At 44.5% G+C, this 72089-nt stretch overlaps 2 protein-coding genes across 3 annotated transcripts; one reads left to right on the top strand and one right to left on the bottom strand.

The window, feature by feature from the left end:
• Window positions 1-17367: 17367 nt before the first annotated feature.
• Window positions 17368-48043, top strand: LOC139411758 (ubiquitin carboxyl-terminal hydrolase 8-like). Of its 2 annotated transcripts, XM_071158485.1 has the most exons (20): window positions 17368-17481; window positions 18661-18828; window positions 20674-20818; window positions 21497-21582; window positions 21908-22037; window positions 22213-22252; window positions 22810-22981; window positions 23179-23341; window positions 23963-24104; window positions 28710-28990; window positions 30997-31479; window positions 36689-36784; window positions 37800-37874; window positions 38114-38412; window positions 39030-39251; window positions 41070-41280; window positions 41629-41865; window positions 42748-42890; window positions 42999-43131; window positions 45839-46223. In XM_071158485.1, the coding sequence occupies exons 2-20, from the start codon at window positions 18725-18727 to the stop codon at window positions 45995-45997; spliced, it is 3321 nt and encodes a 1106-aa protein (XP_071014586.1). In that variant the 5' UTR covers window positions 17368-17481; window positions 18661-18724; the 3' UTR covers window positions 45998-46223. The 2 variants fall into 2 exon arrangements, with proteins under 2 accessions (XP_071014586.1, XP_071014587.1); XM_071158486.1 differs by lacking the exon at window positions 36689-36784 and having other exon boundaries at window positions 45839-48043.
• Window positions 48044-55811: 7768 nt separating this feature from the next.
• On the bottom strand, window positions 55812-62805 carry LOC139412470 (ubiquitin carboxyl-terminal hydrolase 50-like). Its single transcript, XM_071159258.1, has 7 exons — window positions 62786-62805; window positions 61390-61635; window positions 60918-61119; window positions 58661-58888; window positions 57998-58140; window positions 56369-56501; window positions 55812-56000 (listed from the first exon to the last, which is right to left on the bottom strand). The coding sequence occupies exons 1-7, from the start codon at window positions 62803-62805 to the stop codon at window positions 55812-55814; spliced, it is 1161 nt and encodes a 386-aa protein (XP_071015359.1).
• Window positions 62806-72089: the final 9284 nt, after the last annotated feature.

Raw genomic sequence — 72089 nt, 5'->3', positions numbered from 1 at the left:
AACACGTCAACCCTGTTACCCAACACGTCAAACCCTGTTATCCAACACAACACTTCAAACTCTGTTTCCCAACACGTCGATCTTGTTTCCCAACATGTCAACCCTGTTTCCCAACACGTCAACCCTGTAACCCAACACAACACTTCAAAACCTGTTACCCAACACGTCAACCCTGTTACCCAACAAGTCAACTCTAATACCCAACACGTCAAACCCTGTTATCCAACGCAACACTTCAAAACCTGTTACCCAACACGTCGATCCTGTTTCCCAACACGTCAACTCTATTACCCAACACGTCAACCCTGATACCCAACACGTCGATCCTGTTTCCCAACACGTCAACTCTGATACCCAACACGTCAACCCTGTTACCCAACACGTCAACCCTGTTACCCAACACGTCAACCCTGATACCCAACACGTCAACCCTGATACCCAACACGTCAACTCTATTACCCAACACGTCAAACCCTGTTATCCAACACGTCAACTCTGATACCCAACACGTCAACTCTATTACCCAACACGTCAACTCTATTACCCAACACGTCAACCCTGTTACCCAACACGTCAACCCTGTTACCCAACACGTCAACCCTGTTACCCAACATGTCAACTCTGATACCCAACACGTCAACCCTGATACCCAACACGTCAACTCTATTACCCAACACGTCAAACCCTGTTATCCAACACGTCAACTCTGTTACCCAACACGTCAACTCTGTTACCCATAACTAGACAGGCTAGAAATGTTTTAACAATTATTGTCATTTTTTTTGGTAACGCTTGCATTCAATTTCCCCTCCCTGTTCCACACAACAACAAGCTTCCATTTCCCCTCCCTGTTCCACACAACAACAAGCTTCCATTTCCCCTCCCTGTTCCACACAACAACAAGCTTCCATTTCCCCTCCCTGTTCCACACAACAACAAGCTTCCATTTCCCAAAATGCGATTCATGGCTGATTTAAAGATTAAATGTTGGCTGAGATCCCTGTTACTTTATTTGGCACTTAATAGGCACTTACTATAGTCATTTTTTTTTTATTCAATCACTTGAGATGGGAAACGTTGCTTTTTTAATTCAGTTTAACATTATTTTTGACAGAATGTTAAACTGAGGGGAAATCAATAGTTCCACATCTCAAACCTAATTGGTGGAACGCCCCACCTCTCTTCTCCCAACGTGTGTCTGTCTGTGGGCGAGAGACTCAGGGCAGAGCTCACATTGATCATGTTTACAATAGCATGATAGCCACACAACAAAAAGCCCCACGCCATCACCTTTTGTGAGAACATAGTCCATGCTAAAAGACCCATTGTTCTGATTCAACACAGAAGATAACGTAGGGTCATTCTGAGTTGGAAATACATGGCAAACCTTAAATAAACAATAATTGCCAACATTAAAACAAGAAGAAACTAAACAGTATAAAACACAGAGAATGACAGTTGTTAACCACTGCATCAGAATGGTTTACAAGTGTAACATTGGTAAGAAGTGGAGTTCTCAGATCACAAAGTGGAGGTCAATGACAGACTGGAATAATAACAGTCATCAGGTCCACCAGACGTCCCTGTAGATGCACGCACACACACACACACACACACACACACACACACACACACACACAAATACACACACGCGCGCATGATACATACACGCACACACACACCTACACACACACACACACAAAACCTATTCTGTGAAAGTACATTGTTCCATTTCCTGTCTGCCTAGTTGAATGTATTGACGTTGGTTTCCTGTCCGACTAGCTGAATGTATTGACGTTGGTTTCCTGTCTGACTAGCTGAATATATTGACGTTGGTTTCCTGTCCGACTAGCTGAATGTATTGACGTCGGTTTCCTGTCTGACTAGCTGAATGTATTGACGTTGGTTTCCTGTCTGACTAGCTGAATGTATTGACGTCGGTTTCCTGTCCGACTAGCTGAATGTATTGACGTTGGTTTCCTGTCTGACTAGCTGAATGTATTGACGTCGGTTTCCTGTCCGACTAGCTGAATGTATTGACGTTGGTTTCCTGTCCGACTAGCTGAATGTATTGACAACGGTTTCCTGTCTGACTAGCTGAATGTATTGACGTTGGTTTCCTGTCTGACTAGCTGAATGTATTGACGTTGGTTTCCTGTCCGACTAGCTGAATGTATTGACAACGGTTTCCTGTCTGACTAGCTGAATGTATTGACGTTGGTTTGGTTTCGCTCACATCTGTGATGTTTGAGTTGTATGATGGTTTCAAAACAAACAAGGTGAAACATTACAGAATGGAGACCAAACACTGAATCAAAGGTCTTTGTCACACCTGTCTATTTCACTGGCTGAGGATACCATGGGCCCGTTCTAAGTGGCTCCCTATTCCCTATGGGCTCTGGTCAAAAGTAGTGCACTATATTGGGAATAGGGTGCCGTTTGAGACACCGTCCATATGTATAACACTGCCACAAGCCCAGGCACCAGCTGCACTGTTCCCATCATTCTCATCCTCTGACATTTAAACACTGTGAAATACACACTTCCTCTCATTCATGTCTCACGGGACAGAAACCAATCCATTAGTGCAAATATACACAGCAAACAGGGTACAGGTTAGTATTTAAAAGGCAGGAAGACATATTTCAGAAGGTTATGGATTAAAGGGGCATTCTGTAAGTATAATTTCAGGTCAAAGTGATACCCCTTTTAAAAAAGAAACTTTACATCGTCATAACACAAACTGCCTCTCTCAAGTCTACACCCATCCGGAAAATGATTATGATCGTTGAGAAAATTTGAATATTTTTTTATTTTAATAAACTAGGCAAGTGGGGGTGTCAGTCAATCTATTGATCCATCAAATTGATCTCGATCAATCGAATCAAACTTGATCGATTGATCTTGATGAATCAATCAATTGTTCGAACGAAGAAGCAGAAGTCTTCTCACTCACTCATTCATTCATTCATCAATATAAACAATTAACAACAACAAAAACATCAACATATAGCATTACTGTCCCAGACAGTTGGGACATTCATTATGCAGTAAAGAATGTCCCCTGTACAGCAGGCCTGGGTCATTGACGTCAGCGGATCCCATGCTACACGCTACAGCAGAGCAGAGAGATCAATGGGGCCATTGTCCTGTGCTCCCTGTTCCCTACAGCGGCCCTACAGTCCCTGGGCATGTCCCAAATGGCACACTATTCCCTACAAAGTGCACTACTTTTGCGCAGGGCCCTATTAGAGATCCGTCTTTCTACTATTCTACCCTATGGGTCCTGGTTAAAAAGTAGTGCACTACATAGGGGGAAAGGGTGGCATTATGAACGTATTCCCTATGACAGTGGATGAGTGTGTAGTTAATAACAGCATTAGCTCGGTGGCCCTGCAACAGCAGTTATTAATGGCATTAGCTCGGTGGCCCTGTGACAGTGGACGACTGTTGCTGATGGCAGGAGATCACAGGGGAATGGGGCTGTAATGGTAGAATGACCACTGATCTTCTGTAATGGAGGTCTGAACAGAGCCGGGAGTTTTAGACAGACATCAAAGTCGTCCGGGTGAATCTGAATCGTGAATCTCACAGTCCTTTCTTTCATTCATAACATCATCAATTAATTTTTTAACGTCAGGTTGTTTTATGAATGAATTAAACAAAGTTGTTATTTTGTGAATAATTTCTGACATGTTTTCATATGTAAAATTAAACATATATATTAATTAAGAGCATTATAAGCTACTAACTATGTTGTTACGTAATGCCAAATAAAAATGTGATTCACATTTTTCTTTTAATAAAAATAAATCTTCACATTTTCAAACAGTCCCTTTTATATTTTCCAACGGGGCTATACATTTGGGTGAGGTCTTTTTCTCCCATGAGTAGCCTCGTTTCACTGCCCAAAATAAAATGAAACCATCTAGTGTTCAACAAAATAACAACACAATGTCAAATACAGGTAGCCTTGTCAAATAATTAACATCCAATCACATTAACCGTTACTCTCTCGCGGGAATTCCCCTAATGGTCCGTATGTAGCCAAACATAGCTGCAGCTCATTCCGTTTATTTGAAAATTGATAAATGTTTTTTTTTAAAGTAAGGCTTGCGTCCATAGAGACACATACCAGCTCTACTGGTAGTGCAGTACTACACCTGCACCTGTCGACAACACAAGTTGTTCAGCTTCCACAACAACATCCAATGCAAGCATCAGTAATTCTACATTTGTTGTTAGCCCAGATAGCATCAGTAATTCTACATTTGTTGTTAGCCCAGATAGCATCAGTAATTCTACATTTGTTGTTAGCCCAGCTAGCATCAGTAATTCTACATTTGTTGTTAGCCCAGCTAGCATCAGTAATTCTACATTTGTTGTTAGCCCAGCTAGCATCAGTAATTCTACATTTTTTTGTTAGCCCAGCTAGCATCAGCAATTCTACATTTTGTTGTTAGCCCAGCTAGCATCAGTAATTCTACATTTTGTTGTTAGCCCAGCTAGCATCAGTAATTCTACATTTTGTTGTTAGCCCAGCTAGCATCAGTAATTCTACATTTGTTGTTAGCCCAGCTAGCATCAGTCATTCTACATGTTGTTAGCCCAGCTAGCATCAGTAATTCTACATTTTGTTGTTAGCCCAGCTAGCATCAGTAATTCTACATTTTGTTGTTAGCCCAGCTAGCATCAGTAATTCTACATTTTTTGTTAGCCCAGATAGCATTAGTAATACTACATTTGTTGTTAGCCCAGCTAGCATCAGTAATTCTACATTTGTTGTTAGCCCAGCTAGCATCAGTAATTCTACATGTTGTTAGCCCAGCTAGCATCAGTAATTCTACATTTGTTGTTAGCCCAGCTAGCATCAGTAATTCTACATTTTGTTGTTAGCCCAGCTAGCATCAGTAATTCTACATTTTTTGTTAGCCCAGATAGCATCAGTAATACTACATTTTGTTGTTAGCCCAGCTAGCATCAGTAATGCTACATTTGTTGTTAGCCCAGCTAGCATCAGTAATTCTACATTTGTTGTTAGCCCAGCTAGCATCAGTAATTCTACATTTTGTTGTTAGCCCAGCTAGCATCAGTAATTCTACATTTTGTTGTTAGCCCAGCTAGCATCAGTAATTCTACATTTTGTTGTTAGCCCAGCTAGCATCAGTAATTCTACATTTGTTGTTAGCCCAGCTAGCATCAGTAATTCTACATGTTGTTAGCCCAGCTAGCATCAGTAATTCTACATTTTGTTGTTAGCCCAGCTAGCATCAGTAATTCTACATTTTTTGTTAGCCCAGCTAGCATCAGTAATTCTACATTTGTTGTTAGCCCAGCTAGCATCAGTAATTCTACATTTTGTTGTTAGCCCAGCTAGCATCAGTAATTCTACATTTGTTGTTAGCCCAGCTAGCATCAGTAATTCTACATTTGTTGTTAGCCCAGCTAGCATCAGTAATTCTACATGTTGTTAGCCCAGCTAGCATCAGTAATTCTACATTTTTTGTTAGCCCAGCTAGCATCAGTAATTCTACATTTGTTGTTAGCCCAGCTAGCATCAGTAATTCTACATTTTGTTGTTAGCCCAGCTAGCATCAGTAATTCTACATTTGTTGTTAGCCCAGCTAGCATCAGTAATTCTACATTTGTTGTTAGCCCAGCTAGCATCAGTAATTCTACATGTTGTTAGCCCAGCTAGCATCAGTAATTCTACATTTTGTTGTTAGCCCAGCTAGCATCAGTAATTCTACATTTTGTTGTTAGCCCAGCTAGCATCAGTAATTCTACATTTTGTTGTTAGCCCAGCTAGCATCAGTAATTCTACATTTTGTTGTTAGCCCAGCTAGCATCAGTAATTCTACATTTTGTTGTTAGCCCAGCTAGCATGGACACTGACAGTTGTGAACCTGATGCAGCTGAAGAGCTCCTGCCCCCTTACCCGGGAAAGCACCGAACAACAGACAGGAACGTTGGACCATCGAAGAGGCACAAATATGACGAGAACTACATTGATTTGAGGTTCACTTATAATGGGAGTAGTGCCTTTCCTCAGAAACACAGTGTTTTATGTAAAAAAAAAAGGTACTATCTCACAACTCAATGAAACCTTTACTCTTGAGCAGACATTTAGAAACAAATCATGCCAATTTGAAAAATAAGCCCCAGGAGTTTTTTTGAGCGAGAAGTAAGATTACTTTTGAGTAGTAAGACGTATAAAAGCAACAGATACCATTAATAAGAAGGGTCTAGTGTTTTATATGGTGAGCTACCGAGTGGCACAGGACAGGCAAGCCCCATACTATTGTGGAGGACTTCATTATTCCTGATGCCGCGGATATGGCTGGACAATACTGGGGGAAATGGCCAAAAAAACTATTGAGACAATGCCTTCATCAAACGACACTGTTTCACGACGCAGCAGTGACATGGCAGGAGATGTTTTGAAACAATTACTGCTTCGCATACAAGCCAGTGAATTATATGCTTTACAGCTGGATGAGTCAACAGACGTGGCGGGCCTGACACAACTGGTATATGGCCGTTCCGTTTATATGGGGTCAATTAAAGAAAACACCCTCTTCTGCAAACCACTGGAAACCAGGACAACAGGAGAGGATATTTTTTAAGTACTGGACAGCTTTGTGACATCAAATGGACTTTGGTGGTCAAGATGTGTTGGTATCTGTACTAACGCAAAAGCCATGACAGGGAGACATAGTGGAGTGGTAACGCGCGTGCAAGCAGTTGCTCCCGACGACACTTGGGTACACTGCAGCATTCAGCGAGAGGCTCTTACTGCCAAGGAAATGCCTGACAGCTTAAAACATGTTTTGGACACTACAGTGAAAATGGTTCACTTTGTTAAAGCCCTGAACTTTGTTAAAGCCCTGATCTCTCGTGTATTTTCTGCACTATGCGGTGATATGGGCAGCGACCATGTAACACTTTAAAACATACAGAGGTGCGCTGGTTATCAACGTTATTTTGAATTGAGAGACAAGCTTAAAGGTTTCTTTACAGACCATCATTTTCACTTGTCTGACAGCTTGCATGATGACGAGTTTCTCACACGACTGGCCTATCTAGGAGTAGTTTTTTCCCGTCTGAATGATCTGAATCTAGGATTACAGGGGACACTCCGCAACTATATTCAATGTGCGAGACAACGCACAGGCCTTTCCATCATTGTATGATGTATCCTGCTTTGGCAAATCGCGCTGATGCCCGTAGCAACCACGTACCTATGTGAAAGTGGATTCTCTGCTCTCACTAGCGTGAAACTAAATACAGGCACAGACTGTGTGTGGGAAATGATTTAAGACTGAGACTCTCTCCAACCCAAGCGCTGTCTCAGGTCTTATACCTGACCCTTTATCTCAGGTCCACCAGAGACATCTAGTGGTGAGAGGAGAGCATTACAACACACAACACAGCATCAAACTGAAAAAACTGGATGTGGGAACTCCACTCGGGCGTTTCTTTCATGCCTGCTAAATTAGGTTAAGGGGAAGGTGTTGTGGGAGATGAGTAGTTGGTAGATTTAGCCTATTAAGCCAATGACTATGTGCTTTTCCAGGTCTTCCTGTATTGTCTGACCTGTTGGTACACCAGACTCTTGGCACATTTGGGCAGAAGTGTCTAGAAACAAGATTAACCTAACCCTGGCTCTGGCCCTAAACCTTACCGTTACCCTGGCTCTGGCCCTAACCCTAACCGTTACCCTGGCTCTGGCCCTAAACCTTACCGTTTATACCAGGTCCAAATATCTAAGTTTCAAGTTGTATGTGTCACATGACATGCACCAGTAGACCTACAGCTTTAACTTGCCAGCCCCCAACAGCAGTATTCAATAACAAAACAGAGGAAGTTATATACAGGGTCAGGGCCTGTAGCACATTTACAATGTGCAGGGATACTGGAGTATTGAGGTAGATATGTACATGTAGACAGGGATACTGGAGTGTTGAGGTAGATATGTACATGTAGACAGGAATACTGGAGTGTTGAGGTAGATATGTACACGTAGACAGGGATACTGGAGTATTGAGGTAGATATGTACATGTAGACAGGGATACTGGAGTGTTGAGGTAGATATGTACATGTAGACAGGGATACTGGAGTATTGAGGTAGATATGTACATGTAGACAGGGATACTGGAGTATTGAGGTAGATATGTACATGTAGACAGGGATACTGGAGTATTGAGGTAGATATGTACATGTAGACAGGGATACTGGAGTGTTGAGGTAGATATGTACATGTAGACAGGGATACTGAAGTATTGAGGTAGATATGTACATGTAGACAGGGATACTGAAGTATTGAGGTAGATATGTACATGTAGACAGGGATACTGGAGTATTGAGGTAGATATGTACATGTAGACAGGGATACTGGAGTGTTGAGGTAGATATGTACATGTAGACAGGGATACTGGAGTATTGAGGTAGATATGTACATGTAGACAGGGATACTGGAGTATTGAGGTAGATATGTACATGTAGACAGGGATACTGGAGTATTGAGGTAGATATGTACATGTAGACAGGGATACTGGACTATTGAGGTAGATATGTACATGTAGACAGGGATACTGGAGTGTTGAGGTAGATATGTACATGTAGACAGGGATACTGGAGTGTTGAGGTAGATATGTACATGTAGACAGGGATACTGGAGTATTGAGGTAGATATGTACATGTAGACAGGGATACTGGAGTGTTGAGGTAGATATGTACATGTAGACAGGGATACTGGACTATTGAGGTAGATATGTACATGTAGACAGGGATTAGGAGAAAGTGACTGGTTGCAGGATTAATTAATATTAATATGGCAGCAGCATGAGTGGTGTGTGTGTGTGTGTGTGTGTGTGTGTGTGTGGGTGATAGTGTGTGTGTGTGTCAGTGTGTGTGTGTGTAAGTCTATATGTCTGGGTGTTAGTGTGTGTCAGTGTGTGTGTGTAAGTCTATATGTGTGGGTGTTAGTGTGTGTCATGATACGCGGAAAAGGGCTATAGTAAAGTGACTGATAGCAGGAGTATATAAATACTTATCGTAGTTGGGTTGGAGCACGAAAGACAGCAGACATACAGTACGGCACCATAACCACCAGGGACATCTAGGGGTGGGAGGAGAGCATTACAACCCAACATTACTTTACCTTAACCTTCATCTCGGTTCAACCAGAACTAAAATCTTACATAGTTGGGTCAGATGGTTGATTAAATTCTGGGAACAAACGTGTTAAAAATGGAGATTTACGGATTGAGAAGTCTCCACCCTCGCAAAAGGAAACTGTAAGGCAAAGCCCCTCCCCTTCTGATAATTTTACCTGTATTTATCACACATGGGCTAGAAATCCCCACCCCCAGTGTAAGCACCGCCTTTGCCCAATCCTGATTCGTCCAAATAACCCGTGAGGAAGACCCAAGCACAGGAACTAATGCTGCCGATTATCTCACACATCCCATAGCCTGATGACAGACCCGCGGTACCATTTACCCTCCTTGTGTCTCTAAAACTGTGTAGAATTATTAGTTCAGTCAGCAACAGTAAACACAACACATTTTTTTGGTCAGAAAAACCCATGAGAATAAGTACTTTGGTTTCCTTTTCTAGTTTATTATCATACCAATACATACATATATATACATGCATATATACATACATACATACATACATACATACATACATATATATACATACATACATACATACATACATACATGTAGCTTCCAAAGTAAGATAATATTGTGGAAACTCTACAAAAACACACAGATTATGAACTGCAAATACATGAGTTAAATATTTGAATATATAGACGATAACATCACAACACTGGTAAAATGAGACCTCTAAATATGTAGTTTGTTAAAATCTGAATTTCACACCACTCCTTGTTTCTCACCAATAAATCCATGAAGGAGTAGTAATCAACATGCCTTTTCTCTCAAGCACTTCATATCCACCACTGACAGTGTTGGTATGCTAGTATCAGGGTCGGGTAAATTCGAATTCAAGTCTGTTAATTTGTTTAAAAAAATGAAATTCAAATTCAGTATCTATTTTCAAAGATTTTTCAATGATCTGAAAATAAAATATATTAATTTCAAATATTTTTCAATTTTAGTTTAAAAAATCACTTCCTGAATTGACCCAAACCCTGCTTGGTATGTTTAGTTTTAGGAAGATTGTTATGATGTGTTAAAATAGATCCTAATAAATAAACACTTTCAACTTTATTATTTAAATTGGAAATATAGATCACATTTTAAATGTTATAAAAAAAATTGACAATTTATTTAAAACAATATGTTATTTCATTAGCGGTAAAGCTTGCTATCCTATTGAATTACCAAATCACTAGTAACAGAGGAAGTTCCTCATCTCCTCACAGTCCCTGATTCCCCAAAGCTCTCCCTCTCTGGGCAGGGTCCCACAGCGGAGGTGCTGGGCGGGGCAGTGGGGCAGCCTCCCCCCGGTCCAGGCCTCGTACTCCAGGGGGTCTCCATTCACCCACAACCAGAAACCACTGAAAAAGCGTAGACCGGTCCACACATGGTCCGTCTGGGCCCCCTTTGAATTCATAATTCTCTGGACGAGGAGCTGCTCATTCTCAGACAGCAGGCTGGTGAGGTCAGTGTAGTGTTTCCTGCAGTGCTCCAGAGCCTCCTCCCACGTCTTTTTCATCTGTACCAGGACCACGTTCATATCAAAGCACCAGAAAGGGTTTCTTTGTTGGCACAAGCTGTCAGCCATCTCACCCTTTATCACACCGACACAGTCCTGGTTGACAATAAGATGGTTTGGCAGGCCTTTACTCCAGAACCTGAATGTTGAGTTCCACCCTCCAGACCACTTCCACTCTGTTGAGTCATTGGTATCTCTGTACAGACCGATCCAAGTCAAACCAATCCAGTTGAATTCAGAAGTTAAGACGTTGGAGAACAGCTCTGCTTCCTCCTGGTCGGTGATGAAGGCCAGGTCAATGTGTTTCTCTCTGCAGTACTGCTGAGCTCCTTGCCAAGTCAGTTGTTTATCCACATAGTAGAACTGTTTGGTAAGACCAGAGACTACTGCAAACAGAGCAGTGATGAGGAGCCCAGTGGAGCTACTCTTCCTCTGCATGATGTCCCAGTACTCAGTTAGTGTGGAGTGGAGCTACTCTTCCTCTGAATGATGTACCAGTACTCAGTTAGTGTGGAGTGGAGCTGCTCTTCCTCTGATTGATGTCCCAGTACTCAGTCAGTGTGGAGTGGAGTTGACCCTGCTGCTGCTCTTATGATCACCAACTACCGGGCACTTCCTTGGCTCACCTCTACACACAAAGCAAACCAATCAGAGAGGCTTCATTAACTCACCTGTACACCCAACCCACCAATGAGAACACTTCCCTAACTCACCTGTAAACACTGGCACTTCTGCTGCCACTACCCACATCTCTCTCTCTCTCTCTCTCTCGCTCTCTCTCTCTCTCTCTCTCTCTCTCTCAAACATTCACTTTCTCCCCCTTCTCACTCTCTCTGTCTCTCCCTCCCTCTCTTACTGGGTGGAAGGCTCTTTTGATTTCTATCATTGGGTATCCCCCCCAATAGAATGGCCCAGTGGGGACGATGCAAAACGAATGTGCCCCCCCCCTTCTCTTTCTTTCTCATTCTCTCTCTAGGTCACTTCCCTTCCCTCTACAGTCCTTCATTAGGTAAATCTCCTCACTGCCTCTCAGTCAAATGTTTCCAGCCATGCAAAGACCCTGGGTTGCTCTAGGTAGGTCTGAGTTGGGCTGGGTTGGGCCGGTCTGGTCTAGGTTTGTCTGGGTTGCTCTAGGTAGGTCTGGGTTGGGCTGGTCTGGGTGGGTCTGGTCTAGGTTTGTCTGGATGGGTCTGGTCTAGGTTGGTCTGGGTGGGTCTGGTCTAGGTTGGTCTGGGTTGAGCAGCAGAAGAACAGAGAGGATGGTCCCCAGTTAAATCCCCCAGGTCATGGATCAGCGTGACTCTATTGTTTGGTTTGAGCTCACCCGCACACGCAGCCCACCAATCAGAGAGACTTCCTCAGCTCACTTGTACACCCAGCCCACCAATCAGAGAGACTTCCTCAGATCACTTGTACACCCAGCCCACCAATCAGAGAGACTTCCTCAACTCACTTGTACACCCAGCCCACCAATCAGAGAGACTTCCTCAGCTCACTTGTACACCCAGCCCACCAATCAGAGAGACTTCCTCAGCTCACTTGTACACCCAGCCCACCAATCAGAGAGACTTCCTCAGCTCACTTGTACACCCAGCCCACCAATCAGAGAGACTTCCTCAGCTCACTTGTACACCCAGCCCACCAATCAGAGAGACTTCCTCAGCTCACTTGTACACCCAGCCCACCAATCAGAGAGACTTCCTCAGCTCACTTGTACACCCAGCCCACCAATCAGAGAGGCTTTCTTTAACAGTGGCGAGTTTTCATGGATCCCAAAGGGAAAACATTTCCACGAAAAAATACAAAAACATAAAATAATATATCTTTCATCGCTCTGTGTTTTCATAATTTTTCTTCAATTTGCAAGAGGCTGTATGTATCTCATCATAGAAAGCATCCGAGCGAGTAAAACAGCTCCCCCCTGTCTGTATGTGTAGCCCATCTATCTGATGCTCTATGGTCCAAAAATAGGATGATATTGTTGGAGCATTGAATGCAAGGGAAGCCAGTGAGCATTTGGCCTCTCTTGATAAAAATAAATAAATACAATAATAGCCAATCAGTGTTGAGCTAAACTGAGTGAGCTCAACTGTGAATGGTCCTGGCACACCAAAACAAAGTGCCAGACCAATCACATTACATCAAGCCAAGCATCATTGAAATATATATATTTTGTTGCATCTCGTTGTGTTGTTGTACTCCGGTGGCTAGCTAGCTGATAAAATGGTCCCTTCCATGGACGGAGATAAGGATTTGGACATGTGGTTTTACTTAATCATCCATACTGGCCTGAGAAGATGAAGATGTAGTTAGATGCATTTTAGCCAGGTAGCCTAGGACAACAAAAACTAAAAAGTGTACTGTATGACAGAGTGGTAGACCATTTCAGCAACATGAACGAGAGGAGGATGGCATTTCTTTACAAGTAGGGTGAGTCGACATGCGTTGTGACATGTGGTCTGCCACTGCGAGGACAATCAGATGTCCGTCCTGTCTCCCTGTAGCGATGTCTTCGCCGTCTCACAGTACGAACATTGCAATTTGTTGCCCTGGCCACTTCTGCAGTCCTCATGCCTCCTTGCAGCATGCCTAAGGCACGTTCACGCAGATGAGCAGGGACCTGTGGCATCTTTCTTTTGGTGTTTTTCAGAGTCAGTAGGAAGGCCTCTTTAGTGTCCTAAGTTTTCATAACTGTGACCTTAATTGCCTACCGTCTGTAGGCTGTTAGTGTCTTAACGACCGTTCCACAGGTGCATGTTCATTAATTGTTTATGGTTCATTGAACAAGCATGGGTAACAGTGTTTAAACCCTTTACAATGAAGATCTGTGAAGTTATTTGGATTTTTACGAATTCTCTTTGAAAGACAGGGTCCTGAAAAATGGATGTTTCATCGTTCGCTGAGATTACATCACTGACAGATCAAGTAAACACAATACGACAACAGGCCTGAAGAGTGAATAAAGACGATGATCCATGACCTTGGGGAATTAACTTGGGGACATCTTCCCTGCTGTGCTGCTGCCCAACCCAGGCTTGGCTGAAAAGGTCTGAAAGGTTTTTACATGGCTGAAAAAACATTTGACTGAGATGCAGAGAGGAGATTTACCTAACAAAGAAATGTAGAGGGAAGGGAAGTGACCCTTGATGAAAATGAAAACATGTCAGTTTGTCACTTTCACAAGGTTGGAGTAATAACATGTTCAACTACTTAAGACATTGTCTCGAATCATCTACGCTGAACAAAAATATAAACGCAACAGGCAACAATTTCAACGATTTACAGTTACAGTTCATATAAGGAAATCAATTTCAATTCATTAATAGGGCCCTAATCTATGGATTTCACCTGACTGGGCAGGGGTGCAGCAATGGGTTGGCCTGGGAGGGCATAGGCCCACTCACTTGGGAGACTGGCCCACCCACTGGGGATCAAGGCGCAGCCAATCAGAATGAGTTTTTCCCCACAAAAGGGCTTTATTATCGACAGAAATACTCCTCAGTTTCATCAGCTGTCCGGGTGGCTGGTTTCAGTTGATCCCGCAGGTAAAGAAGCCGGATGTTGGTGGCTGATTGGCTGTGCAATCAGAGAAAGCCTTTCTTGTACTTTGATCTGAATGTGATCCTGGTACAGATGAACAAGATGTGGGAGGAGGCTCTGGATCACTGCAGGAAGCACTACACTGACCTCACCAGCCTGCTGTTTGAGAATGAGCAGCTCCTCGTCCAGAGAATGAGGGATTCAAAGGGGGCCCAGACGGACCATGTGTGGACCGGTCTACGCTTTTTCAGTGGCTTCTGTCTGTGGGTGAACCGGGACCCCTGGAGAACCAGGCCTGGACTGGGAGGAGGTTGGCTCAGACTGCCCCACCCAACACCTCCGCTGTGGGACACTGGCCAGAGAGGGAGAGCATTGGGGAACCAGGGACTGTGAGGAGAGGAGGAACTTCCTTTGTTACTAGTGAATTGGTAATTCAATGTATTTCTCCTATTAGAATAACATAGGACACTATGTTATGTTTGTCAATTTTTTTTTTTTTAAGTTAACATGAATTTGTTTGAAAGCCAAAGATGTTGTTACATAAATAATGATTAATGGAGCAGACAGCACAGCAGGCACCCGGGTTGTGAAGGAGTGGATGAGATATTTATTAATATACTAGCAGTGATGGAACTTAAAGGGATACTTTGAGATTTTGGCAATGTGGCCCTTTATGAACTCGTGGATAAATCAAAATCAAATGTATTTATATAGCCCTTCGTACTGCTGTACAGAATCCCAGCCTGAAACCCCAAACAGCAAGCAATGCAGGTGTTGAAGCACGTTGGCTAGGAAAAACTCCCTAGAAAGGCCAAAACCTAGAGAGGAACCAGGCTATGAGGGGTGGCCAGTCCTCTTCTGGCTGTGCCGGGTGGAGATTATAACAGGACATGGCCAAGATGTTCAAATGTTCATAAATGACCAGCATGGTCAAATAATAGGTCTGGGACAGGTAGCACGTCCGGTGAACAGGTCAGGGTTCCATAGCCGCAGGCAGAACAGTTGAAACTGGAGCAGCAGCATATTTATACAATTTTTATCTTTCTGTGTCCAGTATGAAGGAAAGTTAGAGGTAGTTTCGTGACCCAAAGCTAACTAGCTTTAGAGCAATGACTGCTAGCAGATACTAGTAGACTTCCAGTCGTTGCGATAACGCTAAAATCCTGAAGTATCCCTTTAAGGATTCTGTGCTCTACAAAAGCTGTTGTGTTGCAACAATAATAAAACGGAGGAATAAGCAGATTATGTCCTTTTTTTTGTCGATCTTTCTTGCCTAGTTTACCAGGCTATTATTAGCCTACTGGAAAGGAATGTGCAAATAGACAAATCAGAAAATCCACTACAGACAGCACTTTGACAGCACGGGAGCTCGCATGCAAACCATAATGCAAACCCGCAGCTCTGCAGTGCACCGACTGCGCAGGGTGTAGAGAACACTCCCTCTTGTTCAACCAAGATCCCAGACACCATTTTATTTTGTTGAATGTCACACATATAATATATTCCTCTATTTTATGGTGTTCTGACTTATTAACCGGTGGGATATCAATAAAATAAGTATTGTAAACATATTATCTGTAATGTCCAGCGAACCTAGTGCCCGAAATCAGGCGTTTTAGTCTTAAGATGTATAAATTCCGTAAATGTAACTGCAAAAGGGACTCCAGAGTGGCGCAGTGATCTAAGGCACTGCATCGCAGTGCTAGCTGTGCCACTAGAGATCCTGGTTCGAGTCCAGACTCTGTGCAGCTGGCAGCGACCAGGAGACCCATGGGGCAGTGCACAATTGGCCCAGTGTCGTCCAGGTTAGGGGAGGGTTTGTCCCGCAAGGATGTACTTGTCCCATTGCACACTAGCAACTCCTGTGGTGGGCTGGGTGCAGTGTACACTGACATGGTCACCAGGTGTATGGTGTTTCCTCTGACACATTGGTTAAGAAGCAGTGTGGCTTGGCTGGGTTGTGTTTCGGGGGACGCTTGACCTTCGCCTCTCCCGAGTCTGTACGGGAGTTGCACCGATGGAACAAGAATGTAACTACCAATTGAAAGTCTACTGGTATCTGCTAGCAGTCATTGCTCTAAAGCTAGCTTTACCCCTTTTTTGGATCAAAAAAAACAATCATTTCAACTGCAAGGCACTTGTCGGTAGTTTTGAAAAACTGCAAACAGGAAATCATAAGATTGATTGACCTCCTGGGGTCAACTTCTGGGGGAAGTGGAAGCAACTTTTGTTTTTTTACAACTGAAAGAGATCCAACTTCCACATCCAAAGGGGCAAAATAAAGTACCCTACTTCTCTCTATTTTTTTATTTAAAAAATATATAGATATATTTAACCTTTATTTAACTAGGCAAGTCAGTTAAGAACAAATTATTATTTACAATGACGGCCTAGGAACAGTGGGTTAACTGCCATGTTCAGGGGCAGAACGACAGATTTGTACCTTGTCGGTTACTGGCCCAACGCTCTAACCACAAGGCTACCTACCTCCCCTCTAGGCTACCTGCCCCCCCTCTAACCACTAGGCTACCTGCCTCCCCTCTAGGCTACCTGCCCCCCCTCTAACCACTAGGCTACCTGCCTCCCCTCTAACCACTAGTCCTCTATCAGTATCTTAAGAAAACAAGCACAACTAGATTTTTACAAAGTGGCCGAAATGCCACGTCCACTTATGTTAGTACTGTAACGACCCTGAGTTAATAAGCGCGGATATCGACTCTGCCGGTCGAGCATGCTTTTGCGGCACAGTAAATAGCGCGCTGGACTTCTGGCTAGAAGGTCAACGGTTCGAGACCTGCTTCCTGCTGTTTCAGTACAGTAAATTCATAACAACCTAACCATTACGAAACTTCTAATCGATCAAATAGGCCTCACGTAGCAACGGTTGTTGTTTAGAAAAATCGGGTTGATTCTAGCAGTGGTGTGTTCTACATGGTTGATAAAGTTTTGCCATTTTGAGTTCTTCCGGGAATCAGGAGTCAGCTGACTAAGGCTCGTCACTAGTTACCACAGCCACACAGTCATAAACCCCGCCTGTTTCTAAAATATATATTCTTTAAATGTGATTATAAACCTAACCGTAACCACACTGCGAACCATACGCATAAACCTAACCCAAAATTAAGCCCCCAAAACACATTTATTTAAAAAAATACAATTTTACGACATAGCCAATTTTTACTTTGTGGCTGTGGTAACTATCGGAAAACACTAGAAAAAACCGAACAAGACAACAGTGCAACGTTATGGTAAGTTGTATTATTTCCTCTTTTCAAACGTATTCACTTGCTATCTCTTCATTGCAATAACTGTTGGAGGTTATTCGCCGTTATAGTTACGGTTATAACGTCTTTTGTCGTTACCTAGCTAAACATCCATAAGCTGACAGAGCCTGTTCGAGTAAACAACTACAGTGAAAGCTAGCTAGCCTAGTTTAGCTAATAAGCTAGCTATCCTGCTAACAAACTAACTTGACAGATGGGGGGTTGGCTAGCTACTGCACTTCCTGATAAAACATTACTTAGGAAGCTACCTGGCTTGCTAACTTAAAGTTTTGCGAACGTACTAGCTAGTAGCAAGTCCAATATATATTATATTTACAATTTCGTCAAAGAAATTGTCTGTGGTTTCGTTTCTTGGAAGCCTTGCTAAATGCACAGTTCATGTTTACATCTTGCTTGGATGCATTACTCCAGCTGAACTGCCAAAGATAATCATACACCCGAAATTGATCCCCAGGTACACAAATCACAATACAGTACTTTGCTTGGCCATTCAGAGAACAACCGCTTACTAACAAAAACGTCAAAACCCTATTGGACATGGTTCTACACTGAACAAAAATATAAAGGCAACATGCAACTTTTTTTTATTTTTCTGAGTTACATTTCATATAAGGAAATCAATCAATTTCAATAAACTAGACGTGTCTGTAGGCAGCCCGGTACCAGCCTCACTAGACGTGTCTGTAGGCAGCCCGGTACCAGTTTAAACATGAATGGAAGTACTTTAGTTAAAAAAAAAATATATATATATATATAAATATATATATATATATATAAATACGTGGTTAAATATTTGTTAAGCAAATCCTAAAAAGTCCTCATCTTTCTTACTTCTCTCAGATATAGGACAGCCACTTCAAAACATACGTCCATTTGATGATCCCTCACCGACTTTAGCACAGTTGCAACTGACAGTATTTTTCAGTTCCAACCCATTTCTGGCGGCCTTCCTCCTTAAGTTTCCAACAACCACAAGCGATGCATGTTAACGTTCAGACCGAACGTCTGGCCTCTTAAAGTCCCCTGGAAGAAGATGCCTCATCAATCGGTGCTAAAGGTCGTTGGCCTCTATGAATGGGGCAGGCAAGGGGTTAATAATAATAATACTAAAAGCTATTTGATTCAATTGTTTTGTCTTTCCAGAGCGGTGAGGACTGGAATATGTGAACATTGTATACTGCTGGTGATATATAACCCACCATTGAAGATGCCTGCGGTGTCCCGCGGGGCGAAGGACTTGTACCTCTCTACTAACCTGGGGGACCTCAACAAGAAAGCTGAAGTCAAGCCTGACAAAATCAACACCAGGAGGTAAGCTGTTGTTCTGGCATGGATGTCATTTAAATGGTCCTGGTACCAGACACTGGCTGGACAGAACAGGCCTGTTACAAGGACCATACAGACACTGGCTGGACACAACAGGCCTGTTACCAGGACCATACAGACACTGGTCTTGGTAACAGGCCTGTGTTCAATTCTCCAGCTATGTTCCATCTATGCTCTATTGTGTGTTCCAGCTATGTCCCGTTGTGTGTTCCAGCTATGCTCTATTGTGTGTTCCAGCTATCTCCCGTTGTGTGTTCCAGCTATGCTCTATTGTGTGTTCCAGCTATGTCCCGTTGTGTGTTCCAGCTATGTCCCGTTGTGTGTTCCAGCTATGTCCCGTTGTGTGTTCCAGCTATGTTCTATTGTGTGTTCCAGCTATGTCCTATTGTGTGTTCCAGCTATGTCCAGAGTGTATGGTAAATGTTCTGTTGTGTGTTCCAGCTATGTCCAGAGTGTATGGTAAATGTTCTATTGTGTGTTCCAGCTATGTTCTATTGTGTGTTCCAGCTATGTGTATGGTAAATGTTCTGTTGTGAGTTCCAGCTATGTCCTATTGTGTGTTCCAGCTATGTTCTGTTGTGTGTTCCAGCTATGTCCAGAGTGTATGGTAAATGTTCTGTTGTGTGTTCCAGCTATGTCCAGAGTGTATGGTAAATGTTCTGTTGTGGGTTCCAGCTATGTTCTGTTGTGTGTTCCAGCTATGTTCTATTGTGTGTTCCAGCTATGTTCTATTGTGTGTTCCAGCTATGTGTATGGTAAATGTTCTGTTGTGAGTTCCAGCTATGTCCTATTGTGTGTTCCAGCTATGTTCTGTTGTGTGTTCCAGCTATGTCCAGAGTGTATGGTAAATGTTCTGTTGTGTGTTCCAGCTATGTCCAGAGTGTATGGTAAATGTTCTGTTGTGGGTTCCAGCTATGTTCTGTTGTGTGTTCCAGCTATGTTCTATTGTGTGTTCCAGCTATGTTCTATTGTGTGTTCCAGCTATGTGTATGGTAAATGTTCTGTTGTGAGTTCCAGCTATGTCCTATTGTGTGTTCCAGCTATGTTCTGTTGTGTGTTCCAGCTATGTCCAGAGTGTATGGTAAATGTTCTGTTGTGTGTTCCAGCTATGTTCTATTGTGTGTTCCAGCTATGTTCTATTGTGTGTTCCAGCTATGTGTATGGTAAATGTTCTGTTGTGAGTTCCAGCTATGTCCTATTGTGTGTTCCAGCTATGTTCTGTTGTGTGTTCCAGCTATGTCCAGAGTGTATGGTAAATGTTCTGTTGTGTGTTCCAGCTATGTCCAGAGTGTATGGTAAATGTTCTGTTGTGTGTTCCAGCTATGTCCAGAGTGTATGGTAAATGTTCTATTGTGTGTTCCAGCTATGTGTATGGTAAATGTTCTGTTGTGGGTTCCAGCTATGTTCTGTTGTGTGTTCCAGCTATGTTCTATTGTGTGTTCCAGCTATGTTCTGTTGTGTGTTCCAGCTATGTTCTATTGTGTGTTCCAGCTATGTTCTATTGTGTGTTCCAGCTATGTGTATGGTAAATGTTCTGTTGTGAGTTCCAGCTATGTTCTATTGTGTGTTCCAGCTATGTGTATGGTAAATGTTCTGTTGTGTGTTCCAGCTATGTCCAGAGTGTATGGTAAATGTTCTGTTGTGTTTTCCAGCTATGTCCAGAGTGTATGGTAAATGTTCTGTTGTGAGTTCCAGCTATGTTCTGTTGTGAGTTCCAGCTATGTTCTGTTGTGTGTTCCAGCTATGTCCAGAGTGTATGGTAAATGTTCTGTTGTGAGTTACAGCTATGTTCTGTTGTGAGTTCCAGCTATATTCTGTTCTGTGTTCCAGCTATGTCCAGAGTGCCTGTAAGATCTTCAAGGCTGCGGAGGAGTGTCGTCTGGATGGAGACGAGGAGAAGGCCTATGTTCTCTACATGAAATACCTAACGGTTTATGATCTCATCAAGAAGAGGCCCGACTTCAAGCAGCAACAGGTACCAACCGTGGTCCGTTAGTTCACACCGTACCACCGATGGTAGCCCTGTCGAAAACAAGTGTTTCTTTATATGGACACGTTCAGGTTATAAACCTTCCCTGTTCTTCCGTTTGGTCCCTAGTGAATACGACCCATGTTTTGCTACTCAGACCACAGAGGGAGGTCAAGCCATACGATATGTTTTAAAGGAGACTGGGAGCTCCCATCTCCCCGTGTATTCAGTGGTTTTTCAGACTGTAGGAATGTAATGGGGGGCGCAGCGTGTAGAGGGGAGAACAGGGGGGGGGGAAGTAGTGGGTGAAGAGGGATTCAACCAGATGCCGACACGGGCTGTGTTCTTGTAGACTGCAGAACTAGTGATGAGCCACACTCCCACACGGGACTGTTATGATACTGGCCATATTGAGGGTTCGAACCGTACGAGGACAAGGCTTCCTACCGTGATTTCACGCTCTATTGATTTTCCCGATTTGGTTATAGAATAGTACTGTCTTAGTCGAAGTGGATGCTACTGGATTCACGTTAACCATCAATACTAAAGGTACTTGATTTTCGCTGACATTATGAAAAGTCATTCCGTTTGGCAACGACACAATGTATTGATTTTTGGCTAGCTGTTTTTTCCCGTTGTTGAGACCGCTGTCATCTGAAGCACCTTTCCTCTCTGTTGTCCAAGGAGTTCTTCCTGTCCGTGCTGGGGCCCACCAGCTTTAAAAAAGCCATAGAAGAAGCCGAGAAACTCTCTGAAAGCCTTAAACTCAGGTTGGTGTGTCGTCGTCGTTTATTCACAGACATTACGTTCACTTTGCACTGGATGTTAGTAAATCAACTGGTATTCAGTTGACATAGGATTTAGCTGAACTTCAATAACCCTGAATGGTTTGAAGGAGAACATGGACTTTGCCAAAGACGGAGATATGTTGATTTGAAGCTATAGAATCTCAGCCTGATGCTTCTACAGGTTACTGTTTCTGTTTTCCTGTGTGTGTGTGTCTGTGTGTGTCTGTGTGTGTCTGTGTGTGTCTGTGTGTGTCTGTCTGTCTGTCTGTCTGTCTGTCTGTCTCTGTGTGTCTGTATGTTTGTTTAGGTACGAGGAAGTCGAGGTTCGCAAAACACTTGAGGAGAAAGAGAGACAAGAGGAGAAGAAAAGGAGGGAGGATAAGACGGAGAAAGATGGAGGGAGGGCATCTCCAAAAGCAGGGAAAGAGATCAAGAAGGTAGGTCCCTGAATGATGACGAGGACACCACAGCTCTGACGAAGGCTGTGAGGTCGATACGTAAGCTCTGTCAGCACCACCCCTGTCGACACCACCCCTGTCAGCACCAGTTGTTGTGGTTGAGAGTTGGTCCTTTAAGATGCTGTGGTCTCAGTTGTAATGTTCTGTGTTCTAGGTAAAAGAGCAGAAGGAGTTGAAAAATGTAACTTCAAAAGGTAAGGATGGTGACCAGCAAACTGACTCAAATGCTTTTTAAAAAGTTTCAGAATTTGAGGTAATACGAAGTTATGACATGAATATAAGTTGTTTTACACAACAGGTTGATGTTTATTGATTTATCCATCTTTTATTATCCCCTCCGTACCTCCCTCCCTCCCTCTGTACCACCCTAACTCCCTCCCTCCCTGTACCTCCCTCCCTCCCTCTGTACCTCCCTCCCTCCCTCTGTACCTCCCTCCCTCCCTCTGTACCTCCCTCCCTCCCTCTGTACCTCCCTCCCTCCCTGTACCTCCCTCTGTACCTCCCTCCCTCTGTACCTCCGTACCTACCTCCCTCCCTACCTCCCTCCCTACCTCCCTCCTTACCTCCCACCGTACCTCCCTCCCACCGTACCTCCCTCCCTCCGTACCTCCCTCCCTCCCTCTGTACCTCCCTCCCTCCCTCTGTACCTCCCTCCCTCTCTACCTCCCTCCCTCTGTACCTCCCTCCCTCTGTACCTCCCTCCCTCCCTCCGTACTTACCTCCCTCCCTCCGTACCTCCCTCCCTCCCTAGCTGCGGTATCAGCAGGAGGGATCACAGCAGAGGGGTTGTTCAAGATGATGAGGGACCAGGCCATTACGGTCATTGTGATGGACGCCCGCTGCCTCCGAGACTTCCAGGACTCACAGATCCAGGTCCCCACCCAGACTGTCATCAGTGTCCCAGAGGAGGCTATCAACCCTGGGTACGGAGGGAGCGATGGGTGGAGGGTTGTAATGGTTGATCCAGGTCTCCACTCTGACCATGCCCAAATAAATGTATTAAAAACGACTAATAATCACTACGGGCTACAAGCTGTCTTCTCTGGGGCCACATTCAGCCCGTGGGCCGTGTGTTGTGCACCCCTGCACAGGGTAACAGGTCATCATTCTGTTCCCACAGCATCACAGTGAACCAGATTGAGGCCAATCTACCCGATGCGTCCAGAGAGACGTGGAAGAGACGGGGGTTCGTAGATTACATCATCCTACTGGACTGGTTCAGCTCTGTTACCGACCTCAAACTGGGAAGCACCTTACAAAGCCTCAAAGATGCTCTCTACAAGGTAACATAACATAGGAATGTGTGTTCCCTGCAATGCTTCCTCAGTCAGTGTGTTTCCATTGAGGTAATGTGTGTTTCCTCAGTCAGTGTGTTTCCATTGAGGTAATGTGTGTTTCCTCAGTCAGTGTGTTTCCATTGAGGTAATGTGTGTTTCCATTGAGGTAATGTGTGTTTCATTGAGGTAATGTGTGTTTCCATTGAGGTAATGTGTGTTCCCTGCAATGCTTCCTCAGTCAGTGTGTTTCCATTGAGGTAATGTGTGCTTCCTCAGTCAGTGTGTTTCCATTGAGGTAATGTGTGTTTCCATTGAGGTACTGTGTGTTCCCTCAGTCAGTGTGTTTCCATTGAGGTAATTTGTGTTTCCATTGAGGTAATGTGTGTGTTCCATTGAGGTAATGTGTGTTTCCTCAGTCAGTGTGTTTCCATTGAGGTAATTTGTGTTTCCATTGAGGTAATGTGTGTTCCCTCAGTCAGTTTGTTTCATTGAGGTAATGTGTGTTTCCATTGAGGTAATGTGTGTTTCCATTGAGGTAATGTGTGTTTCCTCAGTCAGTGTGTTTCATTCAGGTAATGTGTGTTTCCTCAGTCAGTGTGTTTCATTGAGGTAATGTGTGCTTCACAGTGGGACAGTACCACTATCCTGCGTAGTGAGCCCATGGTTCTGGAGGGAGGCTATGAGAGCTGGCTCCTCTTCTACCCCATGTACACATCCAACGCCAAAGTCAGACCGCCCCGAACACACTGCTACAGCACCCTCCCACAGCGTGAGTACCCCTTAACCCTTACCTTAACCCAACCCCCCCCCCTGAATACACAGCTATAACACCCTCCCACAGCGTGAGTACCCCTTAACCCTCACCCTAACACACAGCTACAGCACCCTGTATAAAAGACACCTATCCACACACTCAATCAAACAGACTCCAACCTCTCCACAATGGCCAAGACCAGACAGCTGTGTAAGGACACCAGGGATAAAATTGTAGACCTGCACAAGGCTGGGATGGGCTACAGGACAATAGGCAAGCAGCTTGGTGAGAAGGCAACAACTGTTGGCGCAATTATTAGAAAATGGAAGAAGTTCAAGATGACGGTCAATCACCCTCGGTCTGGGGCTCCATGCAAGATCTCACCTCGTGGGGCATCAATGATCATGAGGAAGGTGAGGGATCAGCCCAGAACTACACGACAGGACCTGGTCAATGACCCGAAGAGAGCTGGGACCACAGTCTCATTGAAAACCATTAGTAACACACTACGCCGTCATGGATTAAAATCCTGCAGCGCACGCAAGGTCCCCCTGCTCAAGCCAGCGCATGTCCAGGCCAGTCTGAAGTTTGCCAATGACCATCTGGATGATCCAGAGGAGGAATGGGAGAAGTGGTTATGTGGTCTGATGAGACAAAATACAGCTTTTTGGTCTAAACTCCACTTGCCGTGTTTGGAGGAAGAAGAAGGATGAGTACAATCACAAGACACCATCCCAACTGTAAAGCATGGAGGTGGAAACATCATTCTTTGGGGATGCTTTTCTGCAAAGAGGACAGGACGACTGCACCGTATTGAGGGGAGGATGGATGGGGCCATGTATCGTGAGATCTTGACCAACAACCTCCTTCCCTCAGTAAGAGCATTGAAGATGGGTCTTCCAGCATGTCAACGACCCAAAACACACAGCCAGGGCAACTAAGGAGTGGCTCCGTAAGAAGCATCTCAAGGTCCTGGAGTGGTCTAGCCAGTCTCCAGACCTGAACCCAATTGAAAATCTTTGGAGGGAGCTGAAAGTCCGTATTGCCCAGTGACAGCCTCGAAATCTGGATCTGGAGAAGGTCTGTATGGAGGAGTGGGCCAAAATCCCTGCTGCAGTGTGTGCAAACCTGGTCAAGAACGACAGGAAACATATGATCTCTGTAATTGCAAACAAAGGTTTCTGTACCAAATATTAAGTTCTGCTTTTCTGATGTATCAAATACTTATGTCATGCAATAAAATGCAAATTAATTACTTAAAAATCATACAATGTGATCTTCTGGATTTTTGTTTTAGATTCCGTCTCTCACAGTTGAAGTGTACCTAATGATAAAACAAATTACAGACCTCTACATGCTTTGTAAGTAGGAAAACCTGCAAAATCAGCAGTGTATCAAATACTTGTTCTCCCCACTGTATGTATGTATGTGTGTGTATGTATGTATGTATGTATGTATGTGTGTGTATGTGTGTGTATGTATGTATGTATATTGTATGTATGTGTGTGTGTATGTATGTATGTATGTATGTATGTATGTATGTATGTATGTATGTATGTATGTATGTATGTATGTATGTATGTATGTATGTATGTATGTATGTATGTATGTATGTATGTATGTATGTATGTATGTATGTATGTATGTATGTATGTATGTATGTATGTATGTATGTATGTATGTATGTATGTATGTATGTATGTATGTATGTATGTATGTATGTATGTATGTATGTATGTATGTATGTATATATATATATATATATATATATATTATATATATATATATATATATATATATATATTATATACATACATACATACATACAGTGGGGCAAAAAAGTATTTAGTCAGCCACCAATTGTGCAAGTTCTCCCACTTAAAAAGATGAGAGAGGCCTGTAATTTTCATCATAGGTACACTTCAACTATGACAGATAAAATGAGAAAAGAAAATCCAGAAAATCACATTGTAGGATTTTTAATGAATTTATTTGCAAATTATGGTGGGAAATAAGTATTTGGTCACCTACAAACAAGCAAGATTTCTGGCTCTCACAGACCTGTAACTTCTTCTTTAAGAGGCTCCTCTGCCCTCCACTCGTTACCTGTATTAATGCCACCTGTTTGAACTTGTTATCAGTATAAAAGACACCTGTCTTTTATAGTGTACCTATGATGAAAATTACAGGCCTCTCATCTTTTTAAGTGGGAGAACTTGCACAATTGGTGGCTGACTAAATACTTTTTTGCCCCACTGTACATACATACACACACACATACAGTTGAAGTTGGAAGTTTACATACACTTAGGTTGTTGTCATTAAAACTCATTTTTCAACCACTCCGCAAATTTCTTGTTAACAAACTATAGTTTTGGCAAGTCGGTTAGGACATCTGCTTTGTGCAGGACTCAAGTCATTTTTCCAACAATTGTTTACAAACAGATTATTTCACTTATATTTCACTGTATCACAATTCCAGTGGGTCAGAAGTTTACATACACCAAGTTGACTGTGCCTTTAAACAGCTTGGAAAATTCCAGAAAATTATATCATGGCTTTAGAAGCTTCTGATAGGCTAATTGACATAATTTGAGTAAATTGGAGGTGTACCTGTGGATCTATTTCAAGGCCTCCCTTCTAATTCAGTGCATCTTTGCTTGACATCATGGAAAAATCTAAAGAAATCAGCCATGACCTCAGAAAATAAATTGTAGACCTCCACAAGTCTGGTCCAACGCCTGAAGGTACCATGTTCATCTGTACAAAAAATAGTATGCAAGTATAAACACCATGGGACCACGCAACTGTCATACTGCTCAGGAAGGAGATGCGTTCTGTCTCCTAGAGATGAACGTACTTTGGTGCAAAAAGTGCAAATCAATTCCAGAACAACAGCAAAGGACCTTGTGAAGATGCTGGAGGAAACAGGTACAAAAGTATCTACATCCACAGTAAAAAAGAGTCCTATATCGACAACTTGAAAGGCCTCTCAGCAAGGAAGAAGCCACTGCTTCAAAACCGTCATAAAAAAGCCAGACTACGGTTTGCAACTGCACATGGGGGGGCAAAGATTGTACTTTTTGGAGAAATGTCCTCTGGTCTGATGAAACAAAAATAGAACTGTTTGGCCATAATGACCATCGTTATGTTTGGAGGGAAAAGGGGGAGGCTTGCAAGCCGAAGAACACCGACCGTGAAGCACGGGGGTGGCAGCATCATGTTGTGGGGGTGCTTTGAGGGAGGAGGGACTGGTGCACTTCACGAAATAGATGGCATCACGAGGAAGAAAAATGATGTGGATATATTGAAGCAACATCTCCAGACATCAGTCAGGAAGTTAAAGCTTGGTCGCAAATGGGTCTTCCAAATGGACAATGACCCCAAGCATACTTCCAAATTATTGTCAAAATGGCTTAAGGACAACAAATTCAAGGTGTTGGAGTGGCCATCAATCCTATTGAAAATATGTGGGCAGAACTGAAAAATGCGTGTGCGAGCAAGGAGGCCTTCAAACCTGACTCAGTTACACCAGCTCTGTCAGGGGGAATGGGCCAAAATTCACCCAACTTATTGTGGGAAGCTTGTGGAAGGCTACCCGAAACATTTGACCCAAGTTAAACAATTTAAAGGCAATGCTACCAAATACTAATTGAGTGTATGTAAATGTCTGACCCACTGGGAATGTGATGAAAGAAATAAAATCAGAAAGAAATAATTCTCTTCTATTATTCTGACATTTTACATTCTTAAAATAAAGTGGTGATCCTAACTAACCTAAGACAGGGCATTTTTACTAGGATTAAATATCAGGAATTGAGTTTAAATGTATTTGGCTAAGGTGTATGTAAACTTATATTTCTTATTCCATGCCTTTACTTTAGATTTGTGTGTGTGTATAAGGTAGTTGTGGAATTGTTATATATTGCTGCACTGTCAGAACTAGGAGCACAAGCATTTCACTACGCTCTCATTAACATCTGTGTATATATGTGTATAACCATGTGTATGTGACCAATAACATCTGTTAACCATGTGTATGTGACCAACATCAACCATGTGTATGTGACCAATAACATATGCTAACCAATAACATCTACTAACCATGTGTATGTGACCAATAACATCTGCTAACCATGTGTATGTGACCAATAACATCTGCTAACCATGTGTATGTGACCAATAACATCTGCTAACCATGTGTATGTGACCATGTGTATGTGACCAATAACATATGCTAACCAATAACATCTACTAACCATGTGTATGTGACCAATAACATCTGCTAACCATGTGTATGTGACCAATAACATCTGCTAACCATGTGTGTATGTGACCAATAACATCTGTTAACCATGTGTATGTGACCAATAACATCTGCTAACCAATAACATCTACTAACCATGTGTATGTGACCAATAACATCTGTTTAACCATGTGTATGTGACCAATAACATCTACTAGCCATGTGTATGTGACCAATAACATCTGCTAACCATGTGTATGTGACCAATAACATGTGATTTGGTTTAGACCTCTGTTGGATTCAGTTAGACAGCCAAACCATGACTTCAGTAGGAGTTATTGTAGCATTACTTGTTCATGTTTTCTGTTGAGCAGTGAACTTCAGCTACCCGTCACTGGAGGAGCCCAAACCTCCAACCCCTCCTCCCCCCGAGCCGGACCCTGAACCCCAGGCTCCCCCTGCCTCCCTGGGTAGCGTACAGGTGAACGGTGGCCCCCTGGAGGATCTGACCCCCTCCACATGGATGGAGGCTGACGCCACAGACTCACCCCACACAGGGTTCACTCACCCTGGAGTAGACCACAGCAAGAAGGACCCTGGAGCTGGTCCAGGGACCCCCAGCCAGCCTGGAGGGACAGCCAAGCACATCCCACAGGTTACTGCACGAGCTCATTCATTTGTTTGTGTTTATCATTCATTCAATAAATATTTTCCTTTTTAAATATATTAAAAGGATAGTTTGCCCAAATTTTTACCCAAATCACAAGATGACATTGTTTTTTTATTTATTTTACCTTTATTTAACTAGGCAAGTCAGTTAAGAACAAATTCTTATTTTCAATGACGACCTAATTCAGGGGCAAAACGACAGATTTGTGCCTTGTCAACTCGGGGATTTTGAACTTGCAACCTTTCTGTTACTAAGTCCAACGCTCTAACCACTAGGCTACCCTGCCGCCCCATTACCCTGTAAGCAGTCTACGGACAAGGTTATGACAGCAGTCTACGGACAAGGTTATGACAGCAGTCTACGGACAAGGTTATGACAGCAGTCTACGGACAAGGTTATGACAGCAGTCTATGGACAAGGTTATGACAGCAGTCTACGGACAAGGTTATGACAGCAGTCTACGGACAAGGTTATGACAGCAGTCTACGGACAAGGTTATGACAGCAGTCTACGGACAAGGTTATGACAGCAGTCTACGGACAAGGTTATGACAGCAGTCTACGGACAAGGTTATGACAGCAGTCTACGGACAAGGTTATGACAGCAGTCTACGGACAAGGTTATGACAGCAGTCTACGGACAAGGTTATGACAGCAGTCTACGGACAAGGTTATGACAGCAGTCTACGGACAAGGTTATGACAGCAGTCTACGGACAAGGTTATGACAGCAGTCTACGGACAAGGTTATGACAGCAGTCTACGGACAAGGTTATGACAGCAGTCTACGGACAAGGTTATGACAGCAGTCTACGGACAAGGTTATGACAGCAGTCTACGGACAAGGTTATGACAGCAGTCTACGGACAAGGTTATGACAGCAGTCTACGGACAAGGTTATGACAGCAGTCTACGGACAAGGTTATGACAGCAGTCTACGGACAAGGTTATGACAGCAGTCTACGGACAAGGTTATGACAGCAGTCTACGGACAAGGTTATGACAGCAGTCTACGGACAAGGTTATGACAGCAGTCTACGGACAAGGTTATGACAGCAGTCTACGGACAAGGTTATGACAGCAGTCACAGCAGTCTACGGACAAGGTTATGACAGCAGTCTACGGACAAGGTTATGACAGCAGTCTACGGACAAGGTTATGACAGCAGTCTACGGACAAGGTTATGACAGCAGTCTACGGACAAGGTTATGACAGCAGTCTACGGACAAGGTTATGACAGCAGTCTACGGACAAGGTTATGACAGCAGTCTACGGACAAGGTTATGACAGCAGTCTACGGACAAGGTTATGACAGCAGTCTACGGACAAGGTTATGACAGCAGTCTACGGACAAGGTTATGACAGCAGTCCACAATTTTGGTTTGGTTTCAAGTCATGGTGTTCTTTTATTTGAAATGTTTCACACATCATGTCCAAGTCCTCTATAAGTAACTTTGATGAGCTACACAATCCATTTGAGATACTTTAGGTTGATTTGGACCTGGCGTGTGGGAAAATGGTCATGTATTAGGTACCATGGCCATGCATTGGATTTGTGACACAAGTCCTAAAACCAATTAGCGTTTTGAAAACAGGGAAAACTAAACTAAATCATGGATCGCTCTCATACATTGAGACGGCGTACAGGGTAAAGGAAACCAATTGTCATTTGGGTCAACGATCCCTTCAAATATATTTCAAGAGAACGTCACAATGAGATATTGATAGCTTTTTCCTAGTTGTCAATAGTCCAGAAAGACTGTGTTAATGTCACCACCTAACCTGCCCAGGAACTGCGGTTGAAAATTAGCCGGCCGGCTAAAAAACGTCACTTTTACAGAAACGTTGATTTAATGTGCACTGTCCCTGTAAAAAAAAATACACTCAAAACTTAAATTTCTGCTTTTTATTGTTCTTCAAATGTCTAATTAAAAGCTTAATCCTCCCTGTTTGTTACCCCCCCCCCCCCCCCTGCCGTTCCTCGCTCCCCCAGATCGACCGTACCAAGAAGCCATCAGTCAGAGTCTCAGACGGGTCTAAAACCCCCCTGGATGCCCTCCCCAGGGACCTGCCCCCCTCCTCCCAGAATGGCCCGTCTGTACCCCAACCCAACCGCTCGGTCAAACCGGCCTTTGACCCGGCGGTGCCGCTGACGGACGAGGAACGAGGTCAGATCCACACAGAGACGGCTGCTCTGATGGAGAAGGCCCGGAGAGAGCAGGAACAACGCAAACAGGAACGCCGCACCGAGGAGGAGTGGAGAGAGAGGGAACGCCGGGAGAAGGAAAATGAGGAGATGGAGAGGAGGAAAGAGGAAGAGAACAGGACTCAGGAGAGGAAGAGGTTGGAGAGACACAAGGCAGAGGAGGAGAAGGAGAACGGGGTTAGGGAAGAGCGAGAGAAGAGGGAGGATACGCTGACCAACGGTGATTCTCTGGACTCGCCGGCTCCCAACCGTATCGTCACTGAGATTAAGGTCAGTGTCTCTGTCTATCTGTGGCTGCATTCACTCATGTCATTTAAAGCTTTGGTTTGGTGCACGCATGGGAGGAGGGAGTTTCCACCATCTTCCTCACACCAGTCCTTTTAAAACTGTGTGTCCTCCGATGGGACAAGGACAGACCCTCCCCTAACCCAGACGACGCTGGGCCAGTTGTTCTCCCGGTCGAGGCCGGCTGCGACTGAGCCTGGATTCGAACCCAGAATCTCGAGTGGCACAGCTAGCCACTGCGCCACTCCGGAGGCCAGTGTCTGTCAATGTTATATATACCCTGTTATACCCTGACTATAATGCTCGCATCTCAAAATAAATGTAGAAATCTATGTTATTAAATTATTGCACCCACATTGCTCGCGCGCGTCAACGAGCGTCTCCGTTGCCAAGGGCTAAAATAGAAGTTAGTTCTATTTGTGACGCAGATCATGCTGCAAGTCCTGCCTCTCCCGTCTCCTCATTGGTTTATAGAAGCAGGTACCCACGTGCCATCTTCTCATTGGTTATACCCACGTGGGTGATTGAAAGACGCTGTATTGCCAGTTGTTGTGGTAATACTATGAAAGTTTAGATGCCAATTACCATATAAGTTCAAAGATGAAAAAGCCTGGAAGGAGGAGAGATGACTAGAAACAATTCGGTTGACCGTTTTATGTGTGGATTAATTGTCGGAGTAGAGGACCTTGTGCATTTCAGGTAAAATAACAGCTCAATGTTTATATCCCAGGACAAATTAACTAGCAACAGCAAGCTAGCTAAATAGGACAAATTAGCGAGCAAGTGCAAGCTTGCTAGCTAAATAGGACAAATTAGCTAACTAGCTAAATAGGACAAATTAGCTAACTAGCTAAATAGGACAAATTAGCTAACTAGCTAAATTGCCATAAATGTTTAATACTTTTCGACCTGTCCCCAAATTAATGTAATTGTTTCAGAGTTTGTTTTGATATTTTTACCTGCGTGTCGTGATCGTGTTTGGTGTAGGGGGACAAAATAAATGTATGCACGATGGTGCACACCGGTTTGGCTTCCGTGTGTCACCTTTATTTATACAGGTACGTCAATTAAGAACAGATTCTTATTTACAATGATGACCTGTCAAACACATCAATGCACAACAATGACTCTGTACACATCTATATTCACATCAATTACACGACACACCCTCTGGCTTCTGCTACCCAAATATTGTAACCCAACTAAACTCAGCAAAAAAAATAAACGTCCTCTCACTGTCAACTGCGTTTTATTTTCAGCAAACTTAACCTGTGTAAATATTTGTATAAACATAACAAGATTCAACAACTGAGACATAAACTGAACAAGTCCCACAGACATGTGACTAACAGAAATGGAAAATTGTGTCCCTGAACAAAGGGGGAGGGGGGGGGGGGGCAAAATCAAAAGTAACAGTCTCTGGAGTAGTGTGGCCACCAGCTGCATTAAGTACTGCAGTGCATCTCCTCCTCATGGACTGCACCAGATTTGCCAGTTCTTGCTGTGAGATGTTACCCCACTCTTCCACCAAGGGACGTGAAAGTTCCCGGACATTTCTGGGGGGAAAGGCCCTAGCCCTCACCCTCCGATCCAACAGGTCCCAGACATTTCTGTGGGGAATGGCCCTAGCCCTCACCCTCCGGGTCCCAGACATTTCTGTGGGGAATGCCCTCACCCTCCGATCCAACAGGTCCCAGACATTTCTGGGGGGAAAGCCCTCACCCTCCGATCCAACAGGTCCCAGACATTTCCTCACCCTCCGATCCAACAGGTCCCAGACATTTCTGGGGGGAAAGGCCCTAGCCCTCACCCTCCGATCCAACAGGTCCCAGACATTTCTGTGGGGAATGGCCCTAGCCCTCACCCTCCGATCCAACAGGTCCCAGACGTGCTCAATGGTATTGAGATCCGGGCTCTTCGCTGGCCATGGCAGAACACTGACATTCCTGTCTTGCAGGAAATCACGCACGGAACGAGCAGTATGGCTGGTGGCATTGTCACGCTGGAGGGTCATGTCAGGATGAGCCTGCAGGAAGGGTACCACATGAGGGAGGAGTATGTCTTCCCTGTAACGCACAGCGTTGAGATTGCCTGAAATGACGACAAGCTCAGTCCGATGATGCTGTGACACACCACCCCAGACCATGACGGACCCTCCACCTCCAAATCGATCCCGCTCCAGAGTACATCAATCCTGCTCCAGAGTACAGGCCTCGGTGTAACTCTCATTCCTTCCATGATAAATGCGAATCCGCTCACCCCTGGTGAGACAGAATCACAACTCGTCAGTGGAGAGCACTTTTTGCCAGTCCTGTCTGGTCCAGCGACGGTGGGTTTGTGCCCACATAGGCGACGTTGTTGCCGGTGATGTCTGGTGGGGACCTGCCTTACAACAGGCCTACAAGCCCTCAGTCCAGCCTCTCTCAGCCTATTGCGGATAGTCTGAGCACTGATGGAGGGATTGTGCATTCTTGGTGTAACTCGGGCAGTTGTTGTTGCCATCCTGTACCTGTCGTGCAGGTGTTGTTACACGTGGTCTGCCACTGCGAGGAGGATCAGCTGTCCGTCCTGTCTCTCTGTAGCGCTGTCTTAGCCGTCTCACAGTACAGACATTGCAATTTATTGCCCTGGCCACATCTGCAGTCCTCATGCCTCCTTGCAGCATGCCTAAGGCACGTTCACGCAGATGAGCAGGGACCCTGGGCATCTTTCTTTTGGTGTTTTTCAGAGTCAGTAGAAAGGCCACTTTAGTGTCCTAAGTTTTCATAACTGTGACCTTAATTGCCTACCGTCTGTAAGCTGTTAGTGTCTTAATGACCATTCCACAGGTGCATGTTCATTAATTGTTTATGGTTCATTGAACAAGAAATACAGTGTAGATATTGGCCAGCATCCTGGAGTCACCTTGTCACTGTTGACATTGAGACTGGTGTTTTGCGGGTACTGTTTAATGAAGCTGCCAGTTGAGGACTTGTGAGGCGTCGGTTTCTCAAACTAGACACTCTAATGTTCTCTTGCTCTGTTGTGCACCGGGGCCTCCCACTCCTCTTTCTATTCTGGTTAGAGACAGTTTCCGCTGTTCTGTGAAGGGAGTAGTACACAGTGTTGTACAAGATCTTCAGTTTCTTGGCAATTTCTCGCATGGAATAGCCTTCGTTTCTCAGAACAAGAATAGACTGATGAGTTTCAGAAGAAAGTGCTTTGTTTCTGGCCATTTTGAGCCTGTAATGGAACCCACAAATGCTGATGCTCCAGATACTCAACTAGTCTAAAGAAGACCATTTTTATTGCTTCTTTAATCAGGACAACAGTTATGCTAATATAATTGCAAAGGGGTTTTCTAATGATCAATTAGCCTTTTAAAATGATAAACTTGGATTAGCTAACACAACGTGCCATTGGAGCACAGTAGTGATGGTTACTGATAATGGGCCTCTGTACACCTATGTAGATATTCCATAAAAAAAATCAGCCGTTTCCAGCTACAATAGTCATTTACAACATTAACAATGTCTTCGCTGTATTTCTGATCAATTTCATGTTATTTTATTCTTTCAAAAAGGACATTTCTAAGTGACTCCAAACTTTTGAACAGTTGAAGTGGGAAGTTTACATACACTTAGGTTGGAGTCATTTAAAACTAGTTTTTCAACCCCTCCACACATGTCTTGTTAATAACAAACTATAGTTTTGGCAAGTTGGTTAGGACATGTACTTTGTGCAGGACACAAGTCATTTTTCCAACTCCACCAACTTTAAGGACTTTTGGAGATCATTCCACATGAGCTGTGCCAAAAGCAGATTGACCTAACTCGGTGGAGATTGATCTCCAGGGTTAGCTATCCCCGAGTCCAGGTCTGGTAACTTGTACGTCTGAAGGTTACCAATGAGGTCAATTATGGCGGACGTTTATGCTAGAGGGCTTTCTAACCAAAAGGAGCGCAATGGCATCAAACTACGAGACTTCAAGGAGGGCCAGCCTACTTTCTCCGTCTGTCTGTGGCGGTGAGTCTCTGTTTCTGTGATGCTGAAAGAGACACTAAGCATCTAACCGTTTCTCCCAGTCTCTACTGTACCTTTCCAGCCCAACACCAGTAAGCCCATCCCATAGCCAACCCATCTCTTAATAGAAACCCCATCCATCCATCTCACCCGTCTGATAGTATCCATTAGCCACCCGTTAGTAAGTAGTCTGTCCCCAATGACCAGCGGAAATCTGATAAGCCCATCCCATGTGTAACCCATATCCTACTACAGTGGTTCTCAAACTTCTCCTCAGGGACCCCCAGCCGGTCCAAACCTCTCCTCGTGGACCCCCAGCCGGTCCAAACCTCTCCTCGGGGACCCCCAGCCGGTCCAAACCTCTCCTCGGGGACCCCCAGCCGGTCCAAACATCTCCTCGGGGACCCCCAGCCGGTCCAAACCTCTCCTCGGGGACCCCCAGCCGGTCCAAACCTCTCCTCGGGGACCCCCAGCCGGTCCAAACCTCTCCTCGGGGACCCCCAGCCGGTCCAAACCTCTCCTCGGGGACCCCCAGCCGGTCCATGTATTTGATCTATTCCAGAACTGGCACACCTGATTCAACTTGTCAAGTAACGATCAATCATCAGGCCCTTGACCTGGCGAATCAATTATCAGGCCCTTGACTAGGTGAATCAATCATCAGGCCCTTGACCTGGTGAATCAATCATCAGGCCCTTGACTAGGTGAATCAATCATCAGGCCCTTGACCTGGTGAATCAATCATCAGGCCCTTGACCTGGTGAATCAATCATCAGGCCCTTGACTAGGTGAATCAATCATCAGGCCCTTGACTAGGTGAATCAATCATCAGGCCCTTGTCTAGGTGAATCAATCATCAGGCCCTTGACCTGGTGAATCATTCATCAGGCCCTAGACCTGGCGAATCAATCATCAGTCCCTTGACCTGGTGAATCAATCATCAGTCCCTTGACCTGGTGACTCAATCATCAGGCCCTTGACTAGGCGAATCAATCATCAGGCCCTTGACCTGGCGAATCAGGTGAGATAGTTTAGGGTTACATTTGTGAAACACCTTGGGGGGTTCCTGAGGAGAGATTTGGAGAACCACTGTCCTAATATACAGCCCATCAATCTCACTGATACCCATAAAGCTAATCTGTACAGTGAAATGATGTGAGCTGCGTTGTGCTGTGTCCCTCCCAAACCCCAGGCTCCCTCCCCCCTGAAGCTTAGTGGTGATGTAAAGAGGAGTCGTCAGCCTGGGAGGTTACAGCATAGAACAGTTGATGACTATGTCATACCCAAGGTATATAATCACCACTCTGAACCACCACCTCGTTATGGCATGTTGTTGTTTTAGAAAAAGCTTCAGTATTTATTTCTGAGTTTGTTTCTGCATCCAGGGTGCATGGTCTCGACCGCTGTTGGAAATGGCGGGACGCAAATGGCGCTATGGGGACGTTTGATCCCCAAGTTTGTGATTTTTATTTTCTTTATTTGTTCTACCATCGCCTGCCGGGAACGTTCTAGTGAAGCAACAGGAGAACCCTGCATTTAAATACTACCGATAGCTGTCCCCCTTTTGACTGGGCATTTAAATACTACCGATAGCTATCCCCCTTTTGACTGGGCATTTAAATACTACCGATAGCTATCCCCCTTTTGACTGGGCATTTAAATACTACCGATAGCTATCCCCCTTTTGACTGGGCATTTAAATACTACCGATAGCTGTCCCCCTTTTGACTGGGCATTTAAATACTACCGATAGCTATCCCCCTTTTGACTGGGCATTTAAATACTACCGATAGCTATCCCCCATTTAAATACTACCGATAGCTATCCCCCTTTGGGGCATTTAAATACTACCGATAGCTATCCCCCTTTGTCCCTGCATTTAAATACTACAGATAGCTATCCCCCTTTGACTGGGCATTTAAATACTACCGATAGCTATCCCCCTTTTGACTGGGCATTTAAATACTACCGATAGCTGTCCCCCTTTTGACTGGGCATTTAAATACTACAGATAGCTATCCCCCTTTGACTGGGCATTTAAATACTACCGATAGCTATCCCCCTTTTGACTGGGCATTTAAATACTACCGATAGCTGTCCCCCTTTTGACTGGGCATTTAAATACTACAGATAGCTATCCCCCTTTTGACTGGGCATTTAAATACTACCGATAGCTGTACCCCTTTTGACTGGGCAGATTTCTCCTTACATTGGCTGCGCTCTATACACTGTGTGTAACGTGTGTGTAACGTGTGTGTAACGTGTGTGTGTAACGTGTGTGTAATGTGTGTGTTGTCCCACAGCGGGAGCTCCTAACTAGAGCCAGAAGTGAAGAGATGGGGAGGAGTGTACCAGGCCTGCCTGTTGGCTGGATGAAGGTAAAAACAAACACTAAACTGACATATCAAACTATTTCACTTTTTAGTTTCTTGATGTTTAAGAGTAGCCAGCAAGGGGGGAAAGCATTGAAGTGTACATATTCTATCAGTGTAATGGTTAACTACATTGCATGCAAATACGATGGAGAATGTTTTCACACACAACCATTAGTTGTGAGAAAAATAAAATGGAGAACGAAAGAAACTCTCCCCTCTCCTCTCTCTCCTCTCTACACCAGTTCTTGGATACGGTAACCGGTACCTACCGTTACTACCATTCCCCAACCAACCGGGTGCACCGCTATCCCCCTGAGGTCAGCGTGCCCCAGACGCCCCCCTCCACCCCTCCTACGGCCAAACAGAAGCAGCCTCGCCCCGCTGAGCCAGACCAGACCATGGACCGTGACCAGGAGCAGTCCAAACTGAAACGTTCCTATTCTTCTCCAGACATCAGCCAGGACCTGAGGGAGGAGGGGCTAAAGAAGGTTACCGCCCCTATAACTGCAGCCACGCGCCCAACCTTTAACAGGGAGACCAAGTAGGTGACATCATCGTCACATGGATATGGGCCTGGTCAATATATACGTTTCACTCACTCAGATTAAGCCTACTACTGAACTAAAAAGCAATTTTTCAATGACAAATATGTTTTTAAATCCTGGGGTGTATTCATTAGTTGGATTCCGGGGGCAAAGCGTTTTGTCTGTTATAAAACGTTTTTTCCAACGGAAACCGTTTACCGTTTTACTCTAGGAACCAAACGGAAGCCAACAGAGAAAACAGAACGAAACGGGGAGAGGGACCTAGCTGAATTTGTCCAATCGAAACAGTTTCCGTTACAAAATGTTTTGCAGCAGACACCGAATCCGACTAATGAATACACCCCTGGACTACACTTAATCTGAGTCTGGGGTTAAAATCAAGCCTGGGACTAAATTGCATTTAAATGTTTCTAGATCATTTGGATTCATGGATATTATTATTTTTTTTAAATACTATTGGATTATGACAAAACTTGATTTTAAAAGGTTTGAGTCTCCAGAAGTATTTAATCCACATTTCTGGATGAAAGTTGACGACGTCACAGAATCAGTTTTGTAACGTAGTTTATTTGACGGTGCTGTTTGTAACTCGCCACTGCCGTCCGTCCCCCAGACCGTCCACTGCTAGCGTCTACACCAAGGTGGAGATCGCCCGTCCGTCTGCGGCTAAGATCCGTAACCTGAACCCTGTGTTCGGCGGTCTGGGCGCCTCGCTCACCGGCCTGCGGAACCTCGGGAACACCTGCTACATGAACTCCATCCTGCAGTGTCTCTGCAACACCCCGGCCATGGTCGACTACTTCAACAAGAACCTCTATCAGGAGGATATCAACAGGTCAGTCATGTAGTGGTGATGATAATGTAGTAATGATAATGTAGTAATGATAATGTAGTGGTTTATAATGTAACACCCCGGCCATGGTCGACTACTTCAACAAGAACCTCTATCAGGAGGATATCAACAGGTCAGTCATGTAGCGGTAATGATAATGTAGTAATGATAATGTAGTGGTTTATAATGTAACACCCCGGCCATGGTCGACTACTTCAACAAGAATCTCTATCAGGAGGATATCAACAGGTCAGTCATGTAGTGGTGATGATAATGTAGTAATGATAATGTAGTGGTTTATAATGTAACACCCCGGCCATGGTCGACTACTTCAACAAGAACCTCTATCAGGAGGATATCAACAGGTCAGTCATGTAGTGGTGATGATAATGTAGTAATGATAATGTAGTAATGATAATGTAGTGGTTTATAATGTAACACCCCGGCCATGGTCGACTACTTCAACAAGAACCTCTATCAGGAGGATATCAACAGGTCAGTCATGTAGTGGTGATGATAATGTAGTAATGATAATGTAGTGGTTTATAATGTAACACCCCGGCCATGGTCGACTACTTCAACAAGAACCTCTATCAGGAGGATATCAACAGGTCAGTCATGTAGTGGTGATGATAATGTAGTAATGATAATGTAGTGGTTTATAATGTAACACCCCGGCCATGGTCGACTACTTCAACAAGAACCTCTATCAGGAGAATATCAACAGGTCAGTCATGTAGTGGTGATGATAATGTAGTAATGATAATGTAACACCCCGGCCATGGTCGACTACTTCAACAAGAATCTCTATCAGGAGGATATCAACAGGTCAGTCATGTAGTGGTAATGATAATGTAGTAATGATAATGTAACACCCCGGCCATGGTCGACTACTTCAACAAGAACCTCTATCGGGAGGATATCAACAGGTCAGTCATGTAGTGGTGATGATAATGTAGTAATGATAATGTAGTGGTTTATAATGTAACACCCCGGCCATGGTCGACTACTTCAACAAGAACCTCTATCAGGAGGATATCAACAGGTCAGTCATGTAGTGGTGATGATAATGTAGTAATGATAATGTAGTGGTTTATAATGTAACACCCCGGCCATGGTCGACTACTTCAACAAGAACCTCTATCAGGAGGATATCAACAGGTCAGTCATGTAGTGGTGATGATAATGTAGTAATGATAATGTAGTAATGATAATGTAGTGGTTTATAATGTAACACCCCGGCCATGGTCGACTACTTCAACAAGAACCTCTATCAGGAGGATATCAACAGGTCAGTCATGTAGTGGTGATGATAATGTAGTAATGATAATGTAACACCCCGGCCATGGTCGACTACTTCAACAAGAACCTCTATCAGGAGGATATCAACAGGTCAGTCATGTAGTGGTAATGATAATGTAGTAATAACACTTCAACAAGAATTACTACCAAGATAAGAGAATCACACATATGCAGCTAACTCTCTCTCTCTCTCTGTCTCTCTCTCTCTCTCTCTCTCTCTCTCTCTCTCTCTCCCTCCTTCTGTCTTTCTTTCTCTCGCTGTCTGTCTCCCTTCCTCCCTCTGTCTCTCTGTCTCTCTGTCTCTCGGTCTCACTCTCTGTCTCACTATCTCTGTCTCCCTTCCTCCCTCCGTCTCTCTCTCCCTTCCTCCCCCTGTCTCTGTCTCTCTCCTTCCCTCTGTCTCTCTCCTTCCCTCTGTCTCTCTCCTTCCCTCTGTCTCTCTCCTTCCCTCTGTCTCTTCCTCCCTCTCTATGTCTGTCTCTGTGTCTCTCTCTTTCTCCCCCCCCCCCCTCCTGACAGGGCAAATATCCTGGGTCACCGAGGCGAGGTGGCAGAGGAGTTTGGTGTGATCATGAAGGCTCTGTGGTCAGGCCTGTATAAGTGTATCAGCCCCCGCGACTTTAAGGTCACTATAGGGAAGATCAATGAATCCTTCTCTGGCCAGGAACAACAGGACTCCCAGGAGCTGCTGCTCTTCCTTATGGACGGACTCCACGAGGACCTCAACAAGGTAGGGAGACCGGAGAGCGAACAGGAGAAAAGTCATTAACAAGGAAAATAGTGTGAACATTACCTAGAGTTGTATTGAGGAGATGGTGTGAGGAGAGGAGATGGTGTGGGGAGAGAGGAGATGGTGTGGGGAGAGAGGAGAGGATATGGTGTGGGGATGGTGTCTGTCCATGTTGTATTGACCTGTCTCTCTGTCTCTGTCCATGTTGTAATGACCTGTCCTCTGTCTCTGTCCATGTTGTAATGACCTGTCCTCTGTCTCTGTCCATGTTGTATTGACCTGTCCTCTGTCTCTGTCCATGTTGTAATGACCTGTCCTCTGTCTCTGTCCATGTTGTATTGACTGAAGGCTGCTAACCGTAAGGGTTACATAGAGGAGGAGAATGACGATCTGGACGACCAGCGGGCTGCTAACCAGGCCTGGACCAAACACAAGCTGCTCAACGAGTCTGTCATCGTAGCGCTGTTCCAGGGTCAGTTTAAGAGCACAGTTCAGTGTCTCACCTGCCACAGGAAGTCCCGCACCTTCGAGACCTTTATGTACCTGACCCTGCCGCTGGCCTCCACCAACAAGTGTTCCCTGCAGGTAAGACAACATGTGTGAGTATACACATACGGCTCTTCCAAACCCTTTTTCTGATATTTTAAGTAGAAATTGGTCAGAAATATAGCATTTTAAAAGCCTGTTATATTAAATTAAGGGGCCCATATGGAAAATTCAATAAATAAATATATATATTTTTTTTAATTTAAAGTTTTATTAAGTTTTCTTGTTTTTCAACCATGACCTAATGTCTTGATGTGTTTGAATCGTAATACAATGTGTAACCAACCTGTACCCTCTCCTCTGTTAGGCTGGTCTACAGTCTACAGTCTACTGTCTAGTCTACTGTCTACAGTCTACTGTCCTACTGTGTTCCAGGACTGTCTGAAGCCGTCTAATCTAACCATGTTCTACTGTCCTGAAGCTGTCTAATCTAACCATGTCCTACTGTCCTGATGTGTTTGAATCGTAATACAATGTGTAACCAACCTGTACCCTCTCCTCTGTTAGGCTGGTCTACAGTCTACTGTCTACAGTCTACTGTCCTACTGTGTTCCAGGACTGTCTGAAGCTGTCTAATCTAACCATGTCCTACTGTTTGTTCCAGGACTGTCCTGAAGCTGTCTAATCTAACCATGTCTTACTGTCCTGAAGCTGTCTAATCTAACCATGTTTTACTGTCTGAAGCTGTCTAATCTAAACATGTCCTACTGTCCTGAAGTTGTCTAATCTCACCATGTCCTACTGTCTGAAGCTGTCTAATCTAACCATGTCCTACTGTCCTGAAGCTGTCTAATCTAACCATGTTTTACTGTCTGAAGCTGTCTAATCTAACCATGTCCTACTGTCCTGAAGCTGTCTAATCTAACCATGTCTTACTGTCTGAAGCTGTCTAATCTAACCATGTCTTACTGTCTGTTCCAGGACTGTCTGAAGCTGTTTTCTAAGGAGGAGAAGATGACCGACCAGAACAAGGTGTTCTGTCGACACTGTAAAGCTCTCAGAGACTCCGTCAAGAAACTGGAGATCTGGAAGGTCCCGCCCATCATACTGGTTCACCTTAAACGGTACCTACTGACGACACCCGTGTGCATTTGAAATGACACATGATGACCAAGACACACACACACACCGATAACAACGTGTATTAACCCCAGTACTGCCGTCTGTTGTAGGTTCTCGTACGAGGGACGTTGGAAACAGAAGCTGCAGACGACAGTAGACTTCCCTCTGGAGAACCTAGACCTCAGTCAGTATGTCATCGGACCCAGACTCGGCCTCAAGAGATACAACCTGTTTGGAGTGTCTGTGAGTACTGTTAGCACCCGCCTGGAGACCCCGCGGGTCAAATACTTTACTGTGCCGTCTTCTGGTCCCGTGCGGCTCAGTTGGTAGAGCATGGGGTCTTTTCAACGACAGGGGGTTCCATTCCCCCAGTGGCCACTCATACCAAAATGTATGCCCCCCCCCCCATCAACTACTGTCGCTTTGGATAAAAGCCTTTTGGGTAAATTACATGCGCTATATATACTGAAGTACGTGAACACCCCTTCATTGGTGGATTGTGCTATTTCAGCCACACTCATTGATGACGGGTGTATAAAATCGGGTACACAGCCACGCAATCTCCACAGACAAACATTGGCGGTAGACTGGCCATCCTGAAGAGGTCAGTGACTTTCAACGTGGCACCGTCATAGGATGCCAACTTTCCAACAAGTCAGTTCGTCAAATCTCTGCCCTAATAGAGCTGTCCCGGTCCAACTGTAAGTGCTGTTATTGTGAAGTGGAAACGTCTAGGAGAAACAACGGCTCAGCTGTGAAGTGGTAGGCCACAAGCTCACAGAATGGGACCACCAAGTGCTGAAGCGAGTAAAAATCATCTGTTCTCGGTTGCAACACTCACTACCAAGTTCCAAACTGCCTCTGGAAGCAACGTCAGCACAATAACTGTTCGTCAGGAGCTTCATGAAATGTGTTTCCATGGCCGAGCAGCTGCACACAAGTCTAAGATCACCATGCGCAATGCCAAGCGTCGTCTGGAGGGGTGTAAAAGCTCGCCGCCAATGGACTCTGGAGCAGTGGAAATGCATTCTCTGGGGTGATGACTCACGCTTCACCATCTGGCAGTCCGACGGTCGAATCTGGGTTTGGTGGATGCCAGGGGAACCCTACCTGCCCGAATGCATGGTGCCAACTGTAAAGTTTGGTGTAGGAGAAATAATGGTCTGGGGCTGTTTTTCATGGTTCAGGCCCCTTAGTTCCAGTGAAGGGAAATCTTAACGCTACAGCATACAATTACTTTCTAGACTAGAGACTGTGCTTCCAACTTTGTGGCAACAGTTTGGGGAAGGCCCTTTCCTGTTTCAGCATGACAATGCCCCCTTGCACAAAGTGAGGATCATACAGAAATGTTTTGTCAAGATCTGTGTGGAAGTACTTGACTGGCCTGCACAGAGCCCTAACCTCAACCTCATCAAACACCTTTGGGATGAATTGGAACGCCTACTGCGAGCCAGGCCTAATCTCCCAACAGTGCACGACCTCACTAATGCTATCGAGGTTGAATGGAAGCAAGTCCCCCGCAGGAATGTTCCAACATCTAGTGGAAAGTCTTCCCGGAAGAGTGTCTGCTGTTATAGCAGCAAAAGGGGGGACCAACTCCATATTAACCCCTATGATTTTGTAATGAGATGTTTGAAGAGCAGATGTCCACATACTTTTGATCACGTCGTGTATATTAATGACCCATAATTCATCAGTGCTTGACTTATTACAATGGATCCAATGGAAAAAGTCCCCAAACTCCAAATTTTGAAAGGATGTACTTCACCAGGTCTGAAGGAGTTGTACTTCACCAGGTCTGAAGGAGTTGTACTTCACCAGGTCTGAAGGAGTTGTACTTCACCAGGTCTGAAGGAGTTGTACTTCACCAGGTCTGAAGGAGTTGTACTTCACCAGGTCTGAAGGAGTTGTACTTCACCAGGTCTGAAGGAGTTGTACTTCACCAGGTCTGAAGGAGTTATCAGATTTATTATCTCAATGTTTTGTGATATCTGTTTTGTATGTATTTGTGTATGTCTGTGTATATACAGTACCAGTCAAAAGTTTGGACACACCTACTCATTCAAGGGTTTTTCTTTATTTTTAGAATAATAGTGAAGACATCAAAACTATGAAATAACACATATGGAATCATGTAGTAACCAAAAAAAGTGTTAAACAAATCAAAATACATTTGAGATTCTTCAAAGTAGCCACCCTTTACCTTGATGACAGTTTTGCACACTCTTTACATTCTCTCAACCAGCTTCATAAGGAATGATTTTCCAACAGTCTTGAAGGAGTTCCCACATATGCTGAGCAGTTGTTGGCTGCTTTTCCTTCACTCTGCGATCCAACTCATCCCAAACCATCTCAATTGGGTTGAGGTCAGGTGATTGTGGAGGCCAGGTCATCTGATGCAGCACCATCACTCTCCTTCTTGGTCAAATGCATTAAGAAGGAAAGAAATTCCACAAATTAACTTTTAACAAGGCACACCTGTTAATTGAAATGCATTCCAGGTGACTACCTCATGAAGCTGGTTGAGAGAATGCTAAGACTGTGCAAAGCTGTTATCAAGGCAAAGGGTGGCTACTTTGAAGAATATCAAATAGAAAATATATTGTGGTTTGTTTAACACTTCTTTGGTTACTACATGAATCCATATGTGTTATTTCATAGTTTTGATGTCTTCACTATTATTCTACAATGTAGCACATAGTAAAATCAAATCAAATCAAATGTATTTATATAGCCCTTCGTACATCAGCTGATATCTCAAAGTGCTGTACAGAAACCCAGCCTAAAACCCCAAACAGCAAGCAATGCAGGTGTAGAAGCATGGTGGTAAACATAAATAAAAACCCTTGACTCAGGAGGTGTGTCCAAACTTGACTGTGTGTGTGTGTGTGTGTGCGTGTGTGTGTGTAAACAGGACGTTATAACCCTGTGTCCTTCCCCTCTGTAACAGAACCATTATGGCGGTCTGGATGGGGGTCACTACACAGCCTACTGTAAGAATGCCATGAAACAGCGCTGGTACAAGTTTGACGACCACGAGGTCTCCGAAATCTCCACCTCCACCGTCAAGTCCTCCGCAGCGTACATCTTCTTCTTCTCCTCCCTGTGAGGGCAGAGCTGCAACACTGCTAGGAGCTATGAGGCTACATAAAGGCTACATAAAGGCTAGCTAACATGCAAGCTGCTTTGACTCAGCTTCCTCTGCTGGTGGGAGAAAGGAACTGAACTGGCAATGTTTTTGTTAACTGAACTCAACTGCCAGGGGCCATACTTGTGAACTTTTGCTTAGAGCATGGTTTAAACCATTAGTCTAAAATGGCTGCTAGCTGTTTCTCTCAGGCCAACCTGGCCAAATTAGCCACAACGCTAATTAGCCACCACGCTGAGGAAGGCCAGCTAAGTAGATGATTATATCCGAATAAACAAATCAACCTATCAGATAACTTAGAGCCACCATCCAATCACATTTGTTCATTAGGTAAATTTGCTTCCAACTGATTGGTTTAATTTGTTACCCATGATCTAAGTGGAGTTTCCCCAATATATTGCTTTGCATGATGCTTCCTTGACTAGGCAAGTGGCATCATAAAAAAATGACGTTTTTCCCATATATGATGAAGTTCTGTGTTGTTTCTTATCCATTTAACACACATCCATGTACTTTCCAAATTACAAACGTAGGAGGATTATATTATAACATGTTTGTTATTCATACATTGTCAAAGTGATTTATTTTTAAGGAGGAAAATCATGGTCTAAGCAGAAGTTCACAAGTATGGCCATGCAAGGTTTGGTGGTTTTGGATAACTGAACTGGCTAGGTTTGGGGGTTTTGGATAACTGAACTGGCTAGGTTTGGTGGTTTTGGTAGACTGAACTGACAGGTTGAAATGTGGATGTGTGGAAAGACAGGGAGGGACACATTGTAGCGTGTGGTGGAAGGGTGGGTTAGTGACTGGGTGTGTGGAAAGACAGGGACACACTGTAGCGTGTGGTGGAAGGGTGGGTTAGTGACTGGGTGTGTGCAGGAAAGGGAGAGACGCAGGCACTCCGATGCTTCAACTCATAGAGGACTCAACAGCTGTTAAAACACAACGTCTATTCATATTAAACCAGAGAGCAGGGAGAGGATACCCTGTTCTAATCACCTCAGCTTAAAACCCTGTTCTTAACACAGCAACGTTGTAATTCTGCTAGTTCTGGGTTTCAGTTGAGTCTGTGTGGCGTGGACAGACTTTTGTTAGTATACACAGACCTTATACACAGACCTTACACACAGACCTTATTTAAGCTTCCATGTACTGTGAATCTTCTAGTGAAGAGTACAGGGACGTTTAGTTAGGGAGACTGACGTATAGGGACGTTTAGTTAGGGAGACTGACGTATAGGGACGTTTAGTTAGGGAGACTGACGTTTAGTTAAGGAGACTGACGTTTAGTTAGGAAGACTGATGTATAGGGACGTTTAGTTAGGGAGACTGACGTATAGGGACGTTTAGTTAGGGAGACTGACGTATAGGGACGTTTAGTTAGGGAGACTGACGTACAGGGACGTTTAGTTAGGAAGACTGACGTATAGGGACGTTTAGTTAGGGAGACTGACGTACAGGGACGTTTAGTTAGGGAGACTGACGTTTAGTTAGGAAGACTGACGTTTAGTTAGGGAGACTGACGTTTAGTTAGGAAGACTGACGTTTAGGGACGTTTAGTTAGGGAGACTGACGTTTAGGGACGTTTAGTTAGGGAGACTGACGTTTAGGGACGTTTAGTTAGGGAGACTGACGTTTAGGGACGTTTAGTTAGAGAGACTGACGTTTAGTTAGGAAGACTGATGTATAGGGACGTTTAGTTAGGAAGACGTACAGGGACGTTTAGTGTGACGTACAGGGACGTTTAGTGTGACGTTTAGGGACGTTTAGTGTGACGTATAGGGACGTTTAGTGGGACGTTTAGGGACGTTTAGTGTGACGTACACGGCCTTCGGAAAGTTTTCAGACCCCTTGACTTTTTCCACATTTTATTACGTTACAGCAAATGTATTTAATTGTTTTTTCTCCTCATTAATCAATCTACAAACAATACCCCATAATGACAAAGCAAAAACAGGTTTTTATGAATGTTTGCTAATTTATTCAAAATAAATAAGTATTTACATAAGTTTTCAGACCCTTTACTCAGTAATTAGTTGAAGCACCTTTGGCAGCGATTACAGCCTCTAGTCTTCTTGGGTATGACGCTACAAGCTTGGCACACCTGTATTTGGGGAGTTTCTCCCATTCTTCTCCTCTCTGGTTCTGTCAGGTTGGGTGGGGAGTGTTGCTGCACAGCTATTTTCAGGTCTCTCCAGAGATGTTCAATCAGATTCAAGTCCGGGCTCTGGCTGGGCCACTCAAGGACATTTAGAAACTTGTCCGAATGCCACTACTGCGTTGTCTTGGCTGTGTACTTCGGGTCGTTGTCCTGTTGGAAGGTGAACCTTTGCCCCCAGTCTGAGGTCCTGAGTGCTCTGGAACAGGTTTTCATTAAGGATCTCTCTGTACTTTGCCATGTTCATGTTTTCATTGATCCTGACTTGTCTCCCAGTCCCTGCCGCTGAAAAACATCCCCACAACATGATGCTGCCACCACCAGGATTGTGCCAGGTTTCGTCCAGGCGTGACGCTTGGCATTCAGGCCAAAGACTTCAATCGTGGTTTCATCAAACCAGATAATCTTGTTTCTCATGGTCTGAGAGTCTTTAGGTGTCTGTTGGCAAACTCCAAGAGGACTGTCGTGTCTTTTACTGAGGAGTGGCTTCCATCTGGCCACCCTACCATAAAGGCCTGATTGGTGGTGTGCTACAGAGATGGTTGTCCTTCTGGAAGGTTCTCCCATCTCCACAGAGGATCTCCAGAGCTCAGTGACCATCGGGTTCTTGGTCCCCTAAATAAACTATTTCTGTTTTTGGGTTTTTTTTGTAATAAATTTGCCAAAATGTCTAAAAAACTGTTTTTGCTTTGTTCTAATAGCGTATTTGTTAAAGGAATTAGATTCCTATATGTTTATTAACCAATTCAAATTAAACACTCAGCCCATTCCTAAGAATTTGAAAGATACTTATTTGCATAAAATGGACAGAGGCCAGTCTAAAAAACAATCAATAGCGTTTATTCTCGAGAGTACTGATCATGGTACAATTTACAACAGGTTATAAACTAAAAAATGATGTCATAGGTTTTAAACTGTCCCTCCTCCACTCCGAAACAATGGCAGTATAGTTCACAAGCCTTCCCACATCGTCCACCACCTGTTAGATAATCTACTACTAGCCCAAGGTCTCTCCTATCCCTGTGTAGATAAGCATTCTAGCCAGTCTGACGATAACTTCATTCGTTTCTATCAAGGAACAGACAGTCTTTGTTCTAATTCTTGAATATAATTACACACATTATATTCAGTATATTATAATAAGATTCATACATCCATACAGTAACATAGTAGTATTCTGGTTAGTTATAGTTCTGATTGTAATGTATACATAATTTAGTCATTATTGATAAAAATCCCTTAACAGTATTGTGTGTAGATTGCTGTTTTAATTTCAATACATTTTAGAATAAGGCTGTACTGTGACCATGTGGAATGAGGAAAGGGGTCTGAGTACTTTCCGAATGCATTGTATATGGACGTTTAGTTAGGTAGAGTGACTTATCTGTACATACAGTAATATTAACAGCTTTCTACTGATGTTGCACATGAAACACTAAACACATTGTACATGGTGCCGAGGGGGATTCTCCTCTTCTATTTAAACTCACCAATGATCCTTTTATTTTCTCCTTTTTGAGAGAAGATTGTGATTGATGACTAACTATTTGATAAAGTAGTATTCTAAACTACATACTTATTGTGTATCCCAAAATAGCACCCTATCCCCTATTAAAAGAGCACACCTTTTGACAGGGCCCTGGGTTTAAAAAATAAAAAAATAAAAAAAGTGCGCTTTTTTATAGGGAATAGGGAATCATTTGAGACTCGGGCCTTCTCCTGGTGAGGTGTTGAGATGTTTTTGGTGTGCCCTAAGAGGAGAGGTTTCGTTAAAAACACTTCCTTTCACAGTGTACTGCTTTTTGGCCCCCCGGTCTTCAGATGAACTCTCTGCGTTGTTTAGGGAGTTCGGTCTTCAGATGAACTCTCTGCGTTGTTTAGGGAGTTCGGTCTTCAGATGAACTCTCTGCGTTGTTTAGGGAGTTCTTGCTTGTTTTATGCTGAACACATTCTATGAAAACCAACAGCACAATGCACTTGCGGTGTTTGTATAAAACACATTCATTTATTCAAATCGACCAACTTGACTTTTTGATTTGTAGCAAATGGCACACTATTCCCTATATAGTGCCCTACTTTTGACCAGGGCCCATAGGGTAGTGCACTATTAAGGGAATGGGATGCACAAGTAGCCTTTTGTGACCGATTGAAAATGGTTGAGCCTGATACTGAGACATAAATCATGAGGCCTAATCAATAATGAAATCTATCTAGTAATTTTACTACCCTGGAAAATAACCTCTTCAGTGTACACTAGTCTACTGCACTCCCTTGCTATTAAAAAACGTGTTTTCATCTAAAATACATGACATAACCTTCAATACCAATGTTAAGGAGATCTATAATCTATAAATGACTTTACCTTCAATACCAATGTTTAGGAGATCTATAATCAATACATGACTTAACCTTCAATACCAATGTTAAGGAGATCTATAATCAATACATGACTTAACCTTCAATACCAATGTTAAGGAGATCTATAATCAATACATGACTTAACCTTCAATACCAATGTTAAGGAGATCTATAATCAATACATGTATAGGTTAAGCCGTATCAGTTAAATAAAGGTAAAAAATTAAAAAGATACATATTCTGGTTGTCTTGACAACGGCAGCTGATTATTTGTGATATGTTGATCTTCTGTTGTCCTTTTTTTCAACTTGGTCCTGGAATAAGTGGGGATGTATGAACGCCTATGTTTCTGACATTTTTAAAACATGTCTCGAGCTGAGTTAGACTGTTTTTCTCAATGTGTTGGGCTGTCTGGGGGTCTAGGTTTAAGCACAACATTCAGTATGTGGAGGGAGGGAAGGAGGCTGTCTGGGGGTCTAGGTTTAAGCACAACATTCAGTATGTGGAGGGAGGGAAGGGGGCTGTCTGGGGGTCTAGGTTTAAGCACAACATTCAGTATGTGGAGGGAGGGAAGGGGGCTGTCTGGGGGTCTAGGTTTAAGCACAACATTCAGTATGTGGAGGGAGGGAAGGGGGCTGTCTGGGGGTCTAGGTTTAAGCACAACATTCAGTATGTGGAGGGAGGGAAGGGGGCTGTCTGGGGGTCTAGGTTTAAGCACAACATTCAGTATGTGGAGGGAGGGAAGGGGGCTGGCTGGGGGTCTAGGTTTAAGCACAACATTCAGTATGTGGAGGGAGGGAAGGGGGCTGTCTGGGGGTCTAGGTTTAAGCACAACATTCAGTATGTGGAGGGAGGGAAGGGGGCTGGCTGGGGGTCTAGGTTTAAGCACAACATTCAGTATGTGGAGGGAGGGAAGGGGGCTGTCTGGGGGTCTAGGTTTAAGCACAACATTCAGTATGCGGAGGGAGGGAAGGGGGCTGGCTGGGGGTCTAGGTTTAAGCACAACATTCAGTATGTGGAGGGAGGGAAGGGGGCTGGCTGGGGGTCTAGGTTTAAGCACAACATTTAGTATGTGGGAGGGAGGGAAGGGGGCTGGCTGGGTGTCTAGGTTTAAGCACAACATTCAATATGTGGAGGGAGGGAAGGGGGCTGGCTGGGGGTCTAGGTTTAAGAACAACATTCAGTATGTGGAGGGAGGGAAGGGGGCTGGCTGGGGGTCTAGGTTTAAGAACAACATTCAGTATGTGGAGGGAGGGAAGGGGGCTGGCTGGGGGTCTAGGTTTAAGCACAACATTCAGTATGTGGAGGGAGGGAAGGAGGCTGGCTGGGGCTCTAGGTTTAAGCACAACATTCAGTATGTGGGAGGGAGGGAAGGGGGCTGGCTGGGGGTCTAGGTTTAAGCACAACATTCAGTATGTGGAGGGAAGGAAGGGGGCTGGCTGGGGGTCTAGGTTTAAGCACAACATTCAGTATGTGGAGGGAGGGAAGGGGGCTGGCTGGGGGTCTAGGTTTAAGCACAACATTCAGTATGTGGAGGGAAGGAAGGGGGCTGGCTGGGGGTCTAGGTTTAAGCACAACATTCAGTATGTGGAGGGAGGGAAGGGGGCTGGCTGGGGGTCTAGGTTTAAGCACAACATTCAGTATGTGGAGGGAGGGAAGGGGGCTGGCTGGGGGAGGTAGAGAAGGGGGGCTGGGGGACATAACAGTCCCAAGATTATTTTGCTTCATCATAACGTGGTGACAGGGTAGTCTAGTGGTTAGATTGGAGGGGTGGCAGGGTTGTCTAGTGGTTAGATTGGAGGGGTGGAGGGGTGACAGGGTAGTCTAGTGGTTAGAGTGGAGGACTAGTAACCGAAAGGTTGCAAGATCAAATCTGTTGTTCTGCCCCCTGAACAGGCAGTTATAACCCACTGTTCCCCGGTAGGCCGTCATTGAAAATAAGAATTTGTTCTTAACTGACTTGCCTAGTTAAATAAAGGTAAAATAAATAACAGTCCCAAGATTGTTACAACATCACAACAGTCCCAAGATTATGTTACAACATCACAACAGTCCCAAGATTATGTTACAACTTCACAACAGTCCCAAGATTATGTTACAACATCACAACAGTCCCAAGATTATGTTACAACAGTCCCAAGATTATGTTACATCACAACAGTCCCAAGATTGTTACAACATCACAACAGTCCCAAGATTATGTTACAACATCACAACAGTCCCAAGATTATGTTACAACATCACAACAGTCCCAAGATTATGTTACAGCAGTCCCAAGATTATGTTACAACATCACAACAGTCCCAAGATTATGTTACAACATCACAACAGTCCCAAGATTATATTACAACAGTCCCAAGATTATGTTACAACAGTCCCAAGATTATGTTACAACATCACAACAGTCCCAAGATTATGTTACAACATCACAACAGTCCCAAGATTATGTTACAACATCACAACAGTCCCAAGATTATGTTACAACATCACAACAGTCCCAAGATTATGTTACATCATCACAACAGTCCCAAGATTATGTTACAACATCACAACAGTCCCAAGATTATGTTACAACATCACAACAGTCCCAAGATTATGTTACAACATCACATGAACATTGAAGCCAAATGATTTCTAAGGTTAAAACCCAAATGGCACCCTACATAGTGCACTACTTTTGACCAGGGCCTTGGCACCCTATTCCCTACATAGTGCACTACTTTTGACCAGGGCCTTGGCACCCTATTCCCTACATAGTGCACTACTTTTGACCAGGGCCTTGGCACCCTATTCCCTACATAGTGCACTACTTATGACCAGGGCCTTGGCACCCTATTCCCTACATAGTGCACTACTTTTGACCAGGGCCTTGGCACCCTATTCCCTACATAGTGCACTACTTTTGAACGGAACCCTTTGAGTGTCTATTGGAACCCTAGGGTGCCATTTGGGATGCATTCTGAAGATAGATCACTCAAGGTAAGTAGAAGTTTATTCTTACCACAGATCTAGGATCAGGTAACTTTATCCCAAATCCATAAAGGAAACGTAGATAGATCTGAACCTAGGGCAGCGGTTAGGAGCAACATCAACGTCCTCACAGATTGTCTGGAGGAAGCACAAATCACACTTCAGGGCCTGTCTTGTAGTAGGAGTACTGATCCTGGATCAGGTCACCCCTCTCCATATAATCGTATTCATTATTATCCAAAAGGCAAAACGGATCTTAGATCAGCCCTCTGAGACACTTAATGAATACTGGCCCAGTAGCCCTCTAGGGGGAGATTAATAGACATCTTAAAAATGACAAAAATAGATTTTCTAATTTTCCTTCATTTCTATGAAGTTTCTAATAACACTTGTATTAACCTCAAACATTAAAAAAATGTAGCTATTTATTAAAATCTTCCAAATAATGCAGACAGCCTGGTGCTGCATGTCATTATACCTCTCTGCCACTAGATGGCACTAGATCTATTATATTGGTGCCGTCTGGATCCCAGTAATATACGTTTGCCATTAAGCAGACACTTTTATCCTGAGTGACTAACAGTCATGCGTGCATACACATGTTTAAGTATGGGTCATCCCGGGGATTTGAACCCACTGTCCTGGCCGTTGCAAGCACCATGCTCTTATCAACTGAACTACAGAGGATCACGGTACAATCTTCCTAGTAGTAGTTTACCTGGGGTGGATTCAGGGATGGGAAACGCTCTGTGACTGTTGCATGTAGAAATAGAATGAATAGATCTGGCACGATTCCCTATCCTGTCTGAAAGACGATCACTTCTGTTCTACGTGATACATTTCTATCAGGACGTTCTGTGAACGTTACATCGTCTGAACAGTTCCATTTGGTGTCTCTGGGTATCCATGGTAACCTGCTTTCATTCACATTTCATTCAATGTTGCCTTGAGTTCATTCATGTTTTATTGAAGAATTACATTAAAAACACCCAGAACCCAATTTGTCTCTGTGTCCAGTACACTCCAGAGGGGTTTCTGATAGTTCACCCAGCTCCTTCTGTAGGTTGGTCTGTCGTCAGGTTCTGGACCCAGCCCCAAGCCCTTCACCCCAAGCCCTTCACCCCAAGCCCACCTAATTGGGTGGGAGGAAGCTTCACTAAGCTCGTTGGACAGTAAAATGGAGCCATCACCTATCCAATTACCTCAGATCTGCAAACATGAACAGGGTATGGGCTAGACTAGGGGCTGATTTGACACTTTGTGGGCTAGCTGTGGGTCTTGATCAGAGCCACGGTATGTTTTTGGCCTGTGATGTATCAGATATAGGGCATGATGGGTAAGTTGGGTCTGTGGTGGGTCCCAGTTAGATGATATGATGGACCTAGAGCCGTGGTAAGTTGGGTCTGTGGTGGGTCCCAGTTGGAGGATATTCTGAGCCTAGAGCCGTGGTAAGTTGGGTCTGTGGTGGGTCCCAGTTAGAGGATATGCTGGGCCTAGAGCCGTGGTAAGTTGGGTCTGTGGTGGGTCCCAGTTGGAGGATATTCTGGGCCTAGAGCCGTGGTGGGTCCCAAGTTGGGCCTGAGCCGTGGTAAGTTGGGCCTGTGGTGGGTCCCAGTTAGAGGATATGCTGGGCCTAGAGCTGTGGTAAGTTGTGGAATGAGTAGTGGCTAGGAGAGCACGGGTCCTAGTTGGATCCTGGGACTGGGTATGTTTTTGGTCTGTGGTGGGTCAGATCTGGGGTATGTTGGGTCAGATCCGGGGTATGGTGGGTCTGTGGTGGGTCTGATCTGGGGTATGGGGGGTCTGTGGTGGGTCTGATCCGGAGGAGGGTTGGGTCTGTGGTGTGTCTGATCCGGGGTATGTTGGGTCTGTGGTGGGTCTGTGGTGGGTCAGATCTGGGGTATGGGGGGTCTGTGTTGGGTCTGTGGTGGGTCAGATCTGGGGTATGTTGGGTCTGATCTGGGGTTTGTTGGGTCTGTGGTGGGTCAGATCTGGGGTATGGTGGGTCTGTGGTGGGTCAGATCCGGGGTATCGGGGGTCTGTGGTGGGTCAGATCTGGGGTATGTTGGGTCAGATCTGGGGTATGGTGGGTCTGTGGTGGGTCAGATCTGGGGTATGGTGGGTCTGTGGTGGGTCAGATCCGGAGTATGTTGGGCCTGTGGTGGGTCAGATCCGGGGTATGTTGGGCCTGTGGTAGGTCAGATCTGGGGTATGTTGGGCCTGTGGTAGGTGTTGGGGTATGTTGGGTCTGTGGTAGGTCAGATCTGGGGTATGTTGGGTCTGTGGTGGGTCAGATCCGGGGTATGTTGGGCCTGTGGAAGGGTTGACGGCTGTACAGCAGGATGTAGGCGTTAGGAGACTGCACCAAGAAGTCCACTACCTCGCTCACGGCCGTGTCGTCGAAGTGGTGCCAGCTGCTGGACAGGGTACTGTGGCACAGGGCCGTGTAGTGACCCATGTCTAGGTCTCCTGTGTGGTTCTGGACGGGGGTGAAGACACACACCGGTGGAGTCATGTGTTCATGGTTGGCTGTGTGTTTTTCCAGACAGGAGCATCATGTATATGCGTTCACATGTGTGGGTGTAGGTGCATGCGTGTCTTTCTGTATGGGTGAGTGTATCACAGGAGGCTGGTGGCTCCGTGATTGGGGAGGACAGGCTCGTGGTAATGGCTGGAGTGAAAATGGTGGAATGGAATCAAATACACGTTTTCATGAGTTTGAAGCCGTTCCATCTGCTCCGTTACAGCCATTATAATGAGCTGTCCTCCCCTCAGTGGTGTGTGTGTGTGTGTGTGTGTGTGTGTGTGTGTGTGTGTGTGTGTGTGTGTGTGTGTACAGAAACTCACCACCACTGCGTAGAGAGAGTAGCTGGTGTGATTGGCTGAGGGTCTGGACAGGAAGGGGGTTAGGTCTAAACTGTCCAATGAGAACAACACATTGGTCCTCAACTTCCTCTTCTCACTCCCATGGCAACCAAAACTGTAATGTCACACAGGTTCTGTTATTATTATTTGTCTCATTGAGATGCATGACAGCAGCTGCAGCAGAGGTAAAGCTGATTTATAATGAGGTGTTACATTATTACTGCCATTGACCTCTAGTTAGGGGTTACATTGACCTCTAGTTAGGGGTTACATTGACCTCTAGTTAGGGGTTACATTGACCTCTAGTTAGGGGTTACAGGGACCTCTAGTTAGGGGTTACATTGACCTCTAGTTAGGGGTTACATTGACCTCTAGTTAGGGGTTACATTGACCTCTAGTTAGGGGTTACAGGGACCTCTAGTTAGGTGTTATAGGGACCTCTAGTTAGGGGTTACAGGGACCTCTAGTTAGGGGTTACATTGACCTCTAGTTAGGGGTTACATTGACCTCTAGTTAGGGGTTACAGGGACCTCTAGTTAGGGGTTACAGGGACCTCTAGTTAGGGGTTACATGGACCTCTAGTTACGGGTTACATGGACCTCTAGTTAGGGGTTACAGCGACCTCTAGTTAGGGGTTACAGGGACCTCTAGTTAGGGGTTACAGGGACCTCTAGTTAGGGGTTACATGGACCTCTAGACATGGACCTCTAGTTAGGGGTTACATGGACCTCTAGTTAGGGGTTACAGGGACCTCTAGTTAGGGGTTACAGGGACCTCTAGTTAGGGGTTACAGGGACCTCTAGTTAGGGGTTACAGGGACCTGTAGTTAGGAGTTACATGGACCTGTAGTTAGGGGTTACAGGGACCTGTAGTTAGGGGTTACATTGACCTCTAGTTAGGGGTTACAGGGACCTGTAGTTAGGAGTTACATGGACCTGTAGTTAGGGGTTACAGGGACCTCTAGTTAGGGGTTACAGGGACCTCTAGTTAGGGGTTACAGGGACCTCTAGTTAGGGGTTACAGGGACCTCTAGTTAGGGGTTACAGGGACCTCTAGTTAGGGGTTACATGTTAATGTGATTAAAACATGAGGATGTGTGAAACCTGCCCCTCAGACTGAAGTGTCCCCACTTGCACCAGCGATAAGAAAGCTTTTCACATGGCGCAGAATGGTTAGACGCTCCAGAAGGTCACGTGTGCTGATAGCAAAGGAAAAACGCTTGGGTTGGAGCCTCGGTATGAGCCAAATAAGGAGGAAGCTGTACTATAGGAGCAGCAGGTAGCCTAGTGGTTAGAGAGTTGGGCCAGTAACCGAAAGGTTGCTGGATCAAATCCCCGAGCTGACAAGGTAAAATTCTGTCTTTTTGCCCCTGAACAAGGCAGTTAACCCGCTGTTCCCCGGGCGCCGTGGATGTCAATTATGGCAGCCCCCCGCACCTCTCTCATTCAGAGGGGTTAAATATAGAAGACACATTTCAGTTGAATGCATTCAGTTGCATTAAGCAAGCAGCGTGACGTCCTTTCCATTAGCACTAATATGTTTGTCTGTGTAAAGTCTGTGCACCAACAGTGGTCATCTAGTGGGGAGAGATGGGTTGGCAGCCTCCCCCACCGTTTGAGGTGCAGCACCAGTATCTCAGGTGGTTTGGCCATGCTGGTGAGGACAGCTGTGTCTCTCTTCACTCCACACTCTGGACACAACTTCTGATCTCCACACGTCAACGTACTCTGCTGGAAGAACAGTGACAGGCAGTCCTACAGGAGGGAGAAGAGAGACGTGTGGTTGCTGGCTAGTCTGTATGACAGGCAGTCCTACAGGAGGGAGAAGAGAGACGTGTGGTTGTTTATGTGTTTAGTCTGTATGTTTGTATTTATTAAGTCTGTATGTGGTTAGTCTGTTTGTGTTAGTCTGTTTGTGTTAGTCTGTTTGTGTTAGTCTGATTGTGGTTAGTCTGTATGTGATTAGTCTGTATGTGTTTAGTCTATATGTGATTAGTCTGCATGTGGTTAGTCTGATTGTGATGTGTTTAGTCTGTATGTGATTAGTCTGTATGTGGTTAGTCTGTATGTGGTTAGTCTGTATGTGGTTAGTCTGTATGTGGTTAGTCTGTATGTGTTTAGTCTGTATGTGGTTAGTCTGTATGTGTTAGTCTGATTGTGGTTAGTCTGATTGTGGTTAGTCTGATTGTGGTTAGTCTGTATGTGTTAGTCTGATTGTGGTTAGTGATTAGTCTGTATGTTTGTATGTGTTTAGTCTGATTGTGGTTGGTTGTACCTGTAGGGAACACCTGTATGAGTCCAGTGGTATAGGCAGAGACAAGATGGTGAAGACTTGGTTGCTGTGGGAGTGTCCGTCGCAGCGCAGACACAGCATCTGGTAGCTGAGTTGTCCCTCGAAGAGACGTGTCACCACCGTAGAATCCCCCGGCGCTGGCGCCGAGCTGAGCGACTTCCTGCCCAGACACAACCGCTGGGAAGAACGTGCCTGACGTCTCTCCCCCTTCTGGAGCAAGGGAATCATACACACACACATTGTAGAATAATAGTGAAGACATCAAAACTATGAAATAACACATATGGAAATCATGGAGTAACCAAAAAAGTGTTAAACAAATCAAAATATATTTTATATTTGAGATTCTACAAAGTAGCCACCTTTTGCCTTGATGACAGCTTTAAACACTCTTGGCATTCTCTCAACCAGCTTCATAAGGTAGTCTCCTGGAATGCATTTCAACTAACAGGTGTGTCTTGTTAAAAGTTAATTTGTGGACATTCTTTCCTCCTTAATGCATTTGAGCCAATCAGTTGTGTTGTGACAATGTAGGGGTGGTATACAGAAGATAGTCCTATTTGGTTAAAGACCCAAGTCCACATTAAGGCAAGAACAGTAAGCAAAGAGAAACGACGGTCCAGCAATTAATTTGAGACATGAAGGTCAGTCAACATTTCAAGAACTTTGAAAGTTTCCTCAAGTGCAATCGCAAAAACCATCAAGCGCTATGATTAAACTGGCTCTCGTGAGGACTGGTCAAGTTTCGGTCAAACCCACTTCTGAGTTTTTATTTACTGATAAGATGGTTCCTGCTGTCAGGGGGAGGTTAGATTTATTAAAATGTTGTTACCAGAGGGAGGTTAGATTTATTAAAATGTTGTTGCCAGGGAAACTCACACAAGGAGGACTGGGAGAGGCTATATGAGTTACAGGATGTCATGGCTACCACAAGATTCTGCAGCGATATGCCATCCCATCTGGTTTGTGCTTAGTGAGACTTAGTGGGATCATTTGTTTTTCAACAGGACCTCCAGGATGTGTAAGGGCTATTTGACCAAGAAGGATAGTGATGGAGTGCTGCATCAGATGACCTGGCTTCCACAATCCCCCAACCTCAACCCAATTGAGATGGATTGGGATGAGTTGGACCACAGAGTGAAAGAAAAGCAGACAACAAGTGCTCAGCATATGTGGGAACTCCTTCAAGACTGTTGGAAAAACATTCTAGGTGAAGCTGGTTGAAAGAATGCCAAGAGTGTGCAAAACTGTCATCAAGGCAAAGGGTGGCTACTTTGAAGAATCTCAAATATAAAATATTAACACTTTTTTGGTTACTACATGATTCCATATGTGTTATTTCATAGTTGTGATGTCTTCACTATTATTCTACAATGTAGAAAATAGTCAAAATAAAGAAAAACCCTTGAATTAGTAGGTGTGTCCAAACTTTTTACTGGTACTGTATACACACACACACACACAAAGGAGAAACACACTGTCTGAATACCAAATCAGCCCCTAGCCCTCATCCCCTAGGCACTTATCCCCTATCTCCTAGACACTTCTCCCCTATCCCCTAGACACTTATCCACCATCCCCGCCTAGACACTTATCCCCTAGACACTTATCCACCATCCCCGCCTAGACACTTATCCCCTAGACACTTATCCACCATCCCCGCCTAGACACTTATCCCCTAGACACTTATCCACCATCCCCGCCTAGACACTTATCCCCTAGACACTTATCCGCTAGACACCTATCCCCTAGACACTCATTCCCTAGACACTTATCCCCTGACACTTATCCCCTATCCCCTAGACACGTATCCCCTATCCCCTAGACACTTATCCCCTAGCCCCACCTAGACACTTATCCCCTAGCCCCACCTAGACACTTATCCCCTAGACACTTATCCCCTGACACTTATCCCCTAGACACTTATCCCCTAGACACTTATCCCCTGACACTTATCCACTATCCAATGGGTTTTGAGGAGCGAGGGAATCAAGAAAGACAATGATGCAGAGCCTTTGACCATGTGGAAGGAGTCGTTTGGACGGAGTCGTGTGGAAGGAGTCGTGTGGACGGAGTCGTGTGGAAGGAGTCGTGTGGAAAGAGTCGTGTGGAAGGAGTCGTGTGGAAGGAGTCGTGTGGAAGGAGTCGTGTGGAAAGAGTCGTGTGGAAGGAGTCGTGTGGTGGCAGGATTGTGTGTGTGTGTGTGTGTGTGTGTGTGTGTATGTGTGTGTGTGTGTACATTCTTGAGGTCATCATGCAGGGCGTTGAGCAGGAGGAGGAGTAGCTCCTGGGCGTCCTGCTGTGATTGGTTGTTGAACTGGGGGTGCAGGGAGGAGACCAAGGCTCTCATCTCCCCTGGGGAGGTGAAGCTGGTACCCCCCTGACCCTGCCACACCTCCTGGAGGAGGTGCACAAACACCCCCGCTACAGGACTGTTACGCCTGGAGGAGAAGGGGGAGGAGGAGGAGGAGGAGGAGGGGGAGGAGGAGGAGGAGGGGGAAGAGGAGAAGAAGGAGAGGGAGAGGAGGAGGGAGAAGAGTGGCATGGGAGGGAGGAGGAAAGGAAGGAGGAGAGGCATTGGAGGATTTAAGTTTCCCCCCAAATAATGTAAAGTGCTTGGAGTATCTGGTTAAAAAGTACTGTACAAAATCTAATACAGACAGGCAGACAGACAGGCAGACAGACAGACAGACAGACAGACAGGGTCTTACTTGGCCAGCTGGGAGCGTTTGTGTGAGCTGAGAAGGTGTTCCACCAACGGCACAGTGGAGAAGAGACACTGCAGCACAGCGTTCATGTAGCAGGAGTTACCACTGTTAGCCAGACCACACACCCCCGCCAGCCGCCTGTCCTCTCTCTTCCCCTGCTCCCCCTTCACCCTCACCCCCCATCCTGAGCTACACCCCAACTCCTCCATGGGCATCACCTGACCCTGAACACCGCTGGGATTGGCTGCACTGGTGACCAATGAGAAGAGACAGACAGAAAGAGGTGAAAGGTCAGTGCTGTAGCAGGCAGGTGTCAAGGTGCTCCTTTAAATGCCAGTCTTTTGCCTCTTTTCACGTTCAGTTTTGGGAGATTTGAGTAGATACCTGTCTGTCTGGTTGTGCTCCTTAAGGTGTCGTCATGCCAGAGACAGCAGAACCAGACAGGCTGAGGCGAAAATGGATGGTCTTGGACAATGGTTTCTTCATTCTCTTAGTCTAAGTCCCAAATAGCACCTTATTCCCTATTTAGTACACTACTTTTTTACCAGTGATCTCTGATCATAATTAGTGCACTAAATAAGGAATAGGTTGCCATTTGGGTCTAAATCTTAGGCTTGAGGAATTGTCTAACCATGGTGCAGTCAACACTGTCCACTCACACAGACTCACACATGCATGACTCAGACTCATCCTCAGACAGACAGACAGACAGACTAACCCCCAGACAGACAGACAGACAGACAGACAGAGAGAAAGAGAGAAACAAACAAACAAGGACCTGGGACTAATCTCAACTGACTTAACTGTGCCTCTTTCTCCCACTGCTGGGAGTCTGAGACATTGTTCTGAACTACTCTCAATTCAGATAGATAATCGTGTGTGTGTGTGTGTGTGTGTGTGTGTGTGTGTGTGTGTCTGTGCTGTGTGTGTGTGTGTGTGTGTGTGTGTGTGTGTGTCTGTGCTGTGTGTGTGTGTGTCTGTGCTGTGTGTGTGTGTGTGTGTGTGTGTGTGTGTCTGTGCTGTGTGTGTGTGTGTGTGTGTGTGTGTGTGTGTGTGTGTGTGTGTGTGTGTGTGTGTGTGTGTGTCTGTGCTGTGTGTGTGTGTGTGTGTGTGTGTGTGTGTGTGTGTGTGTGTGTGTGTGTGTGTGTGTGTGTGCGTGTTTGAGAGAGAACTCAGCTAGAAGACAATGTCTTAGCAACCCATCAACACTGACATCAAGCATGGTCTCTTGTGTCTCAGTCAAACTGCTGTGTACTGGAAACACTAACAGAAACACACTTCTTATTCCCAGGCATTTTGATGAGAAGGTGAATAGGCTAACACCTTGTCTGTCTGGATAGTCAAAGCTATTTAGTTTTAAACAGTTTATTAAGTCAGTTCTGACCTGAAGTGAACTCACCTCCCATTTGAATCATCCATGTAGCTTCATGGCTTGTTGAGAAGACTTCCCTCTGATACACGAATGACCTTTGTGACATCATAGTAATCTAAGGCCTCTCTCTGTTGGTTTGTCCAGGTTCTATATATGACATCATAGCAATCTAAGGCCTCCAAGGCCTCTGTTGGTTTGTCCAGGTTCTATATATGACATCATAGTAATCTAAGGCCTCCAAGGCCTCTGTTGGTTTGTCCAGGTTCTATCTAAGGCCTCCAAGGCCTCTGTTGGTTTGTCCAGGTTCTATATATGACATCATAGTAATCTAAGGCCTCTGTTGGTTTGTCCAGGTTCTATATATGACATCACAGTAATCTAAGGCCTCTGTTGGTTTGTCCAGGTTCTATATATGACATCATAGTAATCTAAGACCTCTGTTGGTTTGTCCAGGTTCTATATATGACATCATAGTAATCTAAGGCCTCTGTTGGTTTGTCCAGGTTCTATATATGACATCATAGTAATCTAAGGCCTCTGTTGGTTTGTCCAGGTTCTATATATGACATCATAGTAATCTAAGGCCTCTGTTGGTTTGTCCAGGTTCTATATATGACATCATAGTAATCTAAGACCTCTGTTGGTTTGTCCAGGTTCTATATATGACATCATAGTAATCTAAGGCCTCTGTTGGTTTGTCCAGGTTCTATATATGACATCATAGAAATCTAAGGCCTCCAAGGCCTCTGTTGGTTTGTCCAGGTTCTATATATGACATCATAGTAATCTAAGGCCTCCAAGGCCTCTGTTGGTTTGTCCAGGTTCTATATATGACATCATAGTAATCTAAGGCCTCCAAGGCCTCTGTTGGTTTGTCCAGGTTCTATATATGACATCATAGTAATCTAAGGCCTCTGTTGGTTTGTCCGGGTTCTATATATGACATCATAGTAATCTAAGGCCTCTGTTGGTTTGTCCAGGTTCTATATATGACATCATAGTAATCTAAGGCCTCTGTTGGTTTGTCCAGGTTCTATATATGACATCATAGTAATCTAAGGCCTCTGTTGGTTTGTCCAGGTTCTATATATGACATCATAGTAATCTAAGGCTTCTGTTGGTTTGTCCGGGTTCTATATATGACATCATAGTAATCTAAGACCTCTGTTGGTTTGTCCAGGTTCTATATATGACATCATAGTAATCTAAGGCCTCTGTTGGTTTGTCCAGGTTCTATATATGACATCATAGTAATCTAAGGCCTCCAAGGCCTCTGTTGGTTTGTCCAGGTTCTATATATGACATCATAGTAATCTAAGGCCTCCAAGGCCTCTGTTGGTTTGTCCAGGTTCTATATATGACATCATAGTAATCTAAGGCCTCTGTTGGTTTGTCCAGGTTCTATATATGACATCATAGTAATCTAAGGCCTCTGTTGGTTTGTCCAGGTTCTTTATATGACATCATAGTAATCTAAGGCCTCCAAGGCCTCTGTTGGTTTGTCCAGGTTCTATATATGACATCATAGTAATCTAAGGCCTCCAAGGCCTCTGTTGGTTTGTCCAGGTTCTATATATGACATCATAGTAATCTAAGGCCTCTGTTGGTTTGTCCAGGTTCTATATATGACATCATAGTAATCTAAGGCCTCTGTTGGTTTGTCCAGGTTCTATATATGACATCATAGTAATCTAAGGCCTCCAAGGCCTCTGTTGGTTTGTCCAGGTTCTATATATGACATCATAGTAATCTAAGGCCTCCAAAGCCTCTGTTGGTTTGTCCAGGTTCTATATATGACATCATAGTAATCTAAGGCCTCTGTTGGTTTGTCCAGGTTCTATATATGACATCATAGCAATCTAAGGCCTCCAAGGCCTCTGTTGGTTTGTCCAGGTTCTATATATGACATCATAGTAATCTAAGGCCTCCAAGGCCTCTGTTGGTTTGTCCAGGTTCTATATATGACATCATAGCAATCTAAGGCCTCCAAGGCCTCTGTTGGTTTGTCCAGGTTCTATATATGACATCATAGTAATCTAAGGCCTCTGTTGGTTTGTCCAGGTTCTATATATGACATCACAGTAATCTAAGGCCTCTGTTGGTTTGTCCAGGTTCTATATATGACATCATAGTAATCTAAGACCTCTGTTGGTTTGTCCAGGTTCTATATATGACATCATAGTAATCTAAGGCCTCTGTTGGTTTGTCCAGGTTCTATATATGACATCATAGTAATCTAAGGCCTCTGTTGGTTTGTCCAGGTTCTATATATGACATCATAGTAATCTAAGGCCTCTGTTGGTTTGTCCAGGTTCTATATATGACATCATAGAAATCTAAGACCTCTGTTGGTTTGTCCAGGTTCTATATATGACATCATAGTAATCTAAGGCCTCTGTTGGTTTGTCCAGGTTCTATATATGACATCATAGAAATCTAAGGCCTCCAAGGCCTCTGTTGGTTTGTCCAGGTTCTATATATGACATCATAGTAATCTAAGGCCTCCAAGGCCTCTGTTGGTTTGTCCAGGTTCTATATATGACATCATAGTAATCTAAGGCCTCCAAGGCCTCTGTTGGTTTGTCCAGGTTCTATATATGACATCATAGTAATCTAAGGCCTCTGTTGGTTTGTCCGGGTTCTATATATGACATCATAGTAATCTAAGGCCTCTGTTGGTTTGTCCAGGTTCTATATATGACATCATAGTAATCCAAGGCCTCTGTTGGTTTGTCCAGGTTCTATACTGTATATGACATCACAGTAATCCAAGACCTCTGTTGGTTTGTCCAGGTTCTATATATGACATCATAGTAATCTAAGGCCTCCAAGACCTCTGTTAAGTTCTATACTGTATATGACATCATAGTAATCTAATCTCTATCTCAAAACCAACGTTGTTATTTTCTGGTATTTGATGGGTTCTCTGATCAATTAGATAAATCAACTATTAATTGATTGCTGTTGAATCTAATTGTCTGTCTTCCTACTACCTGCTGTGGCAACATCGCTGACATAACGGATGAAAGGACAGCAAATAATGACATCACTCAAAAGGAGAGGCAGAGAGAAACAGGCTAACAATATCTGGTGCTCCTCCCTCCTCATGGGGAGGGAGGAGCACCATGGCTATTTTATATCCAGCAACAGCAGGCAAGTCGTCGTGACAACAATCACCCACACAGTGTTCTCTCTGGCACGGCAGCCAGGGACGTAGCAATTACCCACAAGCCTCCAGCACAGCCAGCTCTGCTCTGTTACATAAACCCAATGCAGTTTCATGGTCCCAAATGGCAACCTATTGTCTCTGTACTGCACTACCAAGGCCCAAAGGGCACTATTTAGGGCACAGGGAGACATTTGGCACACAGACCCATGACCAGTTATCCACACCAGGCAGAGTAGAATATGTTCATGTGTAGAGAACAAAGCTGTTAGCCTCACTCAGCTCCTAAGTAGAGGCTACAGATACAATGTGTGCTTCCTCTCTCTCTCTCTCTCTAACCCTCAGGCTATTGATTATCCGCAGTGCTGGTCTGTTTCTGCTACAGAGACATTCACTTTTTCCCTGTTTTGCCAAACAAGCAACGTAATGTTTTTTAGATGGAGGATCAGTCTGGCACACAGGCTAGAACCCACGCTAGAACCCAGGCTAGAACCCAGACTAGAACCCACGCTAGAACCCAGACTGGAACTCACGCTAGAACCCAAACTAGAATCCAGACTGGAACTCACGCTAGAACCCAGACTAGAACTCACGCTAGAACCCAGACGGGAACCCAGACTAGAACCCAGACTAGAACCCAAGCTAGGGCCCAGGCTAGGGCCCAGACTAGAACCCAGACTAGAACCCAGACTAGAACCCAAGCTAGGGCCCAGACTAGAACCCAGACTAGAACCCAGGCTAGGGCCCAGGCTGGAACCCAGACTAGAACCCAGACTAGAACCCAGGCTAGGGCCCAGGCTAGAACCCAGGCTAGGGCCCAGGCTAGAACCCAGACTAGAACCCAGACTACAACCCAGACTAGAACCCTGGCTGGAACCCAGGCTGGAACCCAGACTAGAAACCAGGCTAGAACCCAGGCTGGAACCCAGACTAGAACCCAGACTAGAACCCAGGCTAGAACCCAGACTAGAACCCAGGCTAGAACCCAGACTAGAACCCAGACTAGAACCCAGGCTAGGGCCCAGGCTAGAACCCAGGCTAGGGCCCAGGCTAGGGCCCAGGCTAGAACCCAGGCTAGAACCCAGGCTAGGGCCCAGGCTAGAACCCAGACTAGAACCCAGACTAGAACCCAGGCTAGAACCCAGACTAGAACCCAGGCTAGGGCCCAGGCTAGGGCCCAGGCTAGGGCCCAGGCTAGAACCCAGGCTAGAACCCAGGCTAGGGCCCAGGCTGGAACCCAGCCTACAACCCAGACTAGAACCCAGGCTAGAACCCAGGCTGGAACCCAGACTAGAACCCAGGCTAGAACCCAGACTAGAACCCAGACTAGAACCCAGGCTAGGGCCCAGGCTAGAACCCAGGCTAGGGCCCAGGCTAGAACCCAGGCTAGGGCCCAGGCTAGAACCCAGGCTAGGCTTTTGATATCAAATCAACCAATAATCAAATGTTATTGGTCACGTGCTTGTGATTAGCAGATTTTATTGCGGGTGTAGCGAAATGCTTGTGCTTCTAGTTCCGACAGCGCAGAAATATCTAACAAGTAATATCAGACAAATTACACAACATATCCCCAATACAAACAAATCTAAGTAGGAATTAATTACAACTATATACATATGGACGAGCGATGTCAGATCGGAATGGACAAAGATACAGTAGAATAGTATAGAATACAGTATATACATATGAGATGAGTAATGCCAGATATGTAGACATTATTAAGTGACTAAGATAACGTAGAATAGTATAGAATACAGTATATACATATGAGATGAGTAATGCCAGATAGGTAAACATTATTAAAATGACTAGTGTTTCATTCCTTAAAGTGGCCAGTGATTTCTAGTCTATGCCTACAGGCAGCAGCCTCTAATGTGTTAGTGGTGGCTGTTTAACAGTCTGATGGCCTTGAGATGGAAAAAGCTGTTTTTCAGTCTCTCGGTCCCAGCTTTGATGCACCTGTACTGACCTCTCCTTCTGGATGATAGCGGGGTGAACAGGCAGAGGCTTGGGTGGTTGTTGTCCTTGATGATCTTTTTGGCCTTCCTGTGACATCAGGTGCTATAGGTGTCCTGGAGGATGGGTAGTTTGCCCCCGGTAATACGTTGGGCAGACCGCACCACCCTCTGGAGAGCCTGCCGGTTGCAGGCGGTGCAGTTGCCGTACCAGGCGGTGATAAGCTAGGGTCTAATGATTCTGAAGTTATTCAGTCTGTTCTGTTCTGCATGGTACCCACACAGTGACAGACTGGGATGATAATTTCCATCATCTAGCCCATCTCACGTAGGAGGAGGCTTTAATGACATGTGCCTGGTCTAAATGCAGCCATGGAACACACCTACACAGTTTGTCCTCAGAAATGCCACTGGTTCTGCCAAGGTACCACAGTTGCAGGGACTACAGTCATGTGATTGGTACAAAGGCCTACTGCTCTGGTTTGGTGCGAGAATGGAACACGAGGAAAATAAACAGATGGATGTTATTGGCCACCTATCTGTTCTGATCTCTCCTTTCTTTTCAATAGTGGTTAGTTTTCCATGAGTGTATCATGCCAGAGCCTGCAGACATGTCCACAGTATTGAATAATTTATATACCACAGGTCTAGGGTCAGCTTGCCTGCTCTACCACAGGTCTAGGATCAGCTTGCCTGCTCTACCACAGATCTAGGATCAGCTTGCCTGCTCTACCACAGGTCTATCATCAGCTTGCCTGCTCTACCACAGATCTAGGATCAGCTTGCCTGCTCTACCACAGGTCTAGGGTCAGCTTGCCTGCTCTACCACAGATCTAGGATCAGCTTGCCTGCTCTACCACAGGTCTAGGGTCAGCTTGCCTGCTCTACCACAGATCTAGGATCAGCTTGCCTGCTCTACCACAGATCTAGGATCAGCTTGCCTGCTCTACCACAGATCTAGGATCAGTTTCCCTGCTCTACCACAGATCTAGGATCAGCTTGCCTGCTCTACCACAGATCTAGGATCAGCTTGCCTGCTCTACCACAGGTCTAGGATCAGCTTGCCTGCTCTACCACAGATCTAGGATCAGCTTGTCTGCTCTACCACAGATCTAGGATCAGCTTGCCTGCTCTACCACAGGTCTAGGATCAGCTTGCCTGCTCTACCACAGATCTAGGATCAGCTTGCCTGGATGGATTTTGGGAAACCCTGCCCTAAGGAACGGCTTGGGGAACTCAGCTCCGGTTTAGAAGACCATCATTCAACATGAATGACAGCTAGTCAGAAAACAGAACTAATCCAAGTATATTTTCGGGCTCGGTAATGTGTTTCCACGCAGACACACAGGGGACTGCACAGCATTCCATCAAGACAGGAAGTTCCATGAGAGAGTGGAACATTTGGATGTAACTGCTTTTCTCTATGTGATTACATTATGGCTCTAGTGTAGTTTATACCCTGGTGACAATTCATCTTCTAACAGATATGTAAAGTACGTGCTGCAGCAAGAACAGAACATGTGGAGAGGAGCATGTCGAGCTTGTTCAGAGTGTGGGAACATGCTATGATGTATGTGTGTGACCTCTCTCTCTCTCTCTCTGTCTCTCTCTCTCTCTCTGTCTCTCTCTCTCTCTCTCTCTCTCTCTCTCTCTCTCTCTCTCTCTCTGTCTCTCTCTCTCTCTCTCTCTCTCTCTCTCTCTCTCTCTCTCTCTCTCTCTCTCTGTCTCTCTCTCTCTCTCTCTCTCTCTCTCTCTCTCGCTCTCTCTCTCTCTCTCTCTCTGTCTCTCTCTCTCTCTGTCTCTCTCTCTCTCTCTGTCTCTCTCTCTCTCTCTCTCGCTCTCTCTCGCTCTCTCTCTCAATTGTTAAATTCAAGGGGCTTTATTGGCATGGGAAACATGTTAACATTTCCAAAGCAAGTGAGGTAAATATTAAAATTAAATATATAATAATATATTATTACAAACACAAGTTCCAAAAGAATAAAGACATTGCAGATGCCATATTATGTATATATACAGTGTTGTAACGATGTGCAAATAGTTACAGTTTTTCTCAATTGCTAAAACACCATTTCTGAAACCTTGCTCCATTTCCTGAAAACATTAAACACAAAATTTACATAACCTCTGACTCCTCTCGCATGAAACATTCACCTCAAAACAGTTTTACCTGTGTTCAAAATCAAACACTGCTCTCAAATCATAAACAAAGTGATCAAAATGATATACACTCTCAAGCAGTCAGTAAACAATACCCCATAAAATAGAAAACATATTGTTCAAAACATACAATTCTCAGGGAGAAGTAAGTTTTTAATCTAAAAAAAATATTCATATTTTTCCGTCATTGTCTTTTATGAACAAAAACATGTTTTATCATAGTAGCTCAAAATGGATCTGAAATTACTACTCTGCTTTGCTCTTTGCAATTTAGTTTTTTGTTCTTCCTCCTCCTTGTACCCCTATTTTTACAGTACTGTACCCTGCATCTCACAAACTTGTCCTTTGTCTCTGTGATACTGTAATTCTTGTTCTTTGTTGATATGAACCTGCAACCAGTCAAAATCTATTGAGCAGTCAGTACTGTTAATAAATGGAAAGCACAATGTTCAGGGCCATACACTTTGTCCATTGTACAGTATACAGCCTACAATGCACTGTACTACAGTATACAGCCTACAATGCACTGTACTACAGTATACAGCCTACAATGCACTGTACTACAGTATACAGCCTACAATGCACTGTACTACAGTATACAGCCTACAATGCACTGTACTACAGTATACAGCCTACAATGCACTGTACTACAGTATACAGCCTACAATGCACTGTACTACAGTATACAGCCTACAATGCACTGTACTACAGTATACAGCCTACAATGCACTGTACTACAGTATACAGCCTACAATGCACTGTACTACAGTATACAGCCTACAATGCACTGTACTACAGTATACAGCCTACAATGCACTGTACTACAGTATACAGTCTACATTGCACTGTACTACAGTATACAGCCTACAATGCACTGTACTACAGTATACAGCCTACAATGCACTGTACTACAGTATACAGCCTACAATGCACTGTACTACAGTATACAATACTAAAAGGGACAAAACGTTATATGGCCCGAGTGTAACATGGTGATGTAGAACACCATGGTCGCTGATAGCAGCACAGATTGTGACATTGCCACCTCGTTGACCAGGGACTTCAACAATGGCCCGCTGTCCAATCATGTTTCGGCCTCTCCTTCTCCTCTTTGTTAGATTGAAGCCTGCTTCATCGACAAAGATGAACTCACGGGGTCTGTCCAAGGATTCCAAGTCAAATATTGTCTGTGTTGAAATACAATATACTGTATGTAGGATTTTGTAAGTCGTACAGAGACAGTGCTATACTGTAGAGTACAATTAGGCTTCTGATTCACATACATTGTATGTACTGAAGAGTAATGTCATTCACATAGTATGTGTTAGTATGCATACACTCACATTGTTTCTTCTATCCATTCTCAGACTTTCTCCTTCCCACCTTCAACAACCTGTTTGCTCTCTGAACTGGCTTATATTGGTTGTGTAGCATCATTTGAAACAGGTTAAGTCCATTTTGAGTGATTGTGTTCAATCAATGACATGTGTTCTCTATTTGTATTTGATTGTTGCCACTTGTGTTTACCAGTATGGATGACATGAGCATTAGAGTGCAGAATGTGTTTTGAGAATGAGAATGTGTTTAGAGTTTTGCTGAAAAGTCTAAGTGAGATCTGCAAATTGTGTTTTACCATGTGAAATGGTTTAAGGTATTGACAACAGACTGCGTAATTAGCTAAATGAGTCCAGGCAACTGAGAATTTTGTTCAGTCAATGGGTTTTAGTGTTTTAACAAAACTGTAAAGTACAAAAGGTAAAATAAATAAACATAAATATGAGTTGTATTTGCAATGGTGTTTGTTCTTAACTGGTTGCCCTTTTCTCGTGGCAACAGGTCACACATCTTGCAGCTGTGATGTCACCATGTGGTATTTCACACAGTAGATATGGGAGTTTATCAAAATTGGGTTTGTTTTCAAATTCTTTGTGGGTCTGTGTAATCTGAGGGAAATATGTGTCTCTAATATGGTCATACATTTGGCAGAAGGTTAGGAAGAGCAGCTCAGTTTCCACCTCATTTTGTGGGTAGTGTGCACATAGCCTGTCTT

Source organism: Oncorhynchus clarkii, chromosome 6 (assembly GCF_045791955.1).
Source record: "Oncorhynchus clarkii lewisi isolate Uvic-CL-2024 chromosome 6, UVic_Ocla_1.0, whole genome shotgun sequence".
Classification (NCBI taxonomy): domain Eukaryota; kingdom Metazoa; phylum Chordata; class Actinopteri; order Salmoniformes; family Salmonidae; genus Oncorhynchus; species Oncorhynchus clarkii.
The sequence above is the reverse complement of the archived record's forward strand: the minus strand, read 5'-3'. Positions and strand labels throughout refer to the sequence as shown.

Bases quoted from the DNA above. Each gene is read 5' to 3' on its own strand.
- LOC139412470 (XM_071159258.1), bottom strand. From the start codon at position 62,805: ATGGATGATTCAAATGGGAG. The intron at 58,141-58,660 runs GTACAACCAACC...TCCCTCCTGTAG, and splicing joins CATACAGGTGTTCCCTACAG to GACTGCCTGTCACTGTTCTT. The intron at 56,001-56,368 runs GTGAGTTTCTGT...ACCCCCGTCCAG, and splicing joins ACTCTCTCTACGCAGTGGTG to AACCACACAGGAGACCTAGA.
- LOC139411758 (XM_071158485.1), top strand. From the start codon at position 18,725: ATGCCTGCGGTGTCCCGCGGGGCGAAGGACTTGTACCTCTCTACTAAC. The intron at 18,829-20,673 runs GTAAGCTGTTGT...TCTGTGTTCCAG, and splicing joins GACAAAATCAACACCAGGAG to CTATGTCCAGAGTGCCTGTA. The intron at 22,038-22,212 runs GTAGGTCCCTGA...TCTGTGTTCTAG, and splicing joins CAGGGAAAGAGATCAAGAAG to GTAAAAGAGCAGAAGGAGTT.